Genomic DNA, 72,089 nt, shown 5'->3' on the forward strand with positions numbered 1-72,089 from the left:
CCCTCAACACCAGCTCCATAGCAAAGAAAGCCCAGCAGCGTCTCCTACTTTCTGCGAAGGCTGAGGAAAGACCATCTCCCACCCCCCCCCCCCCCCCCCCATCCTCATCACATTCTACAGGGGTTGTATTGAGAGCATCCTGAGCAGCTGCATCACTGCCTGGTTCGGAAATTGCACCATCTCGGATCGCAAGACCCTGCAGCGGATAGTGAGGTCAGCTAAGAAGATCATCGGGGTCTCTCTTCCCGCCATCACGGACATTTACACTACACACTGCATCCGCAAAGGAAACAGCATTATGAGGGACCCCATGCACCCCTCATACAATCTCTTCTCCCTCCTGCCGTCTGGGAAAAGGCTCCGAAGCATTCAGGCTCTCAGGGCCAGACTATGTAACAGTTTCTTCCCCCAAGCTATCCGACTCCTCAATACCCAAAGCCTGGACTGACATCTTCCCTATTGTCCTGTTTGTTATTTATTGTATTGCCTGCACTGTTTTTGTGCACTTTATGCAGTCCTGTGTAGGTCTGTAGTCTAGTGTAGCTTTCTCTGTGTTGTTTTTTTTTACGTAGTTCAGTCTAGTTTTTGTACTGTGTCATGTAACACCATGGTCCTGAAAAAAAAGTCTCATTTTTACTATGCACTGTACCAGCAGTTATGGTTGAAATAACAAAAAAAGTGAATTGACTTGAACTGTCACACAAGTGCAACATCTCCTGTCCCAATTAAGGGGCATAGTGTCCCAAATACACCAAGGGAATCCCAGCTGTGTTATCAATTAGTTTTTGTTCTTTAAGAGTTGTCCCGATGGCCCAACTAATTGGATTCCATTGGTTCAGCACTATACCCTGCCCTCTGTTTGTGAATCTTTCTGAATCCTGTCAGTATTGAAACAGATAAAGACCTGAAACATATAAGGTTATTAAGGGATTGGACACGCTAGAGGCAGGAAACATGTTCCTGATGTTGGGGGAGTCTAGAACCAGAGGCCACAATTTAAGAATAAGGAGTAGGACATTTAGAATGGAGTTCAGGAAAAACTTTTTCACCCAGAGAGTTGTGGATCTGTGGAATGCTCTGCCTCAGAAGGCAGTGGAGGCCAAGTCTCTGGATGCTGTCAAGAGAGAGTTAGATAGAGCTCTTAAAGATAGTGGAGTCAAGGGATATGGGGAGAAGGCAGGAATGGGGTAGCTCGAAGGGCCGAAGGGCCTACTCCTGCACCTATTGTCTGAAGGGTATTAAGGCATATATAAGGTACAGGGGGTATGACAAGTTGTTTGCAGCATTGAGAGATTCTCAAATGAGTGGACAGAATAACAAGAGTGCAGTCATTTAAAACTGAGGAGTGAGGAATTTTGCAGAGGATAATGAATCCCTGATATTCACTAACCCAGAGAGCTGTAGAGGTTGTGTCACTGGAGGAATTTAATGAGGGAGTGGATACATTTTTGAAAGACTGGGGAACCGTTGGTTATTTAGAACTGGGATAGAAGTTGAGACCTGGGGCTGATCAGCCATGATCAAACTGAATGACAGGACAGGTTTGAGGGGCCAAGTGGCCTCCTTCTGATCTTTTTGCCTTGTGTGACCTCCATTCTTGCTCATTGTTTGACATCCAGCGTGGGAACAGAGCTTTCGGTGCACTGGGTCCACGCCAATCAACAACCAATTCCACTATTCCCATCAACTTTTAAGATTCAGGATTCTTTATCAAACGCACATTGAAACATAGAGCGAATTGTGTCATTTGTGTTAATAACCTACACACCTGAGGGTGTAATGAGTGGGGGGCAGCCCACAAATGTCACCACACACTCTGCCAACTTCCCCTATATTCTACCACCCACCGACACACTAAAGGTAACTTGCAGCAGCCAGTTAACTGAGCAATTCACGCAGCTTTGGGAAGTGAGGGTAAGCTGGCCACTCCGAGGAAATCCACATGGTCACAGAGAGAGCGCTGGAACTCCACACAGGCAGCAGCACCCGAGGTCAGGACTGACCCTGCGTCTCGAGCTGTGACGCAGCAGCTTCATTAACTGTGACACCCGGCCGTTCATGAGCATTCATATAACAATTACAGCACGGAAACAGGCCATCTCGGCCCTTCTGGTCCATGCTGAACACTTACTCTCACCTAGTCCCACCGACCTGCACTCAGCCCATAACCCCCCATTCCTTTCCTGTCCATATACCTATCCAATTTTTTTTAAAATGACAGTATCGAATCTGCCTCTACCACTTCTACTAGAAGCTCATACCACACAGCTACCACTCTTTGAGTAAAGAAGTTCCCCCTCATGTTACCCCTAAACTTTTGCCCCTTAACTCTCAAATGATGTCCTCTTGTTTGAATCTCCCCTATTCTCAATGGAAAAAGCCTATCCACATCAACTCTATCTAACCCCCTCATAATTTTAAATACCTCTATCAAGTCCCCCCTCAACCTTCTACGCTCCAAAGAATAAAGACCTAACTTGTTCAACCTTTCTCTGTAACTTAGGTGCTGAAACCCAGGTAACATTCGAGTAAATCTCCTCTGTACTCCATCTATTTTGTTGACATCTTTCCTATAATTCGGTGACCAGAACTGTACACAATACTCCAAATTCGGCCTTACCAATGCCTTGTACAATTTCAACATTACATCCCAACTCCTATACTCAATGCTCTGATTTATAAAGGCCAGCATACCAAAAGCTTTCTTCACCAGCCTATCCACATGAGATTTCACCTTCAGGGAACCATGCACCATTATTCCTAGATCACTGTTCTGCATTCTTCAATGCCCTACCATTTTTGTCAGAAATTTGACTAAAAAAGCAACTGTTGAAATAATCCAGCAGGAGGTGGTGGTGACGGGCTGTGAACACAAGCGATTACAAAAGACACACAATCACATAATCATGAAAATCAGAGCTTTATTCACATCACATCAAGGCAAGGTTGAAAGGAGGGCAGGGCAGGCAACTCAACACATTCAGGTGTGACAGGGAGGAAAGGATGGGGATGTGAAAGACTAAGGGGTGCTAATGAGGGAGGATATCCGGGAAGGCTCAGGGGTCGGTCCGTTGTTGTGCTGATGAGGGAAGAAAAACATCCTGGAAGGCTCTTCAAATAAATGGAGCTGAGGAACAAAAAATGAGATTCATTTCAGTCCCGATGAAGGGTCTCGGCCCAAAATGTCTACTATTTATTCCTTTCCATAAACGCTGCCTGGCATGCTGAGCTCCTCCAGCATTTTGTATGCGTTACTCTGGATTTCTAGCATCTGCAGAATCTCTTGGGCTTGGTGATATAAATTTGATGGAATTTTACTACAGTCTTCTTAACAATGATTAAGAGATGAAGGACTAGATACGTAAACAAATTACAGAGAGGTGCAAGAATAATAGCATTTTATTAGGGATTTAAACTTTCCCTGTATTAACGGGATTGGTATGGTGTGAAAGGTTCAAAGGAGGAGGTTTTGAGGCAGTTGAAGGGGCTGTTATGAATATAGTTATCGGATAAGCTACTTACAAGTAGGTCTACGTCTGATATTGAGGTGAACTGTAGGGAGAACATCCAAGGAATCTTGGATTTCAAAGAATATCAAGCACTGGATAAAAAAGGGGGGAAAGCAGGCAAGAAATGTGGAGAATTGACAACAGGAGACCTTTTGTAAGTGTAGAAGTGTAGGGGGTATTATCGAAAGAAACTGGGGAGGGGACAGAAGGGGCACAAGTTACCATTAGTTGACTAGATCAGGGAAAGACAAAAGCATTTTATTTTGGGGGTAGAGGGTTATGGAAATCAGTGCACAGAGCCAGGTTATGAGAGCAAGCTCTTAAACAAATATACTTCAATGTGGGGAAGGCCATTATACTTGGAGAATTCAAGGAGGGGAAAGGTAAAATTTTAAAACATGTTAGCATTAAAAAGGAGGTATTAGATACCTTAGACCTAAAGGTGGATAAATTACAGGCTGCTCTGGGAGGCAATTCCCCACAACCTTGTCATGTTTGGAGGCTGGCGTGCCTCAATGATCCAGAGGGCCTGTAGTCGGCTAGCGGTGCTGAACTGAACTAAATCGAATACTCCTGGACTCCTGGTTTGATGTTGATATTCTAAGTGTTCTTCACTCGCATTTTGCCGTTTGCACGATAGTTTTTCCCTCGCGCATTGGGTGCTTGATGATTTTTCTGAGCAGGTTCCATGGTGTTTCTCTGTCTTGTGGCTGGCCTGCAGGAAGACGAACCTCAGAGCTCTATTCTGAATCACAAGCAAGAGGAAATCTGCAGATGCTGGAAATCCAAAGCAACGCACACAAAATGCTGGAGGAACTCAGCAGGCCAGGCAGCATCTATGGGAAAGAGTACAGTCCATGTTTCGGGCCGAGATTCTTCAGCAGGACTGTATTCTGTATACAGACTTCGATAATAAATGTACTTTGCATCTTTGAATATCCATGATGGTGGGGAGGGTTGTGCCCATGTTGGATCTGGGTGAGTCTACAACCCTCTACAGTACTTTGTGATCCTGTGTCTCTGGAGGCTTCACAGTGATGCAACCGGACAGAACGCTCTCCAGCTTACATCTATAGAAATCTGCAAGACTTTCTGGTGACGTACCAAATCTCTTTAGGCTCCTAATGAAGTAAGGCTGCTGGATATGTGGGCTGAAGAACCTGTTTCAGACTCTGTGTGTGACTCTATGATTCTATAAATTCAAAATAAACATGAGATGCAAGAATTTTAAACCAAAAAAACTTCAGCTATTCAAAATGAACGATCATTTATTAACTCAATAATACATGCATATCTGTAGACATATGAGAAAACACAATTACACCTCAAGCAATCAGCCCATGATTGAGATATAGGACTCTTTTCTTTACTCTCATTCCCATTAATGTCCCAAACATGAGGAAATCTGCAGATGCTGGAATTTCAAGCAACACACACAAAATACTGGCGGAACCTTGTCTCTTGCAAAAATGCCATCCCCTTCTCGCAATTCCTCCGTCTCCGCCGCATCTGCCCTCAGGATGAGGCTTTTCATTCGACGAAGGAGATGTCTTCCTTTTTTAAACAAAGGGGCTTCCCTTCCTCCACCATCAACTCTGCTCTCAAACGCATCTCTCCCATTTCACGCACATCTGCACTCACCCCATCCACCCGCCACCCCACTCGGGATAGGGTTCCCCTTGTCCTCACCTACCACCCCACCAGCCATATAATTCATATGGCTCTATATGGGTCCAACATATAATTCTCCGTAACTTCCGCCACCTCCAACGGGATCCCACTACAAGCACATCTTTCCCTCACCCCTTTTCTGCTCTCCGCAGGGATCGCTCCCTACACAACTCCCTTGTCCATTGTCCCCCCCCCCCATCCCTTCCCACCGATTTCCCTCCTGGCACTTATCCTTGTAAGCAGAACAAGTGCTACACCTGCCCTTACACTTCCTCCCTCACCACCATTCAGGGCCCCAGACAGTCCTTCCAGGTGAGGTGACACTTCATCTGTGAGTCAGCTGGTGTGGTATACTGCGTCCGGTGCTCCCAGTGCAGCCTTTTATATATTGGTGAGATGCAACGCAGACTGGGAGACCATTTCGCCGAACACCTATGCTCTGTCTGCCAGAGAAAGCAGGATCTCCAGTGGCCACACATTTTAATTCCACGTCCCATTCCCATTCTGATATGTCTATCCATGGCCTCTTCTACCGTCAAGATGAAGCCACACTCAGGTTGGAGGAACAACACCTTACATTCTGTCTGGGTAGCCTCCAACCTGATGGCACGAACACTGATTTCTCTAATTTCCTTTAATGCCCCTCCTCCCCTTTTTACCCCATCCCTTATTAATTCCCCCTCCTCTCTCTCTGCTCATCACCTTTGCCTGTTCTCCTTCCCCCTCTGGTGCTCCCCTCCCCCTTTCTTTCTCTCTAGGCCTCCCGTCCCATGATCCTTTCCCTTCTCCAGCTCTGTATCCCTTTTGCCAATCACCTTCCCAGCTCTTAGCTTCACCCCACCCCCTCCTGTCTTCTATCATTTCGGATTTTCCACTCCCCCTCCTACTTTCAAATCACTTACTATCTCTTCTTTCAGTTATTCCTGACGAAGGGTCTCGGCCCGAAACATCAACTGTACCGCTTCCTATAGATGCTGCCTGGCCTGCTGCGTTCCACCAGCATTTTGTGTGTGTTACGGTAATGTCCCATGCTGGGTTTCGTTTCCACACACCCGCCCTCTTTGCCACCATGCCTGAGATACCAGTCCTCTCTTTGGTCAGCCTACAGGCTGTTGAACTACAGGGCAGCATGTTGCAGCCATCTTGATAACGTCCACACAGACATACCCAGTGTGGATTTCTCCACCTCATTTCGTTTAGTTGGCAGACACCGGAATCAGTAACTCAGTAGTTGCAGGGATCCCCAGCCGACACAGGTATACATTTCATGTCTGAAGAATTATTCAAAAGAGGGAAAACAGAAATCGATCCTGCATTTAGCCTTCTCAGTTACGTGGAGATGCGTGAGGCAATAGGCTACTGTGGACCGCAAACCTGAACCATCAGCCCCCTCTCCCTGAGGGAGCTGCTCGACCCGCTGGGAGTTTCCAGCTTTCTGATTCTCTCACATTTACACCAAGCACACGCACACAGAATGCTGGACGATCTCAGCAGGCCAGGCAGCATCTATGGAAAAGAGTAAACGGTCGACGGTTCACCCTTCCTCAGGGCTGGAAAAGGAAGGAGTCAGATTAAGGTGGGGAAGGGAGGAAGAAGCACAAGGTGCCAGGAGATAGGTGAAACTGGAGAGGGGGAGAGGATTGAAGTAAAGAGCTGGGAAGTTGAGCGGTGGATGAGATTCAGGGCTGGAGAAGGGAGGAGGGGGGGATCTGATTGGAGAGGACACTATACAATGGAAGAAGGGGAAGGCGGAGGAGCACCAGAGGGAGGTGATGAGCGTGTAAGAAGAGAAGCTGTGAGAGGGGAACAAGTTTTTTTACTTCAAAAGCTAGGCTTCTGCAGCAGGGGAAGGGGGAAATTTCCCTATGATGTCCAGAACCCCCATTAAGGGTATGATAGGATGGTCAACAACCAAGAGCAAGCCACCAGGCAGGTCACCTAGCACGATTTAGGTCCACATTGACAATCAACACCTACACTAGTTTAACCTTATATGTATTCTTTCATTTCCCAGATTCTACCCCAGACACACCCACACCAGGGGAATTTCACAGAGGCCAACTAACCTACCAACTTGCATATCTTTGCAATGTTGGGGGTGGGGGGAAGAGAAGCCACGGTGGCAGGGACAATGGAGGCATCACATCCAAACCCGAATGCAGCCCTTGCTCGCTGCAAGCACTTGGCAGCGGGAGTCAGTAGGTGGCCGGAGGTAGGGACTTGTGCCAGATGGTCCACTCTGCCCCCCTCAAATTCTGAAACTTTCTCACTGTTGTGACTGACAGCAACAGGCTTCACGTGGGCCATTGACTTGTAGTCAGGACACTGGTGACCCACCGTGTGGCCAGTGGTTGGTATTAATGATCATAGACAGACTTCTATGGCATAGAAGTAGGCCCTTCAAATCTATGCCAACCATCTATATTACTAATATGCTAATTCTACATCAATCCCAGTTTTTATTCTCACCACATCTAGTTACCCTCAGATTCTACCAGCACACTAAGGACAATTTAGAGTGACCAGCCTGCACGCCTTTGGGATGTGGGAGGTACTGAAGCAACAGAGGAAACTCACAGACTGGAGTTCAGGGATCAGGACTGAAGCCAGGCCTCTGGTGTCATCAGGCAGCAGCTCTACTCACTGTGCAACTGAGCATGTTTTCTCACAGGAGGTTTTGATCTGGATTGTGCTGCCTGGAGGAGTTATCAAAGACGATTCGACAGCAATGAGAGTTAAAATTATTTTTTGTGGAAATATTTAGAGGGCTCTGGGGAAAACATTTACTGGAGAGTTGTTCTGAGTGGGTAGAACCTTGCAGGATTCTGAACATCGATACTAAATCACTCTTAGCTTTGTCTGCTCCAAGGCAAGCTGTATGCCATGAAGCCACAGGGATGACCAGCAGTCGGAGACAGGCTGGTGCACCCCTCCATTGCTACAGTCACTATCTTGGGTCTGTGCCAAGACTTAGCCTTTGAGATTAACGTGCATTGTTGCAGCATGATTTATCTTCTGCTTTAACTCTCAGCAGATCAGAAAGTTAAGAGTGTTTGTTCTCTTATCTCACAGAGTCCCAAACGGCCACACTCCGCCATGACAGTGTAAACAATCACACTCTGAAAGTGAAGGCACTCCCCACTGGCCACGGGGGCCCATCTTGCAGCGGCTGGAGTTGGCTGATTCAAGTTTGGTTACTGGAAAACATTAACCAAAGTTGTTGTGTACTCTCTTAGTATAAACTCTCAGCAACAGAGACTTGGGTTGAATCCTGATCTCTGGTGCTGTCTGCATGGAGTTTACACACTCTCCCTACAAGTTTTCTCCAGGTACTGTACTCCAGTTTCCTCCTACATCCCAAAGACATGCAGATCGGTCACTCTAAAAATTGTCCTTAATGTGTAGGTGCTAGTGGAATCTGGGGTTAACTGGATGAGAATAAGAAGTGGGATTCACTTGGTATTAGCGTCAATAGATGGTTGATGATTGGAATGGACTTGAAGGGCTGAAAGGCCTGTTCCTGAACTGTATCCCTCCGAATTGATGGTAATTAATCCAAACCACTGGCCACACTGTGGGTCACTACTAGTCAGTGACCCATGTGAAGCTTGCTGTCGTCAGTCACAACAGTGAGAACGTTTCAGATTTCAAGGGAGAAACCATCTGGCACACGTCCAGAACACTGACTCCCACTGGCAAGGGCATGTGGTAAGTAAGGGCTGCACCAGCTTGGAAGCGATGCCCAAAAGAAGACAAATCTTAAGGTTGTGTATAGTGAAATAATTGTACTTTGAAAGTTTTGAACATTGAACTCCATTGTCCCTGTGACCATATAGTTTCCCTCCTCCAACCCCCACCCCCAACATCTCAGAAGTGTGTGGATTTTACAGTTGGCTACTGTGAAATGCTCCTGGTGTGAAGGTGACTGGTCGAATCTCCAAAGGGAGTTAATGAAGAAAATGCGATTGAAGTAAGATTAGTGTAAAATTGTGGTTAATGGTTAGGTTAGTGCTCCTGGGCTTGGGGGAAATGATAGAAGGGATGGAATATTGGTGTGGGTTTGTTTCCGCTCACCATGTAGTGATCCTGCTGATAGTGCAGTTTGGCAGTGTGAGGTGTTTCTGCCTGGGGCCGTCACCCTTGTTCTATGTAGGTAAAAGCCAATGTTCTCTCACAGGTGCGTGGGTGTGCGCGCGCACACATCACTTGCCACTAGGGCACAAAGGAATTTAAACTGCGCACAAAAGGTCGCCAACCCTCTGCCTTGTAAAGTAGATTTCAAGACCGTACACGATCACAGTTCCTTTTCCAGTTTCTGATGCGGATGGTGTTGACAAGGTGATGATTTGTCTGCAGATTTTAGAACCGGCTTACTTATACTGTTTCTATTCAAGAAATTATTGATTCACTACGTCAAATTCCAAAGAAGCAAGTGACATGAAGTTCAAAAGAACTGCTAGTTCATTTAGAGCAGAATGGCTTAATGAAACAGTAAAAGCTTGGTGAAAAAATCCTTCATAGGTACATCGGTTTTGTGAGAGTGCAGATGAACGAAAGTGAAAACAATCAAACCTTGAGGAGATCAAAGTTCTTATTGACAGTTATTTTATTTCTTTTAAACAAACTGGAATTGATAGTTTATCCTTGGATTAGCTTCAGGTTTACCTCCACTCAGAAATTCAGTGCGCACATGTTGTTGTCACTGGGCAAAGAATTGCACAGCGCAAGATTTTTGTGTACTGTTGTCATTAGAGGGAACACTGGTAAAGGCGCATAGGTGAGCGGTGAGCATCTGGTAATGAAAGTAACAGGGTGGGGCAGGGGACTCGAGAGGAAAACATTTTAGACAGGAGAATGGAGTAGACGTATCCTGTAAGGGACACTGCGCTAGTGAAGAACACTGTGTGGCTGGGGTGTCACCCAACATCAGTTCCCTGATGTTTACCCAGTGACACAGCACTGAGATCGTCCAGCACCGTGTCAGCATGCAGTTCATCCTCTTTTTGTCACAGGATTCAACCTGTGATCACATTTACACCGTCTGCAGGCAGTGGGGAGGAAATGGGAGAACTTCCTTTGGTGGAATCCAACTAGACTTCATACTCTGAGGATCATATTGATTTAATGGAGTGTGTAAGATGGTAATGAACAAATGGAACAAAAGAAACGGTCTGGCCTGACTGCGAATGACTTGAGGGCAACAGATCATACGCAGAGCCTGGAACAATGTGAGCCACAGGAAACGCAAGCAGACAAGGAAAACAGGGGAAACAGATCCAAACGTGTTGAAAACCACGAGGCTGGCAGGGTCTGAGAATGTAAGGAAGGGCAAGGTGCCTGTACTGGGAAAGGTGCCCAGTGGCTGACCGATTGCAGCCCAGGGTGAGGAAATAAAACCTCCCTCCGCCCCCTCCCAGGATGAGAACACCTTTTTGTAGGTTGGGTTGACAGAAATTACAGATCAGGGAGGGCCTCTGTCTGAATGAATCTCTCACAAGTCTCTGTGATTTACACAGTTGCTGACTTTGCACGCAATACAAGGAGCATTCTGCCCAGTTTTTACTTGGGACAGAGTTTCTGATTCTCTCACCTTTGGGGATTAGCTATTTCAGTCCCTCGGGCTTTTGATTCATCCAAACTGGGACATTTTTCCACTGCCTGTATAGCGACTCTTTGGTTTTTTTTGGGCCCAAGACACATTTATTCAGTCGCTTTTGCTGTCCTGGTACCTTTTCCTCCGACTGACGTGACTTCCTGAGGCCTTTTACAGCCTCTTCCATTTGCCAAGTCTCTGCTGATTCATATCCTGCCAGTAGATTACCCGGCGCGCGGCTCAGAATTTACCCACGTCCATTAATGACAGTAGCTCAGAGGCGCCCTCTGCAGGAACCCCACGGCATTACAGCTCTTGGGCTTTGGACGAGAAGGGTGGCAGGTCCAGGTCTGTCTGACTGCTTCCTTTGCTCTGGATGTTGTTGACAAGCACCAGTCCCAGCTGAACTCAGCCACGGTTTCAGCAAGCCTGTCGTACAAGGCCTCCAGCCATAAATAAAAACAAGCCCTAACTCAGAAACAAGAAAGGACTTGCACTCATTTGTGCCTTCTAAAACCACGAGGTACAGTCCCTGACGGAATGCAGAAAATACCAAACAGGCATGCCCACACAGAACTGCGAGAATGCATAAGTTCCTTTAGTGACTTCAGGTTAAAGCCAAATTGTCACTATACACCAACTAGCCACGCTAACGGATCAGCCATATGTCATGCAAATCCTATTTTTAAAAAACTTTCAATACCAGGAGTGACTCGGACACAAAAGTCTATCATGCAAACAAAAATCTATCAAACCTGCAATAAAAAAACTTCTTAAAAAAATGTTTCAAGGAAGCCCTTGTAGGTATCAAGTCCAATAATGTAAAAACAGTCTCTCTTTTAAAATGGATGAATATTTTTGGCTTGATAATTCATGTATAAATGTTACATTACATTGCACAAAATCTAAGCAGGTCTAGCAAGTTGTCCAGGGAGAGGTATAGGAGCTGCGTTGGGCTCTGCTCATGCTGCCAGACCTGCTGACTAATTCCAGCATTAGCTGGTTTTGCTTTGAAGTTCCCTTATTTGCAGCATAATGCTTCACTGTATAAAAGTTTGCGCTGCGAGGTACTGGAGAAACCGTGAGTGCGCTTGGGCCTCACCTGGCTGAGGTACACTGGTGGTCAGGCCACTACATCGCAACTCCTCTAATCAGCCTGTTGCTCAGGTAGTCACTGTGGCCAACTCCTGCTCGTCGGACAAGCTCTGGTGTGAGCGTTCCTCGACAGAGGCGGTGTCGTGAGAAGGATAATCCATTTCCTCAACCCTGTAAATGTGCTGCATGTTCTTGGTGCCCAGTAACCCTTGCATGTTTAAGTAACCATGCTGACAGCTGGGTGGCAGATGCTGGCTGGTCAAGGCAAACTTGAAGCAGGATTCTGCAGGGAGAACGGAAACCCATTGGAATGAAATGTTACCATACATTCTTGTCCAAAAACTATCCACTCTTCAAATAAGAGACTTCCCCAGGGTTACCAAAGGGTTCTTTACGACCTCAAGATGCTCCATTTACAATGAATTGAGTACTTCTGAAGTGTAGCAAACATTAAGAATTACAAGCTCTCAAAAATTATGTAATTAATGGCATGGTAATCAGTTTTAATGATGTTGACTAATCAATAAATATTGGTCAGGGCATAGAGAGATCTTAATCTGTTGCTCAAAATTGTGCCCAAGGCTTCTTTGATTTTAAATATCTCAACTCAAGGAAGTACCTCTACTCTCTTAGGACTGCACATAAAGAGTCAACTCTTTACCTGACACAGGGGGAACAGCTCCCCTCCAGGTCATTGCTGACGGCGAACAAAGACGCCACAGCTTAGCCACACAGTTTATCCTGAACCTGTGTGGAATTGGCAAACCTCAGAACAGCTCGATTGCTAGAGTGGAGGAAACTGGAAAACTGAACCAGTGCTCGGTTGTACCAGATTCTGCCGATCAAGTGCACACTAAACTATCTGCTCTACCATTAGCTGCACAGGCCTGTCGCAATGAACCTTCTTCCCCCATTCCTTTATATCACAATGGGTATGGACCAAACGTGAGGTGGACAGGAAGAGCGTCAGCAAAGACGTGACTGACAAGATGGCCTCCCCCAGGAGCGTAGGCTTCTCTACCGTCAGCAGATTCTGCCAGGGAGTCTCTCTGCAGCTTTCACCAGACGCATTGTCAACTTCCTCAATCCACAGAAACATTTAACCCTCAACCCCGTCTCTGAAAATGTTGCCAACTGCAAGCCGATGGAATAAAATCATGAAAGCTGTGAACTCTGCGGGTCACTACCCAATCTGATCTGGGCCCAGAGCCCATGAGACATAGCAACAGAATAAGGACATTCAACCCATTGAGGCTGTTCCACCATTTGATCATGGCTGATTGACCTTCTCTCTCAACCCCATTCTCCTGCCTTCTCCTTGTAACCTTTGACACTCTTCCTAATCAAGAACTAATTGACCACTCCTTTAAATATACCCAACGACGACCTCCACAGTGGCAATAAATTCCACACTCTATGACTAAAGAAATTCTTCCTCATCTCTGTTGTAAAGGAGAGTCCTCATGTTCTGAGGTTGTGTCCTCCAGTCCTAGACCCCCCCCCAATGCAGGGGGTTTCACAGACTGCTTGCTTAATGGTAATTGGTCCATGGCATAAAAAAGGTCGGGAACCCCTGCACTTTTGGAAACTAATCAGGGTAGCAACAGTGGGCACGAGCTTGTGGAATGAGCTTCTAGTAGAAGTGGTACAGGCAGGTTCGATATTGTCATTTAAAAAAAAATTGGATAGTTATAAGGACAGGAAAGGAATGGAGAGTTATGGGCTGAGTGCAGGTCGGTGGGACTAGGTGAGAGTAAGTGTTCGGCATGGACTAGAAGGGCCGAGATGGCCTGTTTCCATGCTGTAATTGTTATATGGTTATATGGGCAGGGGAACAAATTGTACAGCATTATGGTTCTGATGCAGGTAAATTACTGCCACATCTGGACTGGTAAATGAGAACCAGCTGAGACACTGGCATCCGAGACCGTGTCCAAAGTCAAGATCCCTGGTACAGCATGGAACTCCATGAAGCAATGTGACCCATTCACCCCACCCTGCCCCCCCCAACCTCACAAGCTCTGCTACAGGGCATTGTCCTGCCAATTTACCTCAGTTCTGTCGACCAGACAATGAACTCGGTAGTCTAGCCCAATGACTACCCTGCAGCCCGTGACGCAGCCAGGTGGGAAGTGGGGTAATGGCTTCTGCAGCCCAGGTTCCACGCCGATAGCTCACCTGAGAAGGCGCAGAAAGGTAGCAGAGGTAGAGGACAGCTGGAGTCAATGACACAGAGACTCCTGGCTGTGATGGCGTATCATCCCATCCTGTGTTTCCTTATTGCTACAGATTCCGAGAGTGCATGCATTCACAGAAACAGGAACCGACCCCAGCCTGGGGCAAACACCTGGAGTTAAAGGCATTTATTTGTAAGGAAATGCCTTTGTTCCAAAAGGATGTCACACCTGCAAAGAAGTTTCTGAGGTCAGTGCCCAGGCAGGTCTCCAGGAAGCGTCGCAGGGGCAGAATGTGAGCTTTGGCAGCCGTCCAGTCCGTCAGGAAGTCTTCCACAATGTGATGGATGTGGCTCGGCCGTGGCAGCGGCCAGAACTTCGGTCTTTGTGTCATCTCTGTCTCTGGAAGTGAACAAAAAACAGACAAGCTGCATCTACTCTGCCCGTTTAGAATCGGCTCCCACTATCAGCCATGTTCCTGGGCTACTGCATGGCCGTAAACCATACTGAGGGCTCTCTGAGCACAGACTGGCAGCATTCCCCACACGTGGGCAGACTGCATATCCCACGCGAGGCTCTATACCTGGGACACCCACCTCACTGCACCCAGAATTCCTTATACACCGTAAGTAATTTGTACACGAATGCACAAGACACGGTTGATATGCTTGCTGATAATGCTAAACTAGGGGGCATCGTAGCCAGTTAAGAAGGCTATCAAAAAATCATAGGGAGATCTTGATCAACTGGCTGGGCAAGTGGGTCAAAGATCAGCAAATAACTATCAGTCCGGTTAAGTACAAGCAATTGAGAAGTCAAACCAGGATAGGAGTTACATAGAGAATGGCAGGGCCCTGGCAGTGTTGTGTAACAGAGGGACTAAGGCATTCAGGTACACAGTTTGCTGAAAAAGAAAGCTTTTCACACACTGGCCTTCATCAGTCAGTGCACTGAGTATAGGCTTTGGCATGTTATGCTGCAGACATTTGGAGCAGTGTGTTTAGTTTCGGCCACTCTGTTCTTTCAACACTAAATTGGAAAGATACAGGAGTAAAGGAGATTTACAAGGACACTGTCAGGGCTCAAGAGCCTGAGTTGTTAAGGAGAGGTTGGGCAGACTAGGACTTTATTCCTTGGAATGTAGGAGACTGAGGTGTGCAGAATCATGAGGGACATAGGGTGAAGGCACACAGATTTTTACCAGGAAAAGGGAATCAAAACCTAGAGGACAGGGGTTTAAGTAAGAAGGGAAAAATTTTAAAGGGACCTGAGGAGAAAATTGTTCATACAGCGTGTAGTGCGTATATGGAATGAGTTACCAGAGAAAGGTAGCAGGGGTGGGTACAATAACGGACGTTTAAAAAACATTTGGATAAATGTACGGATAGCAATGGTTTAGAGGGATATGGGCCAAAAGGAGGAAAATGGGACTCACTTTGTGGGCACCTTAGTTAGTATGAATGTGTTGGACTGAAGGATCTGGTTCTGTGCTATATGACCTGTCCAGGGTAAACATGTTGGCCAGTTTCAATGCCATGAAGGACAAGACATGATCCAGCTGACCTCTTGAAACCTCTCAAAGATCCATGAAGTCATACTGCACCACTTGGGACCCATCATATTTATGTCAAACATCAAGAACTAATCTCACTGACCAGCACGTGCCCCACATTCTGCTGTCTTTACAATTCGAGTGCTTGTCCAGATGCTTAAACATTTTAAGGGTCCCTGCTTCCAACTCCCGCTCAGGCAAAGCGTTCCAGATTCAAACCACCCTTTGGATGAAAAACTTCTTTCCCTCTGGTCTGAGGCATCCCAGTGCTATTGGAAAAAAAATTCAAACTACCTGCTCTATCTGTGTTCTTATAAATTTGTACGCCTCTACCAATTCCTTCCTCAGCCTCCTTTGCTCCTAGGAAAACAAATCTCTTCAAGTAACTGAAGCATTCAATCCTAGGCAATATCCTGGAGCTCCAGTCAATCACACACTGTGATGTCTAGAAGCACAGCTGTAGTTCTCTTGTATCAACACGAGAGCCAGGAAACAGGCCATGGCATTTAGGATCTTTGCCTAAAAGGGAGAGGAAAGAATGAAATGCTGACCTGTTGGGAGGCGTTTGTAGAAGTAGATGACAGGGTGGAGGAAGTTCGAGAGCCACGCATCCTTTGGCTCTCCCACTGAACGGCTAGGATGGAAAACATCGGCCTCTGGTTTGGAGAAGTTGCTCCCATATTCCAAATTAATAACGAACAATCCGTTTTCAGCACGCTTCCCAGTGTTTTCCCAAAGATACGGAAGTATTCCAATCGGATACTCTTCCAAATATTCAAACTTGGTGGCATTCCTAAATATTCCAAAGCAGGAGTAATGTTAACAGCCAGTGAACACAGGAACTCCCCCTCGAGACTGGATATGTATTAGGATTTTCACTTCTTTCATGCAGGCACTGATCACATCGAGCAACTGTGTACAGAGCCCCTTGAACTTACCCCAGTGACCCCTCCCATCCATACAGCGTGACTGGAGTTACACCTCAATCCAGCCTCATCTTCAATAATCCCCACTAACACACAACTTCCAGTTGCTGTGCACTGATAATAATTGGGAGTTCTATGACCTTTGCCAGAAAACTTTTTTAAAAAATGCTTTCAAACCCACTTCCTTCTTACAAGCATGTTCCCCACCCCACCAGCTCTCGACCCGATTCTATTTTAAACATCATTCAGGGTGGGTAAGCCAAGCATGTCGACGGATACACAGCAACCTGGTGTCACTGTTCCTTTCTGATTCTTTTGGGAAACATGGTGTTCTCTAGAAAGGGCTGTGATTGTAGACCATGGCCTGTGCAATGTTATTATGGGGCAAGATAACAAGTCTTAGAATGGGTTTGAAGAAGCACATGCCACAATGAGAGCACAAGTCGGAAATTTCTACAAATGTTAATCACTGGCTGTGCTCAGGAGGTTGCAAATCCATCCTGCACTCTTTTCTGTGGGGACTCTGCTAACCAGAATAGCCCAGATTAGATCTGTGGGGTATTAACCCAGATAACACTGAACAACATACACACATTTGAACAAAATAGGCGAGTTCTTCATGAGTCGTGTAGTAACAGCTCCAAGAAACAAAGTGACTTTGGTACTTTCTTTCCCCAAACAGGGTGGATTTGCCAGTCTCAACCAGTCAACGGTCCTGCCTTCACTAATGTGGGTTAAGAAGGGGAAAACAAGTTACACCCCCATTGCTGAGGATCACTAATGCTCAGAACAGTATCAGGACAAGACTGTGTCTCCTGGCATGCATTATCTGAGTTCACTCATTAAATGGTGCGTGGCCACCGAGCCAACAACAGCATTAGAATTGTATGCTGAGGAAACTATATAGGACATTAGGTCAAAATAAAATTAACTGCAGCTTCTCTGTAGTTATTCTGCATTATGCCTCCGGATAAGCGGACAAGCGCAGAGCTCTGAAGGTTACTCTTTAATCCAATCAATCGATCACGTTGGTTTGCAATTGACTGGTTTTCCTTCAGCTAATTTCATGCTATGTTTCCAGGGTTACCAGCCTCGAGGCAGCTGCAAAGTGAAGAGACTAGGTTCACTCAAAACTTGGCTTAAGCAGATCTTCCCGAAGATCAGTCTTTGCAAACCCACTGTTTCTGGGACACAATCAACTACTGTACATTAACACTTGATGCAGACTCGAAAGGTTCAAGGGTTCATTATTATCTAAGTATGCAACTATGTACAACTCTGAGATCCATCTTCACCAGATAGCCACGAAACAAAGAAAACCATGGATGTTGTTCACAGAGAAACATCAAACCCACTCCTCCCCACATAAAAAAATGGCAACACGATCATCAACCCCCTCCCCCACACAAAATGCAACAGAAATACTGACCCCCAAATCTCCCCTCTGCACAAAAAATCTAACAAAACAGAACAAGAACATCAACCCCAAACCCCCTCCCCCCCACACTGCTATACTGCTGAATCTCATTACATTAAAGGTCCTGGGGCAATAATTATACGGTGTCCTATTTAAATACTCAGAGCTGCAGCACAACATCCTCAGGGTCTAAGTATGCTTACATTGAGTGAGTGAGCTTCAATCTGGAAGACAATGAGCTCTGCAGACACAAAGGTCCATGAATGACAGGGAAAGGACCTCAAGACTCTGTGGGGAAGGAGCACAATCTAGGTTTCTTCTGGCATCTCACATGGAAAGGCTGAGTAAGGTGGGGAACTTCTCAAACGTTGAAATGGTGGATCACTCAAGGGGGCCATATGAGTGGCAACACTACTAATTATATTTTAAAATTGTTAACATTACTGAATGCAAAGACCATTAACATAACATATTTGCACTGATCTCTTTTTTAAATACACTGTATATTATGAATAAGTTTTATTTTTGATAAAAAGGCAGTCTCTGGCAGAACCAGGCAAAACAGGAAAGAACTGGATCCTACAGACAAAAAAAAAACAATGCTTAGTTTAAGGAGCTGTGTTCTACAGAGTCAGGCCCTGCTGAAGTCAGGATTCTCTCCCGAAGTTTTAATCAGCAACTTGTGCTGCAAAAATTTATGAGGTAGACAGAATACTGCGATTTGGGGTTAGATTTGTCTATAGGAAGAAACACAACTGCATTGTGTCATCACCCATACGTACGCATATAAAATTATTGAAGGGATAGATAGGTTAGAAGCAGTAAAGTTGTTTCCACTTGTAGGTGAGACTAGAACTAGGGATATAGTCTCAGTATTCAAGGGAGTACATTTAGGATGGAGATGAGAAGGAACTGAGAAGGAAGAGCGGTGAATCTGTGCAATTCTCCACCCAATGAAGTAGTGGAGGCTACCTCAGTAAATATATTTAAGACAAAGTTGGATAGATTTTTGCATAGTGGGGGAATTAAGGGTTATGGAGGAAAGGCAGGTAGGTGGAGATGAGTCCATGGTCAGATCAGCCATGATCTTATTGAATGCTGGAGCAGGTTCAATGGGCCAGATGGCCTACTCCCGTTTCTTATGTTATTACATTCTTATATACACTAGATGATGTGATCTTAACTGTAGAGATGGGAGCTTTTATTCAACAACGAGGATGAGAGATCATTAATAATGAACCCTTCTAATTAGTGACATTAAAGTGGCAGTTTACTCACTTTTGCAGCAGCACAATGTCAGCAAGGACACTGAACATTTGATAAGTACCAGAGGCCTCATTGATGCGCCTGATGATTGCATTAGTCAGCTGGGAGATGGGCTGGACAGTGGATGGCCAATGGACCCCGTGGTATCGATGCTCCATCAGACGGTGGACTGCACGAGCTGGTGGAAACAACCAAAAAACACAAGTTTTTACAAGTATAACCCACAAGTGGCAGCCAAGCTTCACGTGCGATCAGGCATGTTCAAAATATTTTTTTAAATGTCGAAGAGAATGATATTGACAACTATGGCAAATCTGACTTTGATTTGGTGAGGGCACCCATTCAAACTCAATCACGGTTCACACTGCGTGTGCCAGAGTATTTGATGCCATAATGTCAAAACTGGCAATTGTTGACCAACTTTCACAAGTTATGGAGTCATAGAGGCACAGAACCAGGCCTTTCTGCCCATCTAGTCCATGCCAACTACCTACTACCGTTGACCTGCACCGGACAATAGCCCTCCATCCATGTACTATCCAAACTCCTCTTGAACCCTGAAATTGAGCTCGCATGCACCACTTGTGCTGGCAGCTCATTCCACATTCTCACCACCCTCAGAGTGAAGTTTCCCCTCATATTCCCTTTAAACTTTTCACCTCTCACCCTAACCCATGACTTCTGGTTGTAGTCCCACCCAATGTCAGTGGAAAAAGCCTGTTTGAATTTACCCTATCTATACCCCTCATAATTTTGTATACTTCTATCAAATCTCCTCTCAATCTTCCACATTCCAAGGAATAAAATCCTAATCTATTCAATCTTTCCTTATAACTCAGATTCTTCAGACTCAGCAACATGCTTGAAAATTTTGTCTGCACTTTTTTGACCTTACTTACATCCTTCCTACAGGCAGGAGACCAAAATTGCACACAATACTCCTAATGTCTTACACAACTTCAACATAACATCCCACCTCCTATACTCAACGCATTGATTCATGAAAGCCAATGTGCCAAAAGCTTTTTCTACGACCGTCTACCTGTGACGCCAGTTTCAATGAATTATGGACCTGTATTCCCAGATCCCTTTGTTCTACCTCACTCCTCAGTAAGGCCTACCTTCGCTGGTCCTACCAAAGAGCAATACTTCGCACTCACCTGCGTTAAATTCCATCTGCCATTTTTCAGCCCATTTTCCCAGCTAGCATTGATCGCTGCAAGCCACGATAGCTTTCCCTGCCATCTGCTATACCCCCAATCTCGGTGTCATCCGCCAATTTGCTGATCCAGTTCCAGTTCTTCTTCCAAAGAAACCGAAGGAGCTGCACAGCACGTCATACCCTCTAACTAAAGCAGAATTATACAGCAGTTGCAAATTGCTTTGCTGGCCATTAACAGAACCACCCTCCCCAACCCCAATCTGTTATCCTCGGGAGAAAACTGGTACAAAATTACTTCATGGTCTCCTCGGCCTAGGAAGATAACTAATTGCTTGAGCAGCCTGGCATGAATTGAAAGACCTTGGAGAATTCTGGTTCTCAGCACTCAAATCCAATGCAGCGTAACCAAAGGTCAAAGAATAGTTACGTCATCCGGGACAGCTTATACACATGACTCTTACTTTAAAGGGTATATATAATCAGCCCAAGGTCTTGTCTCTGCTGGACAGGGAAGTACTCTTTGTTTCATGTTTCTCACTGATCTGATGTAACGTCAGACCTTGGCCAAGATGTCAAAAAGCTATTAGTGGAGAAGATAAATTGTCCCCATCTTTCCTGCCCGTTTCAGACCAGTAGGCCACTTGATTGTTATGAGTCACTTTTCCGCTTCATTTGTTCAATGTTACAGGTCATCTCCTTATAAAGTGAAGCCAAGTCCACCTGATGGGGAGTTGCTCGTTCAAGATTGTTTAAAGTCATTTCCTGTACACAAGTGTACAGGAGAATGAGACTGTTACTCTGACCCTGATGCAGCACACAAAAGATAAAGAACAATGAGTATAAATACATAAGATCGCGTACGTACATAAAGTGAAGTTACGCTGTACATAAGGCGACTGACAGAAAATAATAAAAGTAATGGTGGAGTTAGTGGGCAGAGGAATTGATCAGCCTTACTGCTGGGGAAAGTAACTGCTTTTGAGTCTGGTGGTTGTGGCGTGGATGCTACGTAGCCTCCTCCATGATGGGAGTGGGGCAAACAGTTCATGAGTTCATGATGTTACTGGCCCTCTTCCAGCACATTTCTGCACATATGCCCTTGACTTTGGGTGGGCTGGTGCCGGTGATGCACTGGGCAGTTTTAGCTACCCGTTGCAGAGTCTTCCCATCTGCTGCAGTACAGCTTCTGTACCAAGCAGTATTGCAGCTTGTCAGGATGCTCTCTACTGCGCACTCGTAGAATGAACTAACTGTGGATGTGCAAAGTCCAGCTCTTCTCAGACTCCGCAGAAAGTAGAGGCATTGGTGAGCTTTCCTGACTGTGTAGGGTGTGTTCTGGGACCTTGAGGGGTTGTGTGTGATCTGCACTCCCAGGAGTTTGAAACAGCTTGCAGTTTCCGCTGCTGTGCTGCTGATGTAAAGGGAGGTGTGAGTGGTACGAGTTCTGCTGAAATCGAAAACATCTCATTTGTCTTGTTGACACTAAGGAAGAGGTTATTTGCCCGGCAGCAGACGCCTTCCACCTCCTCTCTGGCGACCATCTAATTGTTGGTGATGAGCCCCACCACTGTCATGTCATCAGCAAACTTGACGCCGTGAGTGCTCGGGTATTTGACCCTGCAGTCACGTGTGGACACAGTGTACAACAATGGGCTCAGCCACAGCCCTGGGGGGTGGGGAGGAGCAGTTGTGCATCCTGACTATCTGAGGTGTATTTGCTACACCCACTTGCAGAGACCGAGGAACAGGAGTTTGTTCACTAAGGTTTGTGGGACAATAGTTTTGAATGCTGAACTGAAATCCACAAACAGCATTCTGACATATTGCAAGTACCCTTGTTTTCTAGGTGTGTCAGGGCCAGGGTATAGAGTGGTTCTGTTGGTAAAACATATTGGTATCAAATGTATCAGGAATGGAATTTGTGATACGTGTCGTTATCAGCCGTTCAAAGCACCTCGTGATGATAAACAACAGCTGTTGTTCAATTCTGAAGTTGGAGAGTTCTTTGGTACAGGGATGACGGTGGCTGATTTGAAGCATCTGGGGTCAGCAGCTTGGATGAGTGAAGTGCTGAGGATGTCTGTGAAGACATCAGTGAGCACTCAGCCGGGATGTTGTCTGGCCCAGCCATCTTACGGGGTGAACTCTCTGCAGAGTCCTTCTCACATCTGCTGCTGTTACACACAGTGCCTGCTCATCTAGCTTCATGGAGGCATTGTGCTGCAAGCCTCGATGTGTGCACAGAAGTTGCTTATAGCATCAGGGAGGAGGGTGCCACTGGTACAGTCAACACTGTTTGTCCTTGCATAATGCCCCTCATTCAAAGGATCCAAAGTACATTTATTATCAGGGATTGTTATCAGACAGATGTCCCAGAATGTTTTGTGTGTAGGTGGCCTTTGTCCTATTGATGCCTAACATGAGGTATCTCCTCACTGCTTTGGGAGCTGTTCCATCGCCGGACTTGAGGCGTCTCAGTCTTTCAGTAGGGTGTGCATCTCTGAGTTCAGCCAGTACTTTTGGTTGGGCCGAGAGATGATCATTCGTGAGGTACCAACTTTGTCTACACATTTACAGATGAAGCAGAGGTCTGAAACTTCTCCATTTGTGGGAGCCTCCTTGAACATTTGCTAGTTGGTCTGTTCAAAACAGTCCTGGGGTATAAAGATTGGTTCTTTAGGACATGCAGTGATGGTCCTCTTGACTAGCATCTACAATTTCAGCAGTGCTGAAATTAACATTGTGGAGATGTGGTCAGAGAGGCCAAGATGAGGGTGTGGAATGGCTTTATAAGTACTGCGTCTGTTTGTATAAACATGGCCGAGTCTGCTTGCTCCCCTAGTGGCCATGGTGATGTGTTGGTGGAATTTGGGTAAAATGCCCTGCAGGTTAACATGATTGGAGTCTCCTGCTATTATGCAGAGACTGCCCGGATGTTTGTTTTGTAGAGAGCTGATGATACCGTAAAGCTCTCCCTGTGCGACCTTGGCAATCACACTCAGGGGAATGGAGACAATAGCAATGAACATCCCTGAGCAGTTATGTGGCTGGAACTTAATTGTAAGATACTCGATTTCCCCAGAACAGTGACTGCTAAGTACAGATGAATTAGAGCACCGACCTTTGTTAATGTACACACAGATTTCCACTTCCTTTTGATTTGCCCGACAGGGACTCCCTGTCTGAGGAGAACAGAGTCATCACATCCAGTTGAAACAATGAGTCGGGCATGTTCTTATTTAACCATGTTTCAGTGAAAACCAGGATGCAGCAGTTTCTCATCTCTTTCTGTGTGTTTATTCTCAGTGATTCCATTTTATTATCTAGCGAGTGGACGCTGGCCAGGAAAAGTGATGGTACCGATGGTCTGGTTGGGTCAGCCTAGCTAGCTCCCCAGTTCTCTTGCCATGTTTCTGCCTCCCTACTACTTCTTTGGCTGAGCTGTTGCACATAAGTCATTCAAAATCTTAACAGTAGGTTACCAAACATGGAAGAGCACTGAGTGAACAGGACATGATGCAAGTTAGGATTAACTTGCATCATGTTAGGACTAGCAGAGCTTCAGAGGAGCCGAATATACCAAATGTGCAAGGAGGCAGACCAGCCCAACTGCATCAGGTTTATCTCATGTTCAACAGGACCGTTTCTGAAGTAACAACAGCTGTAACGACTGCAGGAGGAACTGCAGCTTTAATACACTTCAGCAGAAGAGTTAACCCACAGGTTCAGTGCTATTCAAGAGAAAACCCTCCAGCCAACCTGAAAAAATCTCACAGCCAGATCAGATTAAGCTTTTTTGAACGTGGTGGGTGTTATAACATAACACAAACAGATGATTTAGATCAAGAAGTTAGTAAGTTAGTGAGTTATGTCTCCATATACCATTGACCTTCATTAGAAAAGTATCTTGGACTTGGTACCAAGCTTTACTACAGTTAGGAGATCACTGAACGAACACCAGTCTTACGGACAGGCTCAGTAGAACCTTTAATATTAAACAGATTTGCAAAAGGACCCATGGAACTTATGGATAGTCTACCCTAAATCTTGTTATCACTCATGTTGAAAATGGGAAACTGCAGATGCTGTAAATCCAATATGCTAGAAATGCTCAGCATTAACCTCAAACATTAACTCTGTTTCTCTGTTGCCTGACCGGTTGGGTATTTCCATTCCTTAAACACAAGAGATTCTGCAGATGCTAGAAATCTCGAGCAACACATACAAAACGCTGGCAGAACTGGCAAGTCAGGCAGCATCTATGGAGGGAAATGAACAGTTGATGTTTGGGCTGCGATTCACCGGGACTGAAAAGGGAGGGGACAGAAGCCAGAATAAGGTGGGAGGGGGAGGGGGAGGTGTACAAGCTGGCAGGTAATAGGTGAGAACAGGGGAGGGGAAAGATTGGTGGGTGGGGGAGTAGAGATAATGTAAGGAGTTAGGAGCAGATGGATGGAAGAGCTAATGGCTGAAGAAGGGATCTTATAGGAAAGCACAGCGGACCATGAAAGGAGGGGAGCCAGAGGGAAGTGAAGGACAGGTGAGGGTAACCAGAGTGGGGATTGGAAAATAGAGGTAAGAGGGAAACAATTGCTGGAAGTTAGAGAAATTGATATTCATGTCACCAGGTTGGAGGCTACCCAGAAGGAATATGAGACGTATTTGCCTTCCTCACCATTGACTCAACCTGCAAGTTAACCTTGAGGGAATCTTGCATGAGGACTCCAAAGTTCCTTTGCACCTCTGTTTTGAATTTTCTCCCCATTTAGAAAATAGTCCACACCTTTTCCCCCTCTTCCAAAGTGCATGACCATACACTTCCCTGCACTATACTCCATCAGCCTCTTCTTTGCCCATTCTCCCAATCTAAGACCTTTTGCAGACTCCCTGCTTCCTCAACACTACCTGCCCCTCCACTTATCTTTGTACCTGCAAACTTGGCCACAAAGCTATCAAATCAGTCATCCAAATCATTAGCGTGAAAAGAAGCGGTCTCAACACCAGTCCCTGCGGAACACCAACCAGAACAGGCCCCTTTAATCTGGAGGAACTCAGCTGGCCAGGCAGCAGCGATGGAAACGAGTAAACAGTCAATGTTTCGGGCCGAGACCCTACATCAGTCCTGGCTCGTCTGCCAAGCTCGGCGAACCATCAAGCACCTCTACCCGAGCCTCCAAAATTCACCACCACCCCAAACACATGGAGTTACCTAAACTAGGAAATTAATAAATTCAACAGGGAATTCTGTGAGAGAATTTGTAACTCATTGCCACACCTTAGCTGAAACAAACAGTGCACCAGCATGTTTCTGGGCTGAGGGGGGAAAGGTGGATGGTTAGACAAGCAGGAGGGAGGGAAAGGAATAGAGTGATGTACTGAATGGGTGTGGTGGTGATGAGAAATGGAAGCACAGATACACACTCGTAAGGTGGAATTTCTGTATCTATGCTGCAGGCTTAATGTACGCTTTCAGTTCAGGAACTGCAATTGAGGGTGGCGAGGTGGAGGTACGTCCCTACCAAAGGAGGTGTAAGGCGCTCCTTCTCTCTACTAGTCTGCAGGTCACCCCTGGGCAAGGTGTAGCACCCGCTTAGCTCCCGTCCAGGATCACGTGAAGCTATGGGAGCAGGTGATGGATGGTCGTATGAGTAGCGGGTGCACATCACAAGCCCTGGTTACGTGACCACTGACAATCTCTGAATGGCTGGGGTCATCGGTCATGGAAACACACTGCTAAGAAGGCAATAGCAAAACCACTTCTGTAGAGAAATCTGCCAAGAACAATCATGGTCAAAGACCATGACTGCCTATGTCATTCGACATGGCACATAACGAACAAACCGCGTTTGGTTCTGATACGTACCTGTATAGCGGAACCCATGGATGAAGCCGCCAGCTGCTTTCCTAAAATCAATGGAATGACTGGCTGTCCCTGTAACAAACATTCCTGGAAGATTTACTGCTTCATAAGAGGCTTTGATCAGTGGATACTTATTCATGCGACCTTGACCCCTCTGAGGCTTCGTAAAACTGTTGGGAAGACAACAGCATTGGGAAAACAAAATGAATGCTTCAGCAATTTAGGGTGGTGAAGTAAATAAAGCTACTGCCTCACATTGCCACAAACAAATTTATTTCTACCTCGGGTGCTATCTGTATGGAGTCCATGGTGCTCCATTTCCCTCCCACATCCCAAACATATGCAGATTAGTAGATTAAAAAAATTAATTAACACATGATTATAGTGTATGGATGATTGATGGGTTGCACAGACTTGGTGGGACAAAGGGTCTGTATCTATGCTGTACCTCTCTATGACTTAATGAATTTTAGGTCCCTTCTGTCTTCATAGTAGTCAAGCTAGGTATCCCTCGGTCACTGTCACTGAGACCTTTAATTCTACATTCATTCTGTCAACACAAGTAAAGAAAAAGACTTGGGGAAAAAATGTTAAAATGAATAAGTACACAGGAATTGGATAAGTATGTTTATGGGTGTTTAACATACAAACACCTATGATGGAAGTTACATAGGGTTACACACATTATTTTGGACAAGAAAGAAATGGACGAGAAGAGATACATGGAAATTATTATTCAACCACTATTATTACTATTTTTTAACAATTATTTTTATTTAGTTTAATAGTGTGGAATTACAATTGCATATAAATATCTATTTAAGTGTCTAATTATTTTTCTTTTAATATCATCTCAGTGTGCACTTGTGAATGTATAAATATATATAGATTTATACATATATAAAAAATGGAAAAGGTTTTATATGTAAAAAAGTTTGTGTAATACTTGTGAATACCTTATCCAAATAAAAATAAAATCAAAAAAAATTCCACATTCATTCTCACTTTGACCTCTTGCACTATACCAAAACAGCTCAGTGTAAGTTCAAGGATCGTCACTTCATCCTCTGTAACTCATCACTTTACAACTGTCAGCAGTTAACAATAAATTTCAGACAAGTAGTCTTTCCAGTTTGTCATCTACTTCTAACTCAAAATTATCTCTTTCTGCAAACATTGCCTGACTGATAGGGCATTTCCTGCATTCTCTTTTATTTCAGATTTGCAGCAACTTCAGTGTTTAAATAGCACTGCATTGTCAATATGGAGCGGAGAGCAGGTCTGTAAAACTAGCCGGAGCAAAGGGTGCGAGGGCAGAGCACTATGGGGGATACAAGTGTGGGAAAGGAGACGGGGAATTTCATGAATGGAATAGTGCACCAGAGCACTGCACAAATAATAAGCGTAATAGCGAGAGGGAATCTTCTGTAGTTGTTACTCCAACTATTCACTTACTTGTTGAAAATGGAGAAGTCGAACTTCCAACCCATGCAGCGGATAACACGATCATAAGGTTGACGCACCGCCAGGTTATCTGCCCATTCTTCAGACAGTAAGCGTGACACACTGCTGTCATAGGGTATGTCTTGCGAGGTGTTTTTCTGGTCAAAGTGACGCCTTTGCCGTAAGTGGAACTTTCCCTTTTTGTCTCGGATTATCATAATGTTTTCCAGGTCTCCCTCCAGCAAACCATCCAGTGACTTCAGTTGATAGGTGTCCAACAGAGCATTGTTCACTGCCCTGAAAAGCACAAGAATCATAAAGGTTCAAAGGTACATTTAATGTCAGAGAAATGTATACAATATACATCCTGAAATGCTTTTTCTTTGCAACCATCTACAAAACAGAGCAGTGCCCCAAAGAATGAATGACAATTGAAAGTTAGAACCCCAAAGGTCCCCACCCTCCCAAGCTCCCTTCCCTCCCCTGCGTAAGCGGCAGCGAGCAACAATCCCCCTTCCCCCACCGGCAAAAATAAAGTGCACCCGCTACCAGCACTCAAGCATGAGCAAAGACACAGACTTGCAGTTACCCCAGAGACTACATTGTTCACCTGATAATTTGACATGCTGCAGGCTCTCTCTCTGCTAATAAGGGAGAAAGAGGTGACTCCATTCTAAATAGCTGTTAGGTAGTGAAAGCATTAGGGTTCTTTCACCTAGCACCACTTAACAGACAACTAACCAACACAATTTTACATGCATCAGCCTGAGGAACTCAAATGGACAGACAGTGATATTTCATACAGTCCGGTTTCTACCCTACTAGAGAGGGTGCAGAGCAGATTCACTGGGAGATTGCATGGGATGGAAATTTTTCAGAGAAGAGATTAGTCTATTAGGCTAAATGTTAAGCATTTGTTCTCCATAGATCAGAGGAAATTGACAAGAGCATTGATAGAAGTACATAAGATTATGAGAGGCCTGAATAGGGCAGATACTTTTCCCCCTGGCAGGGGTCTTTCAGACCAGAGGGTATAAGTTTAAGTTTAGAGGGGAACACTCTGCCCAAGGCAGGCACTCTCACAACATTTAAGCATTTTCACAGGTACTTGAATCACCAAGGCATGGAAGGCCATGGACCGGAGCTGGTAAATGGAATCAGTGCAGAAAGGTACTTGGTAGTTGGGATGGACATTAGAGATAGAAGGACTGTTTCTATGATTCTATGGAAAAGCAGTACCCTGCGAGCGAGGCCAGGTCAGTTCCATCTGTGCAATAGAAGCTGGCTTGCTCCTGTGCTCTTCCAATTTTGATCAGGGTGTTAGAACCTGTGTCAAAGGTTGCCCAACCTGGGGAAAGTGCCTGAGAGCTGAACAAACATTATGTCACTGAGGTCAAACTATCTTTAAATCCATACATAATGCGAACAGGCTGTTTCACTGTATGTTGCCTTGTGGTAGACCCAGCAAGTGATACAGTTCAGTCTGCTCTGAATGTCTCAAGAGTTCAGCAAACCTTCTCACTCCCCAAATCATGTTTAACCACAGCAGCAATTTGTATCCCAAAGCCAGTATTGATCGGCAATGCAAGCCCTACTTCCAGAAATATGTCGATTGCCGTATTTACAGAATTGCCTTCCAAAAATGTCACCGATCATTCTTGACAGAAGTATTCAAATGTTATTAACATAATATTAAATATAATATTAAAGTTATAATATTATAATATTAAAGTTAAAACATATTAAAACACTTAAACATCAGTAAACACATAACATAACTAAGTGTAATTTCAAGAAAAATGCAGATGCTGTAAGTCTAAAATAAAATCAAAAAATGTTTCAAATGTTCAAGCTGGCCAAGCCACATCTATGGGAAGAGAGACAGAGTTAACGTTTACAATGCGACCTCCTCTACGTCAAAGAAACCGAATGTTGACTGGATGAGTGTCTTGTGGAGCACCAGCAGTCAGTCAGAAGCATCTCTGAGCTTCCTGTTGCCCGTCACTTTAATACTCCATCCTGGCCTCCAGTACCATTTCAATGAGGCCCAATGCAAACTTCATCCATCTATAGATTTATTGAGTACACCCACAACAAGAAAATGAATCTCAGGGTTGTATATGGTGAATTTCAGGGTTATATATGCACTTTGATAATAAATTAGCATTGAACTTTGAAAACATTGCAGCCTTCTGGACTCGATATTGAATTCCACTTTCACAGATAACTTGCAGTCATTTGATAGTTTTTTTTAAACCCAACCCTTTTTTCTTTGGGAGTGGAAGAGATGTCCAGTCTGACCTATAGCAATGTCTATGTTCTACATTCCACAACACTTACATCCTTTTGTCTATGTTCTCAGTCTCTATCAGCTCCCACTCACTCATAGAGTACTACACAATAAAGAGGCCCCTCGGCCCATCTACTCAGTGGCAACCTGTTTTTACGCCAAGTCCTATTCACCTGCACCCAGACTATAGTCCTCCATCCACGCGGCTATCCAAATTTCTTCTAAATTTTGCAATTGGACCTGCATCCCACCACTTCCACTGGCAGTTCCCTCTGAGTGAAGAAGTTCTCCCTCAGGTTCCCCTTCAATATTTCACTTTTCACTCTAAACCTAGTCTAGTCTCACCCAACCTCAGGGTAAAAAAATCTGCATGTCACCCTAGCTATACCCATTGCTGACCAGATAATCTTGTTATTCTACTATGGCAATCCATTGTTTACCTTATCAGACATATCCCCTCCCCACCCTCTCCGCTTCTGACTAAGGTTCTATTCTCTCCTTCCCATTTTAAACAATGAGATCATCTTTGCATGCAAGGCAACAATGAAAGTCTTTTAAATTAATTAAGAAAAGTCTGATTTTCTTGAAACTTACCTCCCTCACTCAAAGCTGTTTACTCCGCACTGAAACTGTCTAACTGGCATAAATTCAGCAGGCATATTTTCCATGGCAGCTGCTGGGCAACCACAGGGTAATACTGTTCCAGCACAAGAATCCGAGGAATGTGAGTTGGAGCTCAGTCAGATAGATGGGTAACAAGCCCTCAGGAAGTTTGAGGCTTCCACTTTTTTTTTTAAAGATGGCTCTCAAATGAGATTCCAATGTCATCTGGCCTTCATCTCTTAGGCTACGTCCACACTACGCCGGATAAATCTGTAACCCAAGCTTTTTCTCTTCGTTTTTACCATCTGTCCACACTAAAACGGCGCTTTCGTCCCCCGAAACCAGAGCTTTTCAGAAACGCTTTCCGGGGGGGGGGGGGGGGGGGGGGGGTATTTCTGAAAATGCTGCTCGGGCAGATCGGTGTAGATGGGGTAACCGGAGACTTTTGAAAACGCTGTCAGACGGCAGCACGCTATTTCATTGTTTTCTTGAACGCAACCTAACAATTTCAGAACAGACGGCAAAGAGAATGAAGCCAGAAGAGTTAGAAATGTACTCACCAAATACTTTGACCCATAACTTACTGAATAAATAAGTATACTCACTTTGCCCTGTTTTCTGTCCTTGCTCGTATGAAGGTGGTTTACCTATTTATGCAAGTACTTCCCTCAATAGATGTGTAACAGCCTAATGTAACATTGTATGGAAATACAAGGTAACACTGATGCAGACATGTTTTATACATTTAACAAGGTGCTTTATTAATGCAACAGAGTTAGTCAGTTTTTCAATGTTCGTCGTCAGCCGGGTCAATCGGTCCGTGAACTCCCTGTTGGTTGCCTCCGTACGCTCCAGTATTTGTGTTTTTTTTACTTTTAAGTTCTCCTGCGTGAGAGCCAACAGCTGTCCATTGTTTTAAGTTTTTCTAGTCTGTAACTACACAAATGCGCACTTTTACCATGAGATTCGACACCAAACATGTCACTTGTTTTCGGTAGATGTGTCCTGCGTGTGCCCAGTAGGAGGAGATTCGCCGAAATCTCCGTTTCAGTGTGGATAGAGATATTTTCAAAAACGCATTGTGTGGACACCTATTGTTTTTACGCAAAACCGGCATTTTCAAAATTATCCGGTCTAGTGTGGATGTAGCCTTAGATCATATGCGCACACTGTGTTCCAGAGGCAGTTATACCCCTTAGATTAATTACAAGTTTGATCAGGGACATGATGATTTAACTGCATAAGAGACAGGCAGAAGGATTCAGAGAGTAGTCCTGGAGGCATCTTAGTCCTTCCTTTTATCCAAGAGATACAAGGTTCTTGCTCCCTGCTTGGATGAGGAATGCAGAGAAGTCCATGTCCAAGACAGACGTGGCTCTTGAAGTGGGAGGAAGGAGGAAGACAAAACACATGTAGTAGCTATAATGGATAGCATCGGTAAGTTAACAGGCACTGTTCTTGGCAGCAGAGTACTGGTACCAGAGTTAGAAAGATCACTCCTGAATCGGAGAGGAACTTGAAGTGGGAAAAGGAAAAGCTTCAGTTGTCGTGGTCCACATAGGCACCAACAATATAGGTAGAACTAGAAAGGTGGTTCTATTAAAGGATTAGGAGTAGCTAGGAAAAAATTGAAAAGCCGAGCATAGAGCTCAAAACCTGGGATAGGAGAAATGGGCTCTGCTTCATGGGGCAGATGATACTAGTATTGAGGAAAGAGAGAGCTGTTCTCCTGGGACGGGCTTTCGATAATACTGGCGAATCACATAAACAGGCTTGTAAAAAGGCTTTAAAATATCTAGGAGGGTTAGGTTCAAGTGATGGAAAGTTTAATGAATTAGAAAGAAATATAGAGCAGTAGCACAGGAAATCGAGGGGGAGAATGAAAAGTATGCAGGAAGGGTCACAAAGTAAGTGTAGTGTGCAACTTAATCTGGAGTTAACAAGATCTGTAAAACTTCTAGTGTTTATTTGATTTGACCCTTTATTTGATTACGTATATAAGTAGCAACATTTCCTCTATTTTTTTCGGCTGCACAGACCAATCATTGCTCTGAGCAGGAAACCTTTATGCAGCCTGGAAACTGTGCAGCGCATCACACTTTTTTTTGTAGTATGCATACAATGAATATTTAGAATGGAAATTGAAAAATCACATGCTTCTGATTTTATCTATTAATTGAAGGGTATAATGGAATACAGAACAACAAAGAAAATCTTTCAAGTTTCGTTAACAGTTCCTTTATTACAAATCCACTGTCTGGATTAAGGGATGATAGTGTAGTGGTTAGCACAAACGTTTTGCAGTACCAGCAACCTGGGTTCAATTCCCATCACTGTCTCTACGGAGTTTGTACGTTTTCCCCCTGACTACGTGGGTTTCCTCCAGGTGCTCTGGTTTCCTCCCGCAGTCCAAAATCTGTGGTTGGTGGGTTAATTAGTCATTGTAAATTGTCCTGTGATTAGGCTGGTTAAATCACTGGTTGCTGGGTGATGCGGTTTGAGGGGCTGGAAGGGCCTATTCTGTGCTGTAACTCAACAAATAAATAAAAGTAACTAATTTTGTATCCAGATGAAAGATATGATCTTAATCCTAATTAGATCATCCAAATGTTCCACTTCTAGTGCAATAATTTGAATTCATAAGACTGAATCCATGTTAACAAGCTTGAAATGTTCCAACAATGTCAACCAGAATCGATAGTTTTTCAAATTCTTTGTTTCTAAGCACATAGTTCAATATATCAGTGAACATAATAATTGAACCAGTCTTAGATTTCTCAGAAACGACAAATTTGAAGTCACAGCATTGCTGCAACATTTTTGGAGCAATGCTTTTGGCACAGTTCATAATGGTAACTGAGTACTTTCTGTCAGTCGTACAACAATTCTCTTTTCCAAATTCCAAATTAGTCGCATTTGCAATAGCAACAGAGTCAAAAGCTTGACATTTTCTTAACGCACTGCCAGGAAATCTATTATCCAAGTGATTGCACACATGTTGAACGAATCGAATAACTGGTGCAGTACTGGTGCCAGAACTTATAGATGCATTCAGATCTTTCTCACTTTGTCACGCTAATGCTGTAAATGGTATTGCCAAGATACCGTGACTAAAACTTGTTAATTTTTTGCTCTTGCACACTGTAGTGCTTCAATTGTATTCACACCACCTTTCTGAAGAAACTTAGAAAGAGATGCCAGATCTTCTAAAACATCATTAAGGACAATTAATGCTACTTGATATTATGAATTGATCAAAATCTTCAGGCAGTGGTTGCTGATAGGATCATTACATTCATTAACTTGCTCTTTGCAATAATGGATCAAAACTTCATCATTCCCCATTAAAACCATGACGGCAAAATATCTTGACAGCCATCTTATTTTGTTTCGTGGTTGAAATGTCACAACATCAAAGTCTGTGACATTAGCTAATTCCAGCTGCACAGCAACAAAGACTATGTCGCGGGAGCACTTTGGTTACTGCTCAACCGTGCGCCACGCAGCTGAGAGGGAATAGTGATAACTAGATAGACTGATGGTGCAGTGGACTTGAATTCAGCACAAGGCAGACGATCCTGAGTTCAAACCCAGCCGGGTTCTAACCTAGGCAACAGCAGTATCTGTGAGGAAGAAAAGCCTAGCAATCTACTTCCGTATTTTGCCGTGAAAACCCTATGGACCCTATGGACAAATGATGGCATATATACATTAATGTACAAAATGCTGGAGGAACTCAGCAAGTCAGGCAGCATCTGCAGAAGGCAATAAACAATCCATGTTTTGAACCATCAGGACTGGAAAGGAAGGATCAGAAGACACAACAAGAAGGTGAGAGGGATAGGGAAGGAGTTCAGCTGGCAGGTGATGGGTGAGACCAGGTGTGACAGGTGAAATAGGTGAGACACCATGTTTCTAGGCTCTGTATCTCCTTCCTGTACTCTGACTCTTTGTTATTTGAGAATTGGCGGACTATGGTGGTGTTACCTGCAAATTTGTGGATGGAATTAGAGCAGAATCTGACATGCAGTATTGAGTGTATAAGGAGTAAAGGGTTGTGGCACCGTCTTATAAAGCACGATTATTGAGGATAACATGGCAGAGGTGTTGTTGCCTGTTCTTACTGATTGTAATCTGTCAGTGAGGAAGTCAAGGATCTCGTTGCAAAGGGAAAAAGGGAAGTGTTCAGTCCCAGGTCCTCAGAGCTGAGTGCAGGGCCAAGGAGATGGCATCTGTCAGGGAGGTTGGCAAATTGAAATTCACTGAGGTTGAGGAAAGATTAGCTTTACTTGTCAAATGTATATCAAAACCTGAAATCATACAGTGAAATCAGAATCAGGTTTATTATCACCGGCATATGTCTCGAAATTTGTTAACTTAGCAGCAGCAGTACAATGCAATACGTGATAATATCGAAAGAGAGAAAAAAAAGAAAATAAACTAACAAATAAATAAATAAGTGGAATACATCATTTGCATCAAATCAAAGCATTAAGGATGTGCTGGGGGGAGCCTGAAGCGTTGTCGTATTCCAGCATCACACAGCGTGCCCACAGTTTACTAACCCTAGCCCTGACCATACATCTTTGGAATGAGGGAGGAAAACTGGGTCATCTGGAGGGTCCATGTAGAAACAGAGAGAACATATATGTTGGTAGTATTTTGGTAACACACTCTTGAAATTGGCCTGGATGAAGTCACCAGCTATAACAGAGAGGACTTCAGGGTATTCCATTTCAATGCTCTTGACCAAGGATTATAGTTCATTAACTGCAGGCTTCACGCCTGCCTGGGATGGGATGTAGGCTACGTCAGGATAGCTAAAGTAACCCCCTGTGAGATGTAGTACAGATGGCATGTCACTGTCAGATATTCCAAGTCAGGTGAACAGGAACTCACCAGGATTATCACAGCTGACAGTCAAATACCTTTTATCCTCTGTCCATCTTGGGTGTAGGGTACAGTTTACATGGAATTACAAAAATACCCTCCTAAGACTGAGGCATCGCACAGCGTAAGGGTCAAATTAAAAACACAACACTATAATAGGCCATTTGGCTACCTCAATATTTGCACCTATACCTTCCTGATCAACTACTCTCTGACATAGTGAATGCTGCATTGGAACTGCTCCCTGAATTCCCAGTGTGATTTATTAGTAATTGTCATTTACACAATAGATGCTGCAGATGCGGAAAATCTTGAGCAACACAGACAAAACACCGGAAGAACTCAGCAAGTCAGGCAGCGTCTACGAAGGGGGATAAGTAATCGACATTTTGTGCCAAGACCCTACCTCAAGTCTGAAAAGGAAAGGGGCAGAAGCCAGAAAGAGAAGGGTAGAGGGTTCGGTAGGGAAGGTGGCAGGTGATAGGTGAAAGCAGGTGAGGAGAAAGGTGGGTGGAGTTGAAGTCATGCCCCCCTCTCCCCACCAGCCATAATGGAATGGCAGAGCAGACTCTACAGGCCAGGTGGCCTAGTTCTACTATCCAGAACATCTACTGTGTATCCTCCCCATATTTGCTGCTTGACCTGCTGAGTCCCTCCAGCACTTCGTGTGTGACCTTAACATAAACCTTACTTTCCACAAATAGTTTCTTATTCTTGCTTTCTCCCCTTTCACAATCTTAAAGCTTGTCCAGCAGAAATTATGCTATTGAAGAGCATCTCCCACCTCCACTCTCAGCTCTTGTTTTCAACGACCTGGGACCTTAAACACAGTAAAACATTTCAATGCATGTCACAAGAATTGTATGCACACAACCCAACACTGAACCACTTCAAGAAATATTAGGGCAAGTGGCCAAAGTTCTGAGTTTTAATACAGTAAATACACTACAAAAGAAGTTTAGTGAAGAGATCCCAAGTCTTGGGAATGAAGCAGCAGAAGGCCTTCTTATCAACGTTGCAGAGAATGCACTAGTTGCCAAAACTGGAGAGCAGAGAGTAATTATATGTGTAAATATTACACGTATAATAACATTCACACAATTTGTTATTTTGCTGAAGTTCTAGCTGCAATCAAATGAACTATTCTTCATGGTAATGATGAGAACATAAAGCACTGAAATTCTGAAAGCGCGTGCAGGTGGAATAAGTCAGATCATTCCCCACCCTGAATGAAGTGTCCTATTTGACTCACCGGAGATCTCCAACATAATGAGTAGCCCAGGCGAGCCGTATTCGGGACCGACTCAGCGCGTGGATAAAGTTAGTTACTCCAGCAATGTTGTCTGCCGTCTCAAATGCCGAATTGCCCCGACCGAGGATGAGGACCGATTGCCCAACAAAGTCAGCCGGGTCCACGGAAACACTCTCGTAGCCCTCAACGTATTCAGAGCCTGGAAAATTGGGCACATGGGGCACCCCTAATCCAGTTGCTACCAACAGGACGCTGGAGGGAGAAGGGGAAACAAGAAAGATAACAGCATGGCATTAGTAACAGTAGAAGACATGCGAGCGTGCCCGCCAGTTCCCAGAATTTGACAGAACACTTTAATGTGTCTCGTAGCTCTTGTCTGCCTGCAGGAAAGCTCCTGATGCTGTCAGGTCAATGGTCCCTTTAATGCCAAAGACTAGCACGTCGGTGACCTGTGGCAAGCAGCAGAAGTTCAGTGCAACATAAACTTTGTGAGGTCTCAATTCAACTGTGTGGTGTAAACAAAGAGATTTTAAAATGATGTCTTGTTGGGGGAAGGAGTAATACCTCATGCAACTTCGAAGCAGATATTATTTCTCAGCTGATTACTGATCCTTCTCTAAGATTTCCGATTCCCTCGTGCAACTTTGCTTAGTTTAAACCCCCTACCCTTTTTTGTAATTTATTTTTTTTTATTGAAGTTCATCATCAAACATTTCCATAAGATGTATTTCAGACATTGTACATATGTATCATATAATCATATATATCACAAATCTCCACAAAGTATTTATCTGGGGTATACACTTATAGAAAAGAGTGGAAAGAAAAAACAAGCAAAAGGAAAGAACTATGTACAAGTAGGGAGTGATTTTTTTTTAAACAACAGATTCATTGATTTGTGAGAATAAAATCAGGCCTATGAGGCATTATGTAGTTAAACCATCTTTTTCCCCAGTATGAATCAAATTGTTCCAGCTTATGATTAACAGATGCTGTTATCTTCTCCATTTTCTAAATGTCTATTGTAATTTCCATCCATGCATTTAAGGTTGGGCTCTCCTGTGATAACCATTTCCTAGTAAGAGTCTTTTTACCAGCCACCAACAGTATATTCATTATCTCTTTTCAACCATTCTTGAGGTATATATCCAAAATATATGGTCTTACTCTCCAAGGGTATTTCACATTTAAAGATGTCTTGTAGGGCATTGTGTATCCCCCTCCAATAGTTTATGATAACAGGGCAGTCCCAAAAAATATGATAATGATTTGCATTTTGATTTCCACAATTTCTCCAGCAAACGGGGAGGTTACTATCATAATAAAATATCTTATCAAGTTTTTCCATCCAAACTCCCTCCATTTCTGTGAACTGGTACACTTCCATTGATACCTCCATATTGTTGTCCATTCTTCCTCAGGTATAATTATCCCTCCTTCCTTCTCCCATTTTGTTTTAACGTATGAAGTCGAATGTGTTTTAAGATTTGACAACCCCTTATACATGCTTGAAATGATTCTACTACCATTATCTGAATTATATGCTTTTCTAAATAGCTCTATCAAGCATGTACTTGCCTTGGTTACATTCTTAAGAGTCTTATTAACATATTGTTGCATCTGTAAATACCGATAAAAATCTTGTTTTTCTCTTTAAGCATTTCAAAACTGAACAGTGTTCCTTCTTTCATTATGTTGCAAAGAACTGTTATTCCTTTAGCTGTCCAGTCCTTAAATCTAGCATCCAATTTATTTGTAAACCCCCTTTCCTAAACTCCAGATCCAAACTCCTCTCTTCTGTCCTCACTGTTATGGAATTAAGTCTCACCCACCCCTATTACCAAAGCAACCACGAGTGGGACCCTAAAACATGCAGTCTTCTGTCAATTTACTAGCAGTGGATCACTGGTAAAGCTTTCATTTGCAACAGAAAGCCATAAGATGGGAAGATAACCAAACTGACTCTCCAGTACAATACTAATCAACAGCTGTACAACTGGGGTGGTGCCTTTCGAACAAGACTTGACTCACTCCAATTGTGCAACGCTCTCTGCTCTCTCAGGTGAATTAAAGATAAAATCTGACTATTTTATAAGATGACTACGTAGTTAAGTCCTCTCTGATGTCCTGGTTAATACTTATGTTCTTTAACTTACAAGGGAAACTGTTGCTTATGCAATAACAGGAAAAGAATCTGTAGAAAACAGAGGATGATATTGGATAGATGTTTTTCGGACTAATACGATATGCAGTTTCCCAGATCTCATTTGTAAGGTTCATTAGTCTTTTCAACCTTTATAAACAACTGGGACGTGGTTCTTCAGAATCAGAATCAGGCACATGTCGTGAAAATTGTTAACTTTGTGGCAGCAGCACAATGCAATGCATGATAAATTGAGAAGAAGTAATGCAAAAACAGAAACAAATTTTAAAACAGTAATAAGGTAGTGTTCATGCGTTTAATATCTATATAGAAATCGGATGGCAGAGACGAAGCTGTTCCTGAATCACTGAGTGTGTACCTTCAAGCTCCTGTCCCTCCTTCCCGATGGTAATAATGAGAAGAGGGCATGTCTGGGTGGTCGGGGTCCTTAATGATGGACGGCACCTTTCTGAAGCACTGCTCCTTGAAGATGCTCGTACCCATGATGGAGCCGACTAAATTTACAACTTTCTGCAACTTACTTTGATCCTGTGCAGTACCCCACAGCTCCATCCCATACCAGACGGTGATGTCGCCATTCAGAATGCTCTCCACGGTAAATATGTAGAAGTTTTCGAGTGTTTTAGGTGACAAACCAAAACTCCTCAAACTCCTGATGAAATACAGCCGCTGCCTTGCCTTCTTTATAGCTGCATCGATATGTTGTGACCAGGTTAGATCCTCAGAGATTTTTTACGCCCACTTCTCCATTTCTGATCCCTCTATGAGGATTGGTTTGTGTTCCCTCGTCTTATCCTTACTGAAGTCCACAATCAGCTCTTACTAACGTTAAAGGTTGTTACTATGACATCAACTAGCTGGTATATCTTGTTATCATTATAAACTTTGTAAATGATACAGAAACTAAACAGAGCAAGACAGCAACGAGGATGAGGTTTGAGAGGGAAACTGGGTTCAAGTTTGACCAATGTTCAGAAGAGAAGTGTGAAGTAATTCACCTTGGGGAAGAAAACATTCGGTAACGTCCATGTGTGACAATGGAATGATTTTTGAAGTGGGGAGACAAACTGAGTACCTTGGCATCTACATCCCCAGAGGAGACAAACCACATGGATACATCGGTTTATCAAGCATAAGGATTATTTGGGTTTATAAACAGAAAAACAGAAATAAAGACAAATAAATCTTATTAGGATTTTATCACTCTTTGATGGAATATTCCAGACAATTCTGGATACTGCATTTCTGGCAGATGATGGCCTTAGTAAAGGCAGATGAGAGGCATTGATTGCGTGGATAGCCAGAGGATTTTTCCCAGGGCTGAAAAGGCTAATACGAGAGGGCATAGTTTTAAGCTGCTTGGAAGTAGGTACAGAGGAGATGTCAGGGGTAAGTTTTTCACAGAGAGTGGTGAGTGCATGGAATGGGCTGCCAGCAACAGTGGTGGAGGCGGATACGATAGGGTCTTTTAAGAGACTCCTAGATAGGTACATGGAGCTTAGAATAATAGTGGGCTATGTGGTAGGGTAAACCTAAGCAGTTTCTAGAGTAGGTTACACTGTCAGCGCAACCTTCTGCGCCAAAGGGCCTGTAGATTTCTATGTTCAACACAGAGGGTCTATCAGAACAGAAGTGGTAGAATAACAATTCCATATGGAGATAGGATCCGTGATCTCATTGCCTGGTGCTTCCCTCATTCTACCACACTATGAATCCAGGACATGAACAGGTGAGGAGAGCAGAGCACAAGCCTGGAGTAGCAGAGGGGTACATATAATGAGATGCCAGCCTGCTGAAGCTCAACACTGGACTGCTTTTTTTTCGATGAACAGGAAAACAAAACGCAGCAAAGCCAAGCAATCAAAAACCGACTGAGCAGATGGAAGCTCCACACTCCTGTTGTGTTTAGTTGTGAATAGTCATGGGCATTTAAACAGCCAGAGAGGATAAAAGCACAGAGAACGGCAGTGACAAAGTCCAGCGTACAACTGCTAAGGAAATGGCTGAAGCATTTGCAATGTGTTCAGCTGGAAGTGCTGAACTTGCCTTCATCTTAAGAATCCTTCCATCACAAGTGCCAGTCTTCAGTCAATTCAATTTATTACATGTGATGTCAACAAAAAGCTGAGAGAACGAGACAGAGGAAAGGCTTTGGGACCAAATAACATCACAGCCGAAGACACAAGTTCTAAAGTCAGCTGTACTGTTAATCTGTTCCAACATAGTTAAAACATCAGACGTGGAAAGAAATTGTCTAATTGTCCTGTTCACATAAAGAACAATAAACAATCAGCAGGTTGATGAAAAGTACCACCATTTGTGCTATCAAACTGCATCTACTCATTAATAATTTGCTCAACGGTGATTCATTTGGGTTTTGAAAGGACATAAAGCTCCAACCTTCATCACAGTCTTGACCCAAACATCGTTCCAGGAGTGAGGCAAGAGTAACTGCCCGTGACACCAAGGTGACATTTGACCTCTGCAGCAGCAAGAAGCCCAAACAAAACTGAAAATCAGCTGGCAACAAGGAGAAAACACTCCAGTGGAGTCATGCCTCACGCAAACAATGCTGACTGTAGTTCTTGGAGACCAATCATTCCAGCCTCAGGACATCACTGCAGAAGTTCCTCAGGATAATGTCCTAGACTTCAGGTGCTTCATCAATTACCTTCTTTCCAATATAAGTGCAAAAGTGGAGATATTTGCTAATGTTTCTACAATGCTCCATCCCATTTGTTACTGATCAACAAATGAACAGTTCATGCCTGTACACATTAAACCCAAGCCAATATTCAGACTTGGCTAATAAGTGACAAGTTACATTTGGACAAAAGAAGCGCCAAACAACTACTGTCTCCAATGGGAGCAAAACTAACTGCCTACCCCTGACATTAACAAATAAATGACATGGCTACAAGAGCAAGCAGAACCTGAGTATCCAATGTCTCACCCCTGCAACCCCAACGCCTTTCCACTGTCCCTCAGGCACAAGTCCGAAGCGCGATGAAATATCATCCAAATGTTTGAATGACTGTACCACCAACAATTCTCAAGAAGCACAACACTATCCAGTCAGAGCTCACAGATTTGACACTAATGCTCCAAGCATTTATTCTCAAGACCTTGAGCGAAGTGGCTGCACCATCTACTAAATGCATTACTTACTTGTTTAGCTTATTCCAACAGCACCTTCCAAAACCTGGTCTCAAGCACCAAGGATGGAGGCAAGAGGTAGAAGGGAACATCAGCTTAATCAGGTTCCTCTCCAAACTGCACTCCATCCTGACTTTAATATTTCCATTCTTTCATCACTTGCTTATCAATCCTGAACTCACTCTCTAACCTCACTATGGAGCACCTTCAGTGGGATGCAGCAGTTCAAGGTAACGCATCACCTCCGCCTTCTGAAGAGCAATTAAGAGCAGGCAATTTGTCTGTAACACTCAGTTCCTAAGAAATTAGAAAGACATTACCAGAGATGCGTGACTTGAGAATGAATTGAAAATACTTGGATTATTCTCACCGGAACAAAGAAAGGTTAAACAATGTGATGAGCAGATTTCAGATGATGAAGTTGGTTATTAAAAAGAAAAAAAAAGAACAAATATTTCATCTACTGTGTGGGTCAGTAACCAGAGGTCAAGGATTTGAAATCATTGGCAAAAGATTAAATGGGGCAAAATTCCAATCAAAGTTTTGGAACTTGTTACGCTCTCCTTGAAATAATTTTAGAAGAGAATTGGACAGGTATTTGAAGATAAAGAACAAGAGTTTAGGACGAATACTTTGGTTTAGGAACTCAGTAAAACTGCTCTTAGAGTCTGACAAGGCAAACAGTCCAAATGGTCTCCTTAAAAACACAAAATGCTGGCAGAACTCAGCAGACCAGACAGCATCTATGGGAGGAGGTAGTGACAACGTTTCGGGCTGAAACTCTTCATCAGGAGTGAAGTAACATGGGATGGTCGAGGGGGGATAAGAAGTGGGGGGAGGGATGAAGTAGCGAGCTGGGAAGTGATAGGCTGGAGGGAAATGGGCTGGGGGAAGGTGGAGAATTATGGGAAATAAAAGAGAAAGAAAGGTAGGGCTGGGGGGAGATTGTAGTGAGGGGGGAAAAAGAGAGAGAAAGAGAACCAGACTAAAATTATAGATAAGGATGGGGTAAGGGGGGTGGCAGGGGTATCAACTGAGGTCTGTGAGTTGAATGTTCATGCCGGCAGGCAGGAGGCTACCTAGGCGGGAGATAAGGTATTGCTCCATCGACCTGCATGTGGCCTCATCTTGATGGTAGAGGAGGCCATGGACAGACATATCGGAGTGGGAGTGGTCTGTGGAATTTAAGTTGTGTTTTTATTTATTTCCAGCATCTGCAGATTCACTCAAATGGTATCCTTGTTTCTTTAAAGTCTATTTACTCAGGAAGTAAGCAGCACACTAAGAAAATTACAACAAAAAGAACTGCTGGGTTATTTCCAACAGTTTGCTTTCTTTACATCTCATTACAAGAACCTCTCTACAAAAAAATCCATGAAGATAATAGATCGCTTAATAAAAACTACAGAAATCCCCACTGAGTAGATTACACTGTTGTAAGAGAAATGGACTGATATCTCCATTGAGACTAATTGGAGAAATACCCAAACATTCTGGTAGGAAATAGCAAAGTTTTTACATGCACCCTTGACCAAGGATAAGCAAAACCACCCGTTATCCTCAGCATAACATGAAACCGACCAAGGTTACGATGCTCTACCATACCTGCACCTGTAATGATGGTTATTCTGATCTGTCAGAAAGAAATAATGCCCATTCCAGGCCTGGGGATTGCTTTCCGCTTCAATCCACTTTATGTCTGTGTTGTACTGAACTTTCAGTTTCAACGTTTTAGTGAAGTCATTTAAGTATTGGAGCATGCTGTCAGCATGAGGGAAGAAATCTTTGGAGTAGTGCTTGAAGAGGAGATTGTCATCATGACTGAGCAGTGAGTTCCAGTCATGGCGGAGGTTAAACTCTCTGTTCTGTTTGCCAGTGTAACGCTTGTTGATGCTGATGAGCTTCCGGTGGCGAGGATAACGTATAAAAAAGCTCCCAGAGATGTTACTACGTTCAAAGATCAGATATCGCCTTTGGGACTGATGGAGAAAGTAACCAATCTGCAAGCCACTAGGACCTGCCCCTATCACACAGTAATCAAGGTGGAGGTAGTTTGACGGTACAGCTCCACTCCAGGAGGAAAAGGCAATGAATGCCACAAATGTGCCAAGCATACATCTTATCCATGATGCTGACATGCTGCTCCCACTCCATCAACGTCCAACTGGAAATGAAAGAGAAAGACATTCACCTTGAGACTTAATGTCAGCCACTGGTCAGGGGCACTTCCAACTAAGTCACAATCACCTGAGTTCAAGTCCACATTTTCATCACAAGTCTGGTTCATCCTATTATTACAACATGAGCAGACACTTAAACAGGCAAGCCGCTGTGGGCTGAAAGGGCTGTTTTCATTAGCAATCACTGACACACAACCGTTGAGAAACAGTCCATGTGGGAGACCTGGTGGAGGTTTATGGGGGTGACGAGAGGCACAGGTAGACAGTTGGTATTTTTTTCCCCAGGACTGAAATATCTGATACTGGAGGATATACTTTTCAGGTGAGACCAGTGAGTTCGGGGAGATGCGTGGTGCAGGTTTTTCATACACAGTCACTAGGAATCCGTTGCCAGCGGTAACGGCAGAAGCAATTGCGATAGAGGTGTTCAGACAGCACACAAAATGTGGAGAGAATGGAGGGATACGGAAATTGTGTGGGTAGAAGGGATTAATTTAGTAAGGTTTTTAATTAATTCAGCACATCATCACTGGCCTAAAGGCCTGTTCTTGTGCTGTACTGTTCTACGCTCCAACGCTGATTGCAGCCCCTCAATGTGCAACGGTGGAAGAAGCCTCAACTGAAGCCCATCCCCACAGAGTCCCTTGTTGTGACTGCAACCAGCTTCAACACGCGGCCCTCCACCACAAAGCAGTTTACAGCCTCAGCCTGGACACCACCAGTGAGTTTCGGGAAGTCCAGGGTGCAACTTTCACTGCTGATAACTTCCCCGCAGCAGCTGATAGCTGAGCACCCCTCTGCCTCCAAACAGCTTGTATCTTCCCCCTCCTCTTCCCCTTCTATCTGCTATTCACCCACCCTCTCCCACTTTTCCCTCCCTCCACTGTTCCCATCGGCCATCCCACCTCCCTTGACTCCTGCTCCATCTTCCTCATTATCAGCATCCATCATCTGCAGCCCTTTGTTGCCCCCACCGAGCACCTCACAGCCTCTGCCCTAGTTCCACTTTTCCCTTCTCATCCACATCCACCTATCATTTGCCAGCTCCTGCTCCACCCCCTCCTCTTACTTCACCATACTGGCTATTTTCCAGTCCATATGAAGGGTCTCTGCCCCAAACACTGACTGAATATCTCCCGCTGTCTGACTCAGTCTGTCCACCAGTTTGTTTTTGCTGTAGTGGCAAAATCGTATTAGAAATCAAGCTAGGTCATTATTCAAGCTTTGATTATTTGAGACCGCCGGCCTGTAGTTCATCGGAAGCCTCTGATTCTCAAAGCTTGTCCCCCAACACTGGAGATCTCCTCAATTCACATCCACCTGCTTTAGACTCACTCATAAAGAACGGTCACTCTGGAATAACCAACCACACCGCTACGACGAACAAGAGAAAGTCTGCAGATGCTGGAAATCCGAGCGACGCACACAAAATGCCCGAGGAACTCAGCAGGTCAGGCAGCGTCTGTGGAAAAGAGCACAGTCGACATTTCGGGCCGAGACCCTTCATCAGGACTGAAGAAATAAAGATGAGGAGTCAGAGTTAGAAGGAGGGGCAGAAGGGGAGGAAGAAACACAAGGTGAGAGGGGAGGGGAAGAGGGCGGGAGGAGGGGGGAGGGGGAGAGGGAGGGGAAGGGGGGATGGGGGGAAAACTGTCGACACTTGCAGTTCCCTCCAGCAGTGCACTGCTTAGTGATAGATTGGTAAGTATTATTTTGTTTCTTTTACTAGCTCATTAATCATTTTTCTTTCTTTTTGTGTTTTTTCAAGTTACTCTATAATAGAGTAATTTATTATATCCTTGAATCAGTGTACAGTGTCTCCTTTGCGGATACCTCTTGTTGCTGAAAGAACAAGGGAAATTTATCAAAATATTTTCATGGCAGACCCTGGAGCTTGAGCTTGAAAGCCTGATTACTGGTATTTAATACATATGTTTGTCTCTATACAGTTTATCGAACATTGAAGATTCTTCTCAATCAACCTTCTTCCACCGACCGAATGGATTCTCCCCAAAGCCCAGTATGGACAGAAAGCAGCCACTTGGTCCATGGTCAGCCAAGAACGGACTTTTGAACAATACCACTTCCTGACTTCTGGCCCATAACCTTGTAGTCGCTGACTCTGAAGGTTCTTTTCCAGGGTCATCTAAAATATTGTTCTGCCTCCACCATCCTTTCAGGTAGTAAAATCGAGACTCCAAAATATTCCTTGAGTGAAATAAATCTTTTCTCAACTCCCCTCCAACATCTTAACCAATTGACAAATGTGTGTTCACAGTTTCTAGCCTTTTAATAGATCCTTTGGGTTTATCTTGTCTAGGCCTCCCATAAAAGACGCCAATGAAAATCAGCCATGATTTCCTCTGTTCCTAAATAAAACATACCATGGTAGCTCTCCCTGTGTAACTACAGTTCTCCAACCCTAGCTTCATTGTATTAAATCTTCTCTGCACCCTGCCTAACTTCATAACACACAGGAGGTAGTGTCATGGCCAAAACTACAGACATTAGTGGAGCTAATGATGAGGGTTGTCCTCAACCTCTCCTTCCAGTGACCAACCAGCTGCTCCTCAAAGCACGGTGTGGAACCCAGAAGCATAATGGACGTGCTCTTCACCACATGACAACTCCAGTAAATAAAACAGGAGCAGCGTCTGACACTACACATGGCCTTGCTCGACCTCACTAAACCCTGTCACCTCATGAGTCCGTAGGGACTTCTCTCAAATTCGGCTTCCTGCAAAAGTTTGTCTCCTCCTTGCTCTTGCTTCATGGTGCCCCACATGGATGTGTCGTTGCTTTGACACTCTTTCAGTCTTTCTCACCACAGTGCCACAGTACACCTCCAAGGAGCTGCCCACGGGAAACGGAGCTGTACTTCGGAACTAGTGGGAAACTGTTAAAACCACATTTTACTTCACTTCAGAATAAAGATCACACGAATCTCAATAGTCTAGCTGCAGTATGCAGATGACGTGCTTTTGTGCAGCAAGGCCCAAACATTGTCCGCTCGTTGACCAAAGTGTGTGAGGATGGACTTTACAGTCAATATCCACAAGATCTTTGCTGTACAGTGCTGCTCTATAAAGACAATAAAGAATCGTGGTGGCGTTCTGGGATCCTTTCCAACATCTCCAGATGAAGGCAGACGTTCACTATCAATTTCCACTCACCAGGACAGCCTACATCTGAAAAGGGTGTGTGCAGGTCAAGATCTCAAATGGGCTCAAAACTCAAGGCAGCAGTGACCCTTGCCATCCAATAAACCTTCTGAGGGCTGGACAACCTACAGCAGGCACAACGTGTAAAATTCTCCAAATACACATCAGGATGGTCAACCAATATCAGTGTCCTCTTCCAAACCAGCATCACGGTCTCCATTACACTCACTGTGCTCAGTGGGGCAGACCACATTGTTGACAGCAGACTCACGTAAAAGACATTCCTTTCCAATATTTCAGGGTACGTCAGATTTCTGAATAGTCTGAGAACCCACGAACACTGCCTCACTAATTTGCTCTCTTTTTGCACATTATTTTTATTTTTGTATTTCTTATTGTAACTTATAGTAATATTTTATGAATTTCACTGTACTGCTGCCACAAAGAAACAAATTTCATGACCTATGTCAGTGATAATAAAATTAATCCTGATTCTGAATGGGCTTTTTCTGTGCTGCCTCACTTCCCTGTTGTTACCCTCTCCAGCTTGGAGAGGGGGCAGTTCAGAACCCGCACACCATTACCCACCACCCCCACAGTAACCCCACCCCACTGGGTTGGCCATGCAGCATCATAATGCAACCTCATGTGACCAAAACAGGACTAACAGAAAAAAAAGACTTGGGAATAAAAACAGGTACAGCTTGAAAAAGGTATATAAATTTAGGTTAAAATATTCATTTTAATAGAATTGATTCGACCAATCAATGATAAAAAGAGAGGCGACCAATTAGAAAGTGCCTTTTTCACATAATTAATTAAGGTTAGAAATTTTTCTCGGAATAGATCTTTATAATAATTCTCAGTGATTGTTACACCCAAATATGTAAATTGTTTTCTTACAAAGGAAGGTTAATATCGGTTGGTATCAAATTATTTAAAGGAAACAATTCACTTACGTAAATTCAATTTATATCCAGGAAAAAAGAAAGAAATGCGGCCGCGGTTTGTGGGGGGTGCTGCTCTAGGATTTCGCGTTCCATCGTGACATGCCTGCAGTTACGCAAACTGCCCCTGCTGACTCTGTCCAAGACTTACTGACAGATCAACCAGTCGGGTAGAATGGGTTAATGGAAAAGCAGAATTGAGAGGGGGTTAGTTGGTGGGGAATGTACTGAGAATCATTTGGAACGGGAAAGGGCGCCTGGCGAACCCCCGACCCCGATGTCGGGGGGCGATCTGGTGTGGACGTTTACAGCAGGCGAATGAATGATCGAACGGGGTGAGGACTGTGGGGAATAGGGAAGAGGAGAAAGCAGGGCGCGGGGGAAATGTGACGGGGTGTCGGTGTCTGGAGAAGCGGCTGAGCCGAGATTCTGGCGAAGGTGCCGGGGGCTGGGGGCCGCGACGGCCCGGGGTCACCACTCGGTTCATCGGCGCCCCGTCTCCCAACTCCCAGGTGCAAAGTCACGGCGCTGCGCCGTTCCTCTCGGGTGTTAGAGGGCAAAGGCATTTCAAACGACCCGCGTCTCCCGCACCGGACCGACCTGCTGCCATCGGACCGACCCCCGTCGCGGCTCCAGCCTCCGCGCCGTCCCCGATTGCGTCAGACGTCACTTCCGTCGCCAGCCGGCGTGTGGGGGTGTGACGGGGGGGGGGGCGAGCAGGGGTGGGCGGTGAGTGGGGGGGGGGGGGATCCGAACGGACATTGCCTTAGCGCGCCCTCTAAAGGCGGGAGGGAGAACAGCAGGGAGTGCGGTCGCGCAGAGCAAACCCATTTAGCATCAGGATCAATAATATCATCTATTTTAACTTCATCAGTCCACAAGACTTGTTTCCAAAATGCATCAGGCTTGTTTAGATGTTCCTTTGCAAACTTTTGACGCTGAATTTTGGCCGCAATGAGCAAAGGGTGCAGAATTTCATGAAAAGAACACCTCTCCAACTGTTAAGCACCGGGGTGGATCAATCATGCTTTGGGCTTGTGTTGCAGCCAGTGGCACGGGGAACATTTTCAGTGGTAGAGGGAAGAATGAATTCAATTAAATACCAGCAAATTCTGGAAGCAAACATCACACCGTCTGTAAAAAAAGCTGAAGATGAAAAGAGGATGGCTTCTACAACAGGGTAATGATCCTAAACACACCTCAAAATCCACAATGGACTACCTCAAGAGGCGCAAGCTGAAGGTTTTGCCATGGCCCTCACAGTCCCCCGACCTAAGCATCATCGAAAATCTGTGGATAGACCTCAAAAGAGCAGTGCATGCAAGATGGCCCAATAATCTCACAGAACTAGAAGCCTTTTGCAAGGAAGAATGGGTGAAAATCCCCCAAACAAGAATTGAAAGACTCTTAGCTGGCTATAGAAAGCGTTTACAAGCTGTGATACTTGCCAAAGGGGGTGTTACTAAGTACTGACCATGCAGGGTGCCCAAACTTTTGCTTCGGGCCCTTTTCCTTTTCTTTTAATTTTGAAACTGTAAAAGATGGAAATAAAAAAGTAATCTTGCTTAACATATTAAAGAAATGTGTCATCTTTAACTTCATGCCTTTTGGAAATCAAATCATCTTTTACTTGCTTAGCTATTCACAGTAACAGGAATTTTGACCAGGGTGCCCAAACTTTTGCATGCCACTGTAAGTACTTTGATAATAAAATTTACTTTGACAAAAAGCAAAATAGTGAGGTAGTGTACGTGGGTTCATGGACTGTTCAGAAATCTGATGGCAGAGTGGAAGAAGCTATTCCTAAAACTTTGAGTGTGGGTCGTCAGGCTTCTGTACCTCCTCCCGGGTGGTGGTAATGAGAAGAGGGCATGTCCTAGATGACGAGGGTCCTTAATAATGGAGGCTGTCTTCTTGAGGCAGCGCCTATTGAAGATGTCCTCGACAGTGGGGAGGCTAGCGCCCATGGTAGAACTGGTTAAGTTTACAACGGTCTGCAGCTTTTCCCGATCCAGTGTGATCCGGTTACCCGTCAACACCAGAGCCAGAATCAAAGTACTTACAAACCCGGAGTGACATTAGTTTCCCGTGTGCAACTTCCCACATCTGGAGTTCGCTTCATACTACTGAATTTGAGAATGAAGTACTTGTGAAATTAGCACTGGAATGAAACCAGGGTTTAAGGATGATCCAGTTGTGTATGTTTGTATATCCGTGCACGTGTAATGCTACTGTGACACTGTAAATTCCCTCGGGATCAATAAAGTATCTATCTATCTATCTATAATTCTCTGAAGTTCCTCTCGTCCTCACCTACCACCCCACCAGCCTCCGCGTCCAGCACATAATTGTCCGGACCAGACCCAACCAGTTCCCCTCCACCACCACTCCCCTCCGTCTAGTGGAACCTGTCCTCACTTTTAATAATTTCTCCTTTGGCTCCTCCCACTTCCCTCAAACAATAGGTGTAGCCATGGGCACTCACACGGGTCCCAGCTATGCCTGCCCTTTTGTTGGCTACGTGGGACAGTCTATGTTCCAAGCCTACACTGGTGTCTGTCCCCCAGTCTTCCTACACTACATTAACAAATGTATTGGTGTTGCTTCCTGCACCCGTGCCCAGCTCGTTGACTTCTTCATCGACTTTGCCTCCTAACTTCCACCCCGCCCTCAAATTTACCGGGTCCATTTCCGACACCTCCCGCCCCTTTCTCAATCTCATTGCCTCTGACTCTGGTGTCTGTTATAAGGAGGAATTTGTTTAGCCAGAGGGGGGTATATCTGTGGAATTCATTGCCACAGACGGCTGTGGAGGCCTAGTCACTGCGTCAGTCATAGAAAAGTACAGCACAGAGACAGGCCCTTTGGCCCATCTAGTCCATACTGAGCTATTTAAACTGTCTACTCCCATTGACCTGCACTCGGAGCATAGCCCTCCATACCCCTGCCATCCACGTACCTCTCCAAACTCCTCTTAAACGTTGAAATCAAGCTCGCATGCGCCACTTACTCATTCCACACTCTCACGCCCTTTGGAGCAAAGGAGTTCTCCCTTGTTCCCCTTAAAGATTTTACCTTTTACGTTTAACGCATGGCCTCTAGTTGTAGTCCCACCCAACCCCCAAGGCAAAAAAATGTATAGTTGAAGTCCTTGATTAGCAAGGGCATCAAAGGCTAGAGGGAAAAGGCAGGAGAATAGGGTTGAGGGGGAAAGTAAAGGAGCTGTGATGGAATGGCAGAGCAGACTTGATGGGCTGAATGGCCTAATTCTGCTCCTTTGTCGTATGTATTAAAATGAGATAGAGAGTTCTGACACAATGAACGAGAACACAGCCAACACTATTGGGAAACTGATGAAAAAGCTTCAATGGTAATTCGAAACCTTTACAAGCCACGGCTTAGCCCTCGGTGTGCCGTGACAACCTCTGGTTCCACACATTGTTTCTGCGATCTGCAGAGAGAGATAAGAAGATCAAGGTGTGACTTTCAAACAGAAATTCTTGGAAGGAAAATCTTTGCAGATTAGGGAGTGAAGAGCAGGAGAGTGAGACAGCTATTTTAAAGAGTTGAAGGGTTGAATGGCCTTTTTTAAAGTTCTTTGAGATCCCATTATCCTAGGAAAAGACCTACTATTATACAAGTTAGGGGCTTGGACAACAAGTCATTATAAGGTAAATTATGATGTCAAGAGTCCATTTTATTGTCCAAGGGAAACATTACAATAGTCTTATAACAGTGCTGCCCTTAAATCCAGTGGTATGTGTTTATTTATTTATCTATTTATCTATCAATTTATTTATTTGAATGAATGATTGATTGAGATACGGTGCAGAATAGGCCCTTCAAGCCAAGCTGCCCAGCAATCCCCCAATTTAACCCTGGGACAATTTACAATGACCAACTTAACCGACCATCCAGAATGTCTTTGGACCGTGGGAGGAAACTGGAGCACCTGGAGGTCACGGGGAGAGCGTAGAAACTCCTCACATGCAGCAGCGGGAATTGAACCCGGGCCACCGGTACTGTGAAGCATGGTGCAAACCGCTACCCTGCTGTACCCCCCGCTCCCCCATGGGAGAAAGTAGATAAAACTGAGCTTGGACTAATGATTTGAATCTGTTTTCTTTGGTTGAGCATGCAGCTTGCTGAGTTGAATTGAATGATCTTCATTGTCATTATACACCCGTGTACAATGAGACTCCGTTTGGTCTCCTCTCAGGCAATCACACAAAGCGGCAGATAAAAACAAGACAGTAATAGAAAAACAGTATTAAATAGATAAGTAGCAGAAAATAAGTTGCAGCAGCACCAGAATGTCACAGTAATACACAAAGTGCCGTTAGTGCACACGTGTTTGAGAGCGTGCCAACCACGGGTCGATTTCTCAGATTTCTCAGGTCACCTCGGTCTGGTCCGCCCTACGTTGTCTGCCAAGAACGTACGGGCTTCCAGTGGGAAGGCTGTGTTGATTGTTTTGTTTGTACCAGCTGGGAGTCCCAACACAGAGGATTATTGGGCCAAATACACGGTGTAAGGCGGAGCTGAAGAAAATAGCAGAGACCCTGAAGGTTGGAAGGTTAGGCTCGTGCTGCATTCTCGATGGAAGTCACTGCTTGGCTTCATCGGTGCAGGGAAGACCACATCAACTGGAAGAAATGCACGTGAATTAATGCTTCCATTGCCCGTCACTTTAATTCTCCATCCTACTCCCACTCCACTACACGGGAGCATTAACCCTTTGCAACCAGGATTTAGGCCGAACCGGTCCCACTGGCCTCAGACCGTAAGCCAACTGAATAAAAATATTCCTCCTCTAGAGATTACATAAAAAGCAGAGATTGCCGTAAGGAGGGAAGTTGCAGTTAGATGGCCTTTCATGGGAGATGAGGCAGAGGTGAAATGTGGCTTGTAGGAGATGCTGTGGTCAGGGAAGCAGTTCATGCACAGCAAGGCCCTGCACATGGCAGTCAGCTGATGAAGCAATGATTGAAGAACGAATCTATGTGAGAAGTGGGCACAAGGGATTTTGCAGATGCTGGAGATCTTGAGTGACGCACACAAACTGCCAGAGGAACTCAGCTGGTCAGGCAGGCATCCATGGAGGGGTATAAACAGTCGACCTTTTGGGCCAGGGTCCTCCATCAGGAATGAGAAGGAAGAAGGTGGAGGGAGGGGAAGGAGTACAAGCTTGCAGGTGATAGGTGAGAGGCACTTTGCCCCTCAGCTGGTCTCACCTATCACCTACCAGTTTGTACTCCTTCCCCTACCCCCATCTTCTTATTCTGGCTTTTGCCCCCTTCCCTTTTAGTCCTGATGAAGGGCATTGGGCCAAAACGTCAACTGTTTATTCCCCTCCACAGATCTGCCTCACTTGTTGAGATCCTCCAGCATTTTGTGTGCATTGCTCAGCCTTCCTATTAGCAAGGAAATAAATCCCCCATCCGCTGGATGCTTTCAGATTTGACATTCCCGGTGGAATCTGGGTAGGGTTAGCCTCCACTTATTTAAAAACTAAGTCCAGGTCATGGGAACTACTGAGCCAAACCTGCTGTGTTGTGTTTCAATAAGCCCCACTTATGGGCTGCCATATTTGGTGGAGTTTTTGCTGTGATTCATTGCTGAGGAATGGGTTCTCAGATCCTGTAGCAGACAGGGGTAAAGGCAAGAAGATCCTTTTCTGTTTTGTTTTTCTGGTTATTTGTTTTTGATTTTCTGTTTTTAATTATTTAAAACTTTTAAACTGATTTGCTATTTTATCTTTTAAAAAATTATAAGGATTTAAAATCTTAAGTTTCATTTTGAATTACTTTTTATATATTTTATATTATACTTTAACTATATTATTATATATTATACATTATTATATTTTAGTTATATTATAATATTTGCTATATTATAAATTATATATATTATATTGTAGTTTTATTATAATATTCACTACATTATATATTACATATTATTATATTTTAATTTATATTATATATTTTATATATATATACACTTACAGCTCTGTGGGGTCGAACGCTCCAATTCATTTTTCTTTTACATATTGTAATGGTTGGCCTGGAGTTTTGTAGTGGGAGGGTGGGGAGGATACTAACTTTATATGATTTTATTTTGGGTGCTTTTTCCTTATTGTTATGAATTATATATTAGACACATTTGTTTTCAACTGTATTAATCTGCATTTTGTTGAGTTTTTTGTAGTTGTATTGTAGAAACTCATAAAAAATTAATTTAAAAATTAAAAAAAAGAGAATTACTTTTTTTTTAGATAGATAGATAGATAGATACTTTATTCATCCCCATGGGGAAATTCAACATTTTTTCCAATGTCCCATACACTTATTGTAGCAAAACTAATTACATACAATACTCAACTCAGTATTTCAAAGCTTTCAAAGGTGTCAGGGGACTTTTGAATGGTGCAGCCAAGGTCTCACAACTGCAGTCAGATAGGCCATGTGCACTTTGATCAGGTCGGGTCCTGTTTGGGGTGACTACTGGCAGTCAGATGCTGAGACTAACGTACCTGCATTCCCAAACTCTGGCCACTAGGTGCCGCTGTGGAACGCTTTTAAAACTCTTGCCCTCAGCCTGGGCATTATGACTACCTGCAGAACCACACTGCTGGAGAAACTAAGCAGGTCTGGCAGCATCAGTGGAGCCGAGGGGAATGTCGGCTACCCCTCTGGGATCGTTTGCTCCACATTCCAGCATCTGCATCCTCCTGCGTCTCCGGAAGTGCTGTGTATCTGAAAAAATAATTTTAAAATAATTATTTTAAAAAATAATCGTTAGTTGGCTGTGAACGTTACCAATCCCGTCCCCCAAATGACTGAGGGCTGACTTCTTGAAGCCGCTTTAGGAGGGCGGTTGCTCCTTGTAGGACAGGAGTCACAAACAGGCCAAACTGGGTGAGGAAAATGGATTTTAAACTCGAGGACTCAAAGGAACCGGCTGTACTTTTTTGCCGCAATCTTGCAGCTTCAAGCTCTCCTTTGCTGAAACTAGTCCTACTTCTCTAAGTTTGGATAGCTGATTTGTTCTTGGGAGATTAACAACTGAAAACCTACCGTAACCTACTGTTGAAACCATTGTTAAAAACTGTTGACAGTGTTGTTAAGGAGGCGTATGGTGTGTTAGCATTCACCAAACGTGGTATTGCGTTCAAGAGCCCTGCGGTAATGTTACAGCTATATAAGACCTTAGTTAGACCCCACTTGGAGTACAGTGTTCAGTTCTGGTCACCTCACTACAGGAAAGATGTGGATACTGCAGAGAGTGTGCAGAGGAGATTTACAAGGATGTTGCCTGCATTGGAGGATGCACCTTATGAGAATAGGCTGAGAGAACTTGGTCTTTTCTCCTTGGAGCGACAGGGGATGAGTGGCGACCTGATAGAGGTGTATAAGATGATGAGGGGCATTGATCGTGTGGGTGGTCAGAAGCTTTTTCCCAGGGCTGAAGTGGCTAACAGGAGGGGGCATAGTTTTAAGGTGCTTGGAAATAGGCACCGAGGGGATGTCAGGGGTGATGCACCATCAATAACTCTCTGAGACGTGAGGCGAGATATCGGCTTTTATTGACTGGAAGAAAGAACAAGCAGCAATTGACCATCATACTACATCCTGGAGACTGAGGGCAGGGCTCAGGCCCCAATGCCTTTATACCGGGGTCAGTGGGAGGAGCCACAGGAGCAGTCAGCAGGGGGTCAGTGGGAGGAGCCACAGGAGGAGTCAGCAGGGGGTCAGTGGGAGGAGCCACAGGAGCAGTCAGCAGGGGTCAGTGGGAGGAGCCACAGGAGCAGTCAGCAGGGGGTCAGTGGGAGGAGCCACAGGAGGAGTCAGCAGGGGTCAGTGGGAGGAGCCACAGGAGCAGTCAGCAGGGGTCAGTGGGAGGAGCCACAGGAGCAGTCAGCAGGGGGTCAGTGGGAGGAGCCACAGGAGCAGTCAGCAGGGGTCTGTGGGAGGAGCCACAGGAGCAGTCAGCAGGGGTCAGTGGGAGGAGCCACAGGAGCAGTCAGCAGGGGGGCGTGTCCAGACAGGTATATGTAGTTCACCGCAAAGGGTAAGTTTTTTTACACAGAGTGTGGAATGCATTGCGGGCAGTGGTGATGGAGGCGGCTACGATAGGGTCTTTTAAGAGCTTCTTGGATAGGTACACAGAGGGTTATGCGCCAGGCAAACTCTAGGCAGTTTCTAGAGTAAAAGTTACATGGTCAGCACAACATTGTGGGCCGAAGGGTCGGTAATGTGCTATAGATAAAAAAAAAGAAAAGAACAGAATGAACCAATCTATCATTCCTCCCCAAAGAAAACCAACTAAGGTTCCAAGAATTGAATCCCTAGGCCACCGACTATCTATCTTGATGGGCAGTCATTAAAGACACCTCTCCACACTCTGCTCGTTTCCTCAGAGAAATATCCATACCAGGCCTCATGCGTATGAAATCGTAGTTCGGACAAGGACAGCAGGAAGTCTTCCACTCAGTCACATGGGAGCCAGCTCATCGCAGAACACAGTCTTCCTTCCCCAAAAAAAAGGGACATGTGAAACAACTATTTTAACCGAAATAACCGGATTTAACTTGTTTCCCCAAAAAGCCCCAGCGAGAGCTGAGCTCGGCCTCTCCACATTATCTTTCATGTCACTGGATTAACCAGCTGAGAAACACAAACCTCCCCGAAGAAGAAGGCAGAACTGAAAAACGTGATGCTGATCAGAACCTGCATCTCCACGGCGCCTTAGATGTAGAAAATCTGATTTCAGCTTTCCCCCTGCTTGACATGTGAAAAGCCCGTGCATATGATTTAGCGCCAGTGAGCCCGGTGGGATGACCTTGCCAGCTACTGCAAGCTACAGGCATTTTCTGGCTGCATTTCAAACTCTGGGTTACAAACACTTCACAGGAACGAAAACCCTGCTGTAAAACCTGTGAAGACCCTCAAGTTGAAATGAACTTGCAGTTATAGTACAGCCTTCCGTTGTGACAGGTTTCATACCAGCAAATGTTGTGCGGACGATGACCTCGCATTTCCACAAGCAGATGATCGGTGATGCGGTTGTACAGCTGACATCCCCGGGCTGTGGTCGCACGGGGAATGGGTTTATCCCCCCATAGTGCCACTGATATTTGCTGAACAATGCATAATCTGCCTGATAGGTCTGGTTGGGGCTGCAACTACTTCACGGTCACAGCAAAACGGTAAAGAGACAGGTAAATGTGATGTGAGCAAAATGGCCCGCTGTGACTGTCAGACGCTGATTGTCCCACTCACTCTAACCCCACTAGAATAATGCCCCATTCACTCTAACCCCATCAACCTAACGTCCCATTCACTTCAGCCCCGACAGAATAATGGCCTACTTGCTCTAATCCCCAGCACCTAACAAGCTGTTCCCCTCTCTACAAGATGAAGCAAGCTGGGAAATCTTGAACTGGGATCCACCAAACAGCCTGCCTGGCACCGTTCTCTGCAGAGTCCTGCGACTGAGGGAAGTACAGTTCCTGTACCAGGCAGTGATGCAGCCAGTCAGGTGTGTAACGGTCACCCAGAGTTGCCAGGATTCACACCCAGGCATCTTTAGAACTGGAGTAGAAGTGTCATCCCAGGGGACTGTCTGAGAATTGGAGCCTCTCCTGCCTGCCCTACACCCACACCACCCATCGTTAGTGAGCTGTCCCAGTCAATAGGCCACTACATGTGTGCCATGCCTGCTGGAGCTCTCAGCCATTGGTTTCATTTTCCACGCATCCCGTCTTCTTATCAGTTCCATTTCCTTTGAGGTCATTTATTAAAACAAACAGGTGCATTTGCTCAAGATATAAAGGTTTGTTTAAACCTGAGGAAACGTGTCTAATTGTGAAATTACTTACTGCCCATTATGCCACTGGTGTTTCGGGCAGCAATGAAGATCCTCCATCTCTGGTTCAGGGTTCCTCCGTCATGTCAGTAGCTTCCTCTACTGTCAGTCACACAGGTCCCTGGTGGAGACTCAGGAATACCGTCACACTCAGATGTAGAAGGGTTCGTCATTGCTCTTTTGCAAGTCAGGGTTGTTAACCTCCCCCCCCCTCCACCGAACTGGAGGAGCGGTGGACCACTTTTAGTCTGACCTTTACCCTTTGAACTGTTTGGCATGGGTGACCCTACCAAGAGCCATGGCAACATGGCTCTCTGGGTCATTGAGGCACACAAGCCTCTAAATCTAATGAAGAGTGATGCAACGAGACCTGGGTGTCATTGTACACCAGTCATTGAAGGTGGGCATGCAGGTACAGCAGGCGGTGAAAAAGGCAAATGGTATGTTGGCATTCATAGCAAAAGGATTTGAGTACAGCAGCAGGGAGGTTCTATTGCAGTTGTACAAGGCCTTGGTGAGACCGCACCTAGAATATTGTGTGCAGTTTTGGTCCCCTAATCTGAGGAAAGACATTCTTGCCATAGAGGGAGTACAGAGAAGGTTCACCAGATTGATTCCTGGGATGGCAGGACTTTCATATGAAGAAAGACTGGATCGAATAGGCTTATATTCACTGGAATTTAGAAGATTGAGTGGGGATCTTATTGAAACGTATAAAATTCTAAAGGGATTGGACAGGCTAGATGCAGGAAGATTGTTTCCGATGTTGGGGAAGTCCAGAACGAGGGGTCACAGTTTAAGGATAAAGGGGAAGCCTTTTAGGACCGAGATGAGGAAAAACTTCTTCACACAGAGAATGGTGAATCTGTGGAATTCTCTGCCACAGGAAACAGTTGAGGCCGGTTCATTGGCTATATTTAAGAGGAAGTTAGATATGGCCCTTGTGGCTAAAGGGATCAGGGGGTATGGAGAGAAAGCAGGTACAGGGTTCTGAGTTGGATGATCAGCCATGATCATACTGAATGGCGGTGCAGGCTCGAAGGGCCGAATGGCCTACTCCTGCACCTATTATCTATGTTTCTATGTAAGTTTGTGATCCTCTTGGAGGGATTATGAAATTGAAAATGAATAATTTGAAGGATCAAAAAGGCAGCAGAGCTTCCATAGTTCATTGTACCATAATGGGAGCAGCGGCACTTTGGTAAATAAACCCTTGCTTCTGTTTGTAGTTCAAAGCTCAGCAAGGCAGTGCTCTCACAGAGCGAGTTCGTTATACGTGGAACGTGTCTGGTGTGCCTTGGGTTGGAATCCTTTGTCAGCTTGGTGGGGAGAGCCAGAGGCGAGTCAGCAATAAAACTGAAATATTACTCAGCTCTTCCCAACTTTTTCTTCAGTAGTCACAAGACAACAGGGGACTGTGAGCACCAAGCCAGCGTCAGGCATGTGCATGAGGTATGAAGCTCTCTCCCCATGGCTGAGTCACTTTGAAAGGACAACAGCCTGGCAGTTCTCCAAAAATGGTCTCAGCATGAGATGAAGAGAAAGAGGAACTCAGTAAGCTTAACCATGACTCAGCCTGGTAGGGTAGAGGATATACCAGAAGGTCCTAGAAGGCCAATTTTCCACATATAAAGCAAAAGTCACAGAGCTATCCCCCAGCAGGACTCATTTATCATTAACCTATTAAGAACCTAACAGCTGTAAGCTAGCCTACTGGCAGAGACAGGAAATATGACTCTATAGAGCACTGAACGGGCTTTACAAAGTACTTTAGAAATGAAAGCAAAGGGACACAAGCCCTCTTGTACGACAGAAATGAACTCCCGAACACTCAGATTACTTCGCCGCGACCTCATATACCTTATTGTCTACCTTCACAGCACCTTTTCTGCAGTGACACATGCAGAATGCTGGAGGAACTCAGCAGCTCAGCAGCTTCTGTGGACAGGAATAAAGTGTCGGCCTTTCGGTCCGAGTCCCTTCGTCGGGGCTGGAAAGGAAAAGGGGGTAGGACCCGGAATTAGGTGGTAGGGGGAAGGGGAAGGAGTTCAGGGTGAAAGGTGATAGGTGAAGCCAGACAAGGGGGTGGGTCGGGGAGGGGGAGCGAAGCGAGAAGCTGGAAAGTGATAGGTGGAAAAGGTGAATGGCTGAAGACGAAAGGATTCTGATAGGAGAGGAGAAAGGGAAGGAGGAGGGGCACTAGAGGGAGGGGTTAGGCAGGTGAGAAGAAGAAGAAGAAGAAGAAGAGTAAGAGGGGAGCTAGAATGGTTTCCTTACTTGAGGAAAGATATACTGGCTTTGGAGGCAGTGCAGAGGAGGTTCACCAGGTTGATTCCAGAGATGAGGGGGTTAGACCATGAAGAGAGATTGAGTTGCCTGGGACTGTACTCACTGGAATTCAGGAGGGTGAGAGGAGATCTTATGGAAATGTATACAATTCTGAAAGGGATAGATATGGTAGAGGCTGGAAAGTTGTTTCCACTGGTAGGTGAGACTAGAATTAGGCGGCATAGCCTCAAGATTTGGGGGAGTAAATTTAGGACAGAGATGAAGAGGGAACTGCTTTTCCCAGATAGGGGTGAATCTGTGGAATTCTCGGCCCAATGAAGCAGTGGGGGCTACCTCAGTAAATATATTTAAGGCAAGCTTGGATAGATGTTTGCATAGTAGGAGTTACGGGGAAAAGGCAGGTAGGTGGAGATGAGCCCATGGTCAGATCAGCCATGATCTTATTGAATGGCGGAGCAGGCTCGATGGGCCGGATGGCCGACTCCTGCTCCTATTTCTTATCTTCTTTTGTGCTGTCTTTTAGTTAGACTGATCTGTCTGGATGGGATTCAAAACAAAGCTTTTAACTATATCTTGGTACACGGGCCAGTAAATAAACCAATTAAAAGAGAGGGAGGAGGTTCAAAACTGCAACATCAATTCACCATGGCTGATTTTGTACCTCCGCATCACTTTCCTGACCTTTCCCCTTAACCCTCTATTCCCTTAACCTCCTGAAACCTATCTCAGTTATGAATCGCTGAGCCTCCGCAGCCCAACAGGGTGGAGAATTCCCCAAAAATTCACTGCTCTCTGAGTGAGTGAGGAGATTTCTACACATTTTAAACTAGAGGAGAAATCTCTACCCTCAGTGCATTGGACCTCTGGAATGACGGAGGGAGAGGAAAATGAAGAAGATGGGGTGAACGCTGGCTCACGGACGTCCTCAGCGCTTCACTCATCCAGGCTGCTGTCCCCACATGCTTCAAACCAGCCGCCATCATCCCGGTACCAAAGCAGTCTACGCCTTCAGAACTAAGCCACCACTGCCCGGAGGCACGCTCGCCAGTCTTCATGAAGTGCTGTGATTGGCTGGAAAGTGGTAAAGTCGATCAGTACCTCCGCCCACTAACCCACCCCAGCACACCCCTCACCACCACCACTTTATCACCTCCTGACAAAGTCACCTTATGTGTAAAAGCTGCTTTGTCTAGTGTCACTTTATGGGCATATAATCAATCTACCTATACAGGCTGTCTTTTGAATTTATGTTTATTGTGTATTTTATTATTGCATTTTTTTTTATCTCATTATGTTTTTTTTTGGTGCTGCTTTGGAGTTAGAGTGAGAATTATTTTGTTCTCCTTTACACTTCTGGAAATGACATGAAACAATCTTGCAAGGTTCGAGCAGAATCAAGCTGGCATGCCAGTGCCAGTGCCAGTGCCAGTGCCAGTGCCGCCACCTTACGGAACAGGACAGAGCACGGGGTTGCTGACCGCTCCTGGTGTGCACAGAGTCGAGGCTGGTGTTGCACCCGACTGGCTCCCCTCCCTGACATTGCCGCCCCCATTATCACCGCAGAGGTCTTGTTGAGAATGGGCCGGAGAGTGTGGGGTTTGTCTACGACATGAGGAAGATGGGTAACTCGGGTGGTGCAACATAAGGGTCCATAATCGGGTGCGGAGAGTGCCAGTGATTTTGGAGAGCTACTTGGGGAGATGAATTTTGCAAGGGTGTCAACAGTAAATGAGTTGGTGTTAAGTAGGTGGTACACAACAAGGTTGAAAACTATTCTGGAAGGATTATTGCAACACAGGATATTAATCAGCTGGTTTTGGACTTGGTGCCGTTTCAGAATTAGCAACAGGATGATGATGAGATGATCTATTTTGAGTGACATAACAAAAGATTTCGATGTTGACTGTGCTGAGAGTTTAGTCTCTGCAGGCACGTTTATGGGCCACAAGACCAGCATTGGATCGACACTGTCAGAAACTCTACTCCAACATGCCTTGCACAGTAATAAGACAGACGGTGTCGTGCCCCCACCATACAGTCCCTCTGGGCTTCCAAATCTGATGCTAAGTGGTACACAGGAGTCTAACAGACTTAGCGGATAAGGAAGCTACCCCGCAGTGACAACTGACTAGTCTGGTGATGCCATCTGTTGACCAGCACTCTGGTTCCTCCGCATGCCACCACGGTGGCTGTACCGTTAACCCTTTTGGATTCATCTGCCACAGACACCATCAGATACCCTGCTGCCAGCGTCCTCGTTGGGTGCAGCCTTTGCTCGAAGTGGCTTAAGCTACAAAGTAGCAAAGGTACGCTTACCTCCTTGACTTAGCTGGCCACGATCCCACTACTAGATCTAGTCTAGTAGTATACCGATGGAACATCACCTTCACGGCTAGGTTAGACCTGCCAGTGAACGAATCTCCGCCGTACTTCGCTGATAGGCCAGTGTCACTCCTATGCCACCCTAGGTAATTTCTAAAGTAAATACCTGTTCGGCACAGCATTGTGGGCTTAAGGGCTTGTATGATGCTGTAGGTTTTCTATGTTTCTAACGTCTTCCACCACCATTCCTTTTCCAGGACCGTGTCAGAAGCTAAGCCAGCTCATGATCCTGTGCAGCCGCCAAAACTGACCAGTAGCGACTGAAGTCACCCACACGGAAGGGATGAGAACCGTGAATCTGATTCCCACTGGAAGTCACGGGCAGTGTGGGGATCAGCAGAACCTCTGGTAGGACAGGCGTAAATCATGGATGCTGACCTCAAGGTTCTGGTGGACCGAGGAAGAACCTTCACTCCAGAAGATCCAGGAGCTGTCTAAAGACAGAGAAAGTACTTGGTAGAGAGATCAAAGGCCATAATATGGTCCACTCGCCTCTCCTATCAGATTCCTCCCTCTCCAGCCTTTTACCTTTCCTACCCACCTGGCTTCACCCTACACCTTCTAGCTATCCTCCTTCCCCTCTCCAGCTTTCTATTCTGGTGTCTTCCCCCTTCCTTTCCGGTCCTGATGATGGGTGTCGGCCCGAAACGTCGACGGTTTATTCACTTCCATAAATGCTGCCTGGCCTGCCGAGTTCCTCCGGCACTTTGTGCGTGTTGCACTAGTAATTGGTTTATTATTATCACGAGCGTTAAGCTTTGCTTTGTATACCTTCCATACAGACCGTTTCATCCCGTCTTTGAGATAGTGCAAGGGGGAAAGTAGTAGCAGGGTGTAAATGGCCCGCTGAGGTCCTCCAGCACTTTGTGCCTGTCACAAATTACAGTGCCACAGCTACAGAAAAAGTGCACGGCGGGCCGATAACAAAGCGCGAGGCCACATTGAGGTAAATAGTGAGGTCAAGAGCCATTTTGTTGTATGAGGCCCATTCAACGGTCTTATAATTGTGGGATAGGAGCTGTCTTGGAGCCCAGCAGTGTGAGCTTTTAGACTTCTGTATCTTCTGCCCGGAGGGGTGGGGAGAAATAAGAGGTGCAGGACGGCAGGTGTCTTTGATTATTGGCAGTGAGACGTGTAGACAGAAAGGAGGCTTTTTTATTTGTGGTGTCCACAACTCTCCGCAGTTTCTTGTGATCTTGGGCAGAGCAGTTGCACCAATAAGACACTGGGCAGGAAGTGGAGAGGCAGACCACTGGCCAGGAGGAGCAAGAGCAATCTACTTCTGTAGCAAAAACTGCCAAGAGCAATCATGATCATGGAAAGACCACTGATCGCCCGCATCACGGCACATAATGAACGATAGACCAATAAAAATTGGTGAGGGTGAAGGGGGACATGCCGGATTTTCTCAGCCTCCTGAGGAAGAAGAGGCGCTGGTGAGCTCTCTTGGCCATGACATCCATATGCTCGGGTTAGGACAGGCTGTTGGTGACATTGACACCGGGGAACGTGAAGCGCTTGGAACTCGACCCCGGTGCACTAAGAATTTTAGGACGGTACAATGCTGTGGCGAGCAGAGCTGCTCCAGTAACCTGGGTTCAATCCTGACCTTGGGCACTGTCTGTGTGGAGTTTGATTGCTCTCTCTACGATCACATGGTTTTGCCCGGGGTGCTCCGAGTTACTCTCACTTTTCCAAACAACATGTAGGTTGGCAGCTTTATTGGTCCGAAAGGCAGGTGAGTGGGAAAATCTAGGGGGAGGTTGATCTAGAGTAGAGGCTCCGAAGCATTCGGGCTCTCATGACCAGACTATGTAACAGTTTCTTCCCCCAAGCTATCAGACGCCTCAATACCCAGAGCCTGGACTGACACCTTACTGCCCTATTGTCTTGTTTATTATTTATTGTAATGCCTGCACTGTTTTTGTGCACTTTATGCAGTCCTGTGTAGGTCTGTAGTCTAGCGTAGCTTTCTCTGTGTTGTTTTTTATGTAGTTCAGTCTAGTTTTTGCACTGTGTCATGTAACACCATGGTCCTGAAAAACGTTGCCTTATTTTTACTATGTACTGTACCAGCAGTCATGATCGAAATGACAATAAAAGTGACTTGACTTGACTTGATCAGCCGTTGGCAGCTGATCGAGGAGAAGGAAAACCCTGATCTCAAACCTCCGCTGCCTTGTGACTCTACCCGCTCACGGCGAAGGATTCGGGAGTAAACCCCGAGGGAAAATCCGGAGCTGGAGTCCCTAAGGTAGTCCCACGTTGGGTTCAAGTTGACCGTCGGCTCCTGCTGGTGCCAGACTGTATCGGTCTCGGCCGTTCCCTTGGGTTCATCAGCTGTGTGGGGAAGGGGAGCCCGCTACAAGGGCAACAGCTTGCTCTCCGTACCGTACAACCCTGGCTTGCGTATCACGTAGGACGCAACATTCATGGTCAACCTCAACGAAAGGAGGGCCTCCAAAAAAAGTACCTACCTCAACCACATCCTCTGTCAGCTTATTCCAGGAACTCACTACCCTCTGTGTAAAGAAATTACCTCTCAGGTCTCTATTAAATCTTTCTTTCTCTGTGCCCTCTAGTTTTGGACTCCCCAACTCTGGAGAAAAGGCTTTGACTGTCGACCTGATCTTGTAAATCTTTTTAACTGCTGTGAGTTCCCCTCTTTATCTTCTACACTGAATAAAGATACAACATGGCACCTCTCCCTATAACTCAGTCTCTCTGGTCCAGGCGGCACCCGTGTAAATCTTTTATACGACTGCAACTTTAAACCCTGCTCCTAAACTTGATACCCCGACTGAAGAAGGCCAGAATGCTAAATGCCTTCTCCACCGCCCTGTCTGCATATGTGGCCACTTTCAGGGAACTGTGCGCGTACTCCCAGCTCCCCCTGTTCCGCAACACTTATCAGAGCCCTGTCACTCACTGTATAAGCCACCCCCTGCCTTTGACCAATCACATAGCATTACCTCATACATAAGTTGAAATACATTTGCCATTACTTTGCACATCTCCTTAGCTAACCAACATCGGATGATTCCGGCATAGACTAGGCCGTATCCACTACTTTTTGTAGGCTTTCTGTTCAAGGGCACTGGTGTTGCATCACGCCTGGTATGGGGTCACCAAAGCCCGCGAATGGAAGAGCCTACAAAACGTAGTGGATACGGCCCAGTCCTTCACGGGTATATCCCCTCTCCAACTTTGAGCGCATCTGCAAAGAACGCTGTCGCAGGAAAGCGGCGTCCATCGTCAAGGGCCTCCACCATCCAGCTCATCTTCTTTTCTCGCTGCTGCCATCAAGAAGGTGGTACAGGACCCTCAGGACCCACACCGCCAGGTTCAAGAGCATTTATTACCCTTCAGCCATCAGACTCTTGAACCACAGGGGATAACTTCACTTTCCCCACCACTGAACTGTTCCACATCCTGTTGGGTGCAGTTTCTTATACTTACTGTGTATGCCCGCAAGAAAGTGGACCTCTGGGTCATATCAGGTGTCATATATTACTTTGAGAATAAATTTACTTTGTACTTTTAATTCATTGTAACCTGCTTCACTGTCAGTAAGTTCCCCTGATTTAGTATCCATCAGCAAACTGCGCCTCGTGCCATGGGCATTCTCATCCAATCCCATGAATAACAGAGGTCCCAATCCTGACCCCTGGGGTGCTCCAGTTGTCACAGGTTTTCAGTTGACCATCAGCCACCATCCTCTGTTTCCTATCATTCAGCCTATTCTGAATCCCATGAGACCTAACCTCCAGATCAACCTGCCATGTTGGACCTTGTCGAAAGCCACAGTAAAGTCCTTGTAAGACAACATCCACTGCTCTTCTTTTATCTATTCCCTTAGATACAGCTTCAAAAAACTCCAAACAATGTCATACATGACCTCCTAGTCATTAAGAGGAACACGCACAACATGCTGGAGGAACTCAGCAGGTCGGGCAGCATCCGTGGAAACGAACAGTCAACGTTTTGGGCCGAGACCCTTCGTCAGGACTGAAGAGGGAGGGGGCAGGGGCCCTATAAAGAAGGTGGGGGGAGGGTGGGAAGGAGAAGGTTGGTGGGTGCCAGGTGAAAAACCAGTAAGGGGAAAGATCAAGAGGTGGGGGAGAGGAAGCAGGGAGGGGATAGGCAGGAAAGGTGAAGAAGGAATGTAAGGGGAAAGCACTGTGTGTAGAAGAAGGCGATGGAACCATGAGGGAGGTGATAGGCAGCTGGAGGAGGAGGCAGAGTGAAACTGGGATGGGCGAAGGGAGGGGGAGGGCATTACCGGGAGTTGGAGAATTCGAATGTTCATACCAAGGGGCTGGAGACTACCCAGATGGTATATGAGGTCAAAACACAAAAATACAACTGCAGATGCTGTGGATCAAAGAATACGTACACAATGCTGGAAGAACTCAACAGGTCAGGCAGCATCCGTAAGAAAAGAGTAGCCAATGTTTCGGGCTGAGACCCTTCATCAGGAATGGGGGGGGGTGGTTTGCTTCTCTAACCTGAGTTTGGCCTCATCATGGCAGTAGAGGAGGCCATGTATGGGCATATCCGAATGGGAATGTGAAGCAGAGTTGAAGTGGGTGGCAACCGGGAGATCCTGTCTGTTGTGGCGGACGGAGCGGAGGTGCTCAACGAAGCGGTCCCCCAATCTGTGTCAGGTCTCACCGATGTAGAGGAGGCCGCACCGGGAGCACCGTATGCAATAGATTACCCCAACAGACTCACAAGTGAAGTGTTGCCTCACCTGGAAGTCATTAAGAGGATTTGGTCTCTCCCTAGGCACCCAATTTACTGTTCAAGTAACTGAACAGCCTCTTGGGATTATCTTTAACCCTGCCTGCCTGGATACCCCTTTTCTTTCCCCCCTCCTGATTTCCCTCAAGCCTGGTCTTTTATACAGTATTTGTTGAAGGATTCATTTTCACCCTGTGCTTGACGTGATAAATGTTTCCTTCTTGTTCCTTGCTAGAGTTTCCACATCTCTCATCAGCCGGGGTTCCATGAACTTGGTATAATTTCCCTTTATTCAGGAATATACTGTCCCGGACTCTTGATAGGACCCTTTTAAAAGCCCCACATTTGTCAGCTGTTCCACTGTCTTTAAAGTCTTCTCCCCTGCCTCCAACAATGCTGATATTTAGCAACTCTGTCGTTAAGAAACTCAGAATAAGAATCAGGTTTAATAACACCGGCATTTGTCGTGAAATTAGTTAACTCAGCACCAGTACAATGCAATGCATGATAATATAGAAAAAACTGAATTACAGTAAAATATCCTTCAACTTAATAAGTAGTGCAAAGACAAATAAAAAAGTAGTGATTAGTGTTCATGGGTTCAATGTCCATTTAGAAATGGGATGGCAGAGGGGAAGAAATTGTTCCTGAATCGCTGAGTGTGTGTGTCTTCAGGCTTCTGTACCTCTTTCCTGATGGTGGCAATGAGAAAAGGGCATGTCCTGGGTATTGGAGGTCCTTAATGATGGACGCCGCCTTTTTGAGGCATCACTCTTTGAAGATGTCCTGGATACTACGGAGACTAGTGCTCCATCATGGGCAAGTCAAAATCGAGTCAAAGCTGAGCATGACTCTGTGTTTTCCCGGCACTAAAATCTCTGATATAATGTACAAACTCCCTTGCCGGCTAACTGACTACCCCGCTGTGAAGAGAATCGTTGTCTGCATTGGTTCAGCAATGATCTGAGCTGCTGAAACGTGACTCTAGCGGTCTCTTTGAATGTCCAAAGATCCGTGGCAAAGGTATGTTTTAAATCTCTGGACCAGTCCCCACACGGAGTTGCAGGCCTGGGCAGTTCCCCAGGCCCCTCGGTCTGCGCGATTGGCTTCAGACGCGATGTAGAGTGCTGAACCTTGGCTTTGTTGACTATTTTATTTACCTTGGGAACATGCCACATTTTCCAGACCTGATGCTCTTCACCCAGACAGACTGGGCTTGTGGATGCTGTTGACTGATAAATTCCCCTGCATTCTAGCATTACTGACTATTTACCATCCCTAATGACTTCCTCCTCACCATCCACCATTCTGTAAACGTTACCCATCCTATTCAGACCACCATCACTGGAAGGGTGTTCCAGATCGAGCTATCCTATTAAAGGATAGATAGATAGATAGATAGATAGATAGATAGATAGATAGATAGATAGATAGATAGATAGATAGATACTTTATTCATCCCCATGGGGAAATTCAACTTTTTTTCCAATGTCCCATACACTTGTTGTAGCAAAACTAATTACATACAATACTTAACTCAGTAAAAAAAAATATGATATGCATCTAAATCACCGTCTCAAAAAGCATTAATAGCTTTTAAAAAGTTCTTAAGTCCTGGCGGTAGAATTGTAAAGCCTAATGGCATTGGGGAGTATTGACCTCTTCATCCTGTCTGAGGAGCATTGCATCGATAGTAACCTGTCACTGAAACTGCTTCTCTGTCTCTGGATGGTGCTATGTAGAGGATGTTCAGAGTTATCCATAATTGACCGTAGCCTACTCAGCGCCCTTCGCTCAGCTACTGATGTTAAACTCTCCAGTACTTTGCCCACAACAGAGCCCGCCTTCCTTACCAGCTTATTAAGACGTGAGGCGTCCCTCTTCTTAATGCTTCCTCCCCAACACGCCACCACAAAGAAGAGGGCGCTCTCCACAACTGACCTATTCTTAAATTTAAATCTACCTCTCTGTTGTACCTCTCCGAGCTACCTCTTCTAAATGTGCGATCCCTTTCAAATAAGGCTTTTATCTTAAGTGATTTTATTACTCTTCCAGACCTTGATGCAGCCAGTTATCTGAACTGTATTTCCCCTCCCATGGCCTAGAAAATGAGGTGGCAGACTTGCCACCATGTTCACAAAGCATTTTAGGTGCAATCTACTGTCTGCCAACAATTTACTTCAAATTTTGAGGTACACTTGTTTAAAATTTGTAGTCCTCTGCATTATAATTTGGAGTATTGTGTACAGTTACAGTTCTGGTCACCGAATAATAGGAAAGATGTCAGCAAAATAGAGAGAGTACAGAGGAGATTTACTAGAATGTTACCTGGGTTTCAGCACCTAAGTTACAGGGAAAGATTGCACAAGTTAAGTCTTTATTCTTTGGAGTGTAGAAGGTTGAGGGGGGACTTGATGGAGGTATTTAAAATTATGAGGGGGATAGATAGAGTTGACGTGGATAGGCTTTTTCCATTGAGAGTAGGGGAGATTCAAACAAGAGGACATCAGTTGAGAGTTAGGGGGCAAAAGTTTAGGGGTAACATAAGGGGGAACTTCTTTACTCAGGGAGTGGTAGCTGTGTGGAATGAGCTTCCAGTAGAAGTGGTAGAGGCAGGTTTGATATTGTCAGTTTAAAAAAAATTGGATAGGTATATGGGCAGGACAGGAAAGGAATGGAGTGTTATGGGCTGAATGCAGGTCGGTGGGACTAGGTGAGATAGGCGTTTGGCACGGACTAGAAAGGTCGAGATGGCCTGTTCCCGTGCTGTAACTGTTATGTATAATTTATCACCCTTCTAAATCCAACGCCAGCTTTCTTTTGGAATTCTTATCCTCTATTTTATTGAACTACGACAGGATTTTCATTGCTGACGATTTCAATATTTGTATGAATGATTTCTCGACTGTGAACTCTGTGGCAGCTAGTTCGTGAGCTTTCTAGATAGCCTAGATCTTACCCAGCATGTCACTGAGCCCAATCTTTGACTTGAAAATGCACTTGACTTAGTCACGACAAATATTATCAACATCGTTCTGCCTGACAGCACTAACCCAATTCATTTTTGTGTACAGTACTTTCTGATGTCCTCCTGCTTGTAACCAAGACCACAAAAGGTGCTGTTTTATGCAACTTAAATTCTCTGAGCTGGCTAGTCTATCTGACCCATGTGACTTCAACTACCTGGTAAATGAAATAGTTGATTCTTTCAACAATGACTTGAAAAGTATATTAAACACAGTGGCCTCACTTAGAAACAAAAGAATCACTTAGTAATAAAGTTAAACAATCCTATCCATGAATTCATGAGATCATGAAGAGTGGTTGAGAGAAAATGGAGAAAAACTGGACGAGTAGTATATTTTCAAAGAAAAACCAGCCTCCTTTAACATTGCAATATGCTTTGAAAGAAAACCCTTTTCCCCAAGAGTATTACAGGAAATAGAGGTGATCTAAGAATCTTGTTACTGTTGAAACCTGCCCCAACCTATTATGTTCTCAGTCAAGAATCTGCCACAAAATGTGAGGAATTAGCAATATTTTCTATATCAAGAAAATTGCTTCCATTAGGGAGAGTATAGCTACAGATTCTGGTAACCTCTGCAGCCAACCTCATAAGATGGTAAACAGGTCAAGTATTTCTGATTAAGTACTCTATAAGATTGAAATACTGTAAAGAGTAAACACTGTCCCTACCACACTTCTTAAGAACTCTTTCAAAAATGTTTTCAATTCTGTTGTCCCTAGAAACTGGGGTTTTTCCAGCAGCCTTCAAAACTGCAGCAGTCAAACCTTGATAGCGAGGGACCAGCTAGTCAAATCTTCCTCTCCTGAGCAAGATTCTCAAGAAAGTTACTTTCAACGAGCTCAACAACTTTCTGAGTGAGGAAGAAAGTTCCGGAGAAGTTTCAGTCAGGTCTTACAGCAAACCACAGCATAGAGACAACCCTTACTAAAATTGTCAGTGTCCTCGGGCTCAGCACTGGTACCAACTGTACTCAATTCTAATCCTTCTAGATCTAAGTGCTGACTTCGACACAATTGGCCACAACAATCTTCTAGACTGCGTTGAAAACTGGACTGGCGTCTCTGGTAGTGCCTGTAATTGGTTTCACTCAGATATCTTAGAGACAAATTTTTTTTATCTGTATTGGTGGACTAACCTATTGAGAGATATGATGTACTTTCTAGTGTGCTCAGAGAAGCTGTCTTGGTCCCCTACTCTTACCCTGATACATGTTACCTTTAGAGAGCATAAACTTGATTCGCAGTCGTTCAGATGACACACAATTGTATATCTCAATTGAGCCTGATGATGATAACACCCTATCTCCTCTGACTTCTGAAATGGCTGCAATAAACAGATGCATGAGTAATATTGTCCTAAAACTAAATGAAGATAAAGCTTAAATAATTTTGGTTGGCCCTAAAGCCAAAAGAGATAAACTTCTTGATAATGTTACGAACCCCGTAACTGGGTCACTTACCAGCAAAGAT

The 72,089-nt window shown here is 45.0% G+C and overlaps 1 protein-coding gene across 5 annotated transcripts; it reads right to left on the reverse strand.

The window, feature by feature from the left end:
• Positions 1 to 2,904: 2,904 nt before the first annotated feature.
• On the reverse strand, positions 2,905 to 48,990 carry foxred2 (FAD-dependent oxidoreductase domain containing 2). 5 transcript variants are annotated; one of them, XR_012096844.1, is made up of 10 exons: positions 48,912 to 48,990; positions 43,629 to 44,187; positions 36,704 to 36,955; positions 27,681 to 27,965; positions 26,229 to 26,395; positions 19,216 to 19,381; positions 16,146 to 16,387; positions 14,274 to 14,444; positions 11,876 to 12,151; positions 2,905 to 3,127 (listed from the first exon to the last, which is right to left on the reverse strand). XR_012096844.1 is itself a non-coding variant. In XM_073033357.1 (9 exons), the coding sequence occupies exons 2-9, from the start codon at positions 44,159 to 44,161 to the stop codon at positions 3,114 to 3,116; spliced, it is 1,830 nt and encodes a 609-aa protein (XP_072889458.1). In that variant the 5' UTR covers positions 44,162 to 44,187; positions 48,912 to 48,990; the 3' UTR covers positions 2,905 to 3,113. The 5 variants fall into 5 exon arrangements, 2 of the variants coding, with proteins under 2 accessions (XP_072889458.1, XP_072889457.1); XR_012096845.1 differs by lacking the exon at positions 48,912 to 48,990 and adding an exon at positions 48,324 to 48,869; XR_012096847.1 differs by lacking the exon at positions 48,912 to 48,990 and adding an exon at positions 45,539 to 45,656.
• Between the last annotated feature and the right edge of the window lie 23,099 nt (positions 48,991 to 72,089).

This window comes from Hemitrygon akajei, chromosome 31 (genome assembly GCF_048418815.1).
Source record: "Hemitrygon akajei chromosome 31, sHemAka1.3, whole genome shotgun sequence".
Lineage (NCBI taxonomy): Eukaryota > Metazoa > Chordata > Chondrichthyes > Myliobatiformes > Dasyatidae > Hemitrygon > Hemitrygon akajei.

Excerpts from the sequence above, each read along its gene's own strand:
- foxred2 (XM_073033356.1), bottom strand. The coding sequence starts at position 44,161 with ATGTCAGCATCATGGATAAGATGTATGCTTGGCACATTTGTGGCATTC. Across the intron at positions 27,966-36,703 it reads CATTATGTTGGAGATCTCCG|GGCAGTGAACAATGCTCTGT; the intron begins GTGAGTCAAATA and ends TGTGCTTTTCAG. Across the intron at positions 19,382-26,228 it reads CCATGGGTTCCGCTATACAG|CTCGTGCAGTCCACCGTCTG; the intron begins GTACGTATCAGA and ends TGTTTCCACCAG.